Here is a 72,089-nt window from a genome sequence, read left to right as displayed (position 1 = left end):
GGTGGTCATATGAACATCCATAGGAGAGATAGAGCAAAGACCAAACAGATTGAAGCTCCATCAGTTTCAAATGTACCTGATTCTTCACAAATTTCAAGCCATCAAACACCTTATTCTCCAACCTCAGAGGCAAAAAGAAGTTATCACACTTATTTTCCTTCAACCACATCAAACCCTAGATATCCACATGCATACCATGCAAATGATGAACTTCACATTCAATCAAGACCAAAGCCATATGAGGAAGACTGGAGCACAGCTTTGAGTTTACAGATTGGTTCAACACAAATACAACAAAGTGAGAAAGAGGAGAAGCAAAAGAAGGAAGTAGATTTGGAACTTCGACTTGGCCATGATCCATAGTACTTGTTGTATATGGTTTTACTTTACCTATCTACCTATATTGTCTAGCAGGAAATTAATTATGCCATGAACAAATGAATTAGGTTTCTATTTGGAAAGCATTATAGGAGAAGAAGAAAGTACAATTAATTGACGGATCTGGCATGGTGAAGAAGGAAGACTCATCAACAAATGAATCCTCTCAGTCCCTTTGTCTAAAATTCTCAACTGAGGTACTTGTATTTTTATCTGTCCATCTAAACTCTAAATTTTAGTTTTAGTTAAAATGACTTTCTTCTACAATTCATGTTTACTGAACAATTTCACTTATAAGTATACATAGTATGTTCATACAGTAAAGTTTCACAAATTCTTGGAAATTTTCACCTTATCTAAAATAGATCTATCTGTGAAGCTTGTCTCATCTTGGGATTCTAATTGAGAATCTAATTCATTTAGCTTTACCTATAGCATTCATGCAAGGATAGCTTTTTGAAGCATCAATAAAACAACCATGGAAGAAAATGTAATGAGAAATTGATCATCAAGGTATCCTAAAAAAATGTATGACCTTTGGTCCATCTCTAGGGTTTGAAAAAAGAAAAAGTAATGATGTCTATGACATGACCTAATTCAATTCATGTAGCATGTTCACAGATAGCATTCATGCAAGGTTAGCATTTTGAATAAAAATTAATGATGTCTATGATATGACCTGATTCTTCTTGGTATCTGTATTAATAAATCATACTGCAAGCCTGGCCTCTCCCTGGAATTTACTCCTTATAGAGCAAACCCTAATGTTAATTTACTTTTTTGAATATACCATCTGAGGTTTCACCTGTGCATTACTCATCAGGTCTCAAGACAACATACAAATTTCTCACTTTTGTTTGTTCATATTGTCAATAAAATTTTCCATACTCTTTCAATCATGCAATTATGAACATGAGGAGTTGTAAGGGAAATTCTCACCCAATAAGCCCCTTAATACATGACCTAATTGAATGAAATGCACAGGCAAATGTACACTATTGTGTGTAATGTGCATATTCATTGCTATCGAGAGTGAGTTTAGTTCCTGTAAACTCTAATTGTGTCTAGCTAGGTTGCTATATATGATTTGTATGTATCTGTCTCTGGCAGAAGATTCATCAATAGGTGATTGAAGTTTCTAATTTTTTTTTGCTAAAGGTCAGCAGAAGAATAAATTAAGGAAATAAGATGTACATGATTAACGTCCGGGCATTCCCAAACATAAAAACATAAAAGACTTGAAACTACACTTTCGGTATTGCCATCAACAGAGTTCAAGACTTCTGATTTTTGACCTAGAGATCCACTATTAGCATTGCCATCAGCAGAAACCCTAAGATTAAAAAAAACACTAAGATCAAAGAAATTATCTGGTAAATATCTTGGGCAATTATAATATTATATTCCTCTCTTGATTCCGTAGCCGATTTTCCTTGTTTCATGGATGAACTAATCGATTGTTGAATGAACGTGTGAGATTTTCTCTGTTCTTTTTTATATGAGCGCGCTCTGTAATTAAGTCGTTTGAGAACTTATTATTAGAAATTGAATCCTAGAAGAATCTCAAACGACGAACCATATAATTCCAACTCATGAAATGCAAAATCCTAAATCTCTCAAAGGGAGGAACAGAGATACACACATAGGGTGCTAGCTTGCAGTGTACACTGCTAGCATACCCATTCTTTTCCCTATCTCTCCTGCATCCAAAAAATATATATAAAAAGAGGACCACATTACTGTGCAGGAATTGGCTCCAGTATTCTGGAAACATAGAGAACCAATTAATAAAGCTTACAGACTAGACTACCCCACACAGACACACATAAGACACCCAACCCCATAACAGATCTTCTAGCTTCAAATCTCTCTTTCAACTGTGACAATGACACAAGGTGATCACAAATGATGCAGTAGCATAAAAAGTGACAACGAAATGATTTTAGGTTCTAGTGCAATAGGGTAAAAACTGACAATGAAATGATTTTAGTGATTTTTAGGGTTCTGCCACTGCAATTTTAGTTTATGACTCTTTATAATGTATACTCTGTGGTTCGTTTCTTTCTAGTCTATTAGAAAGACCTAAAAACAGTTTCTAACTTGAGCGTATCACCCCAACAGAACAAATAATTAATTTTAAATCATCTGAAGGAAAAAAAAACCCCGAATTAAATTTAGGCCTTACAGAAATTTAAATGAGCAAAATGTTACTGGAAGGTTTAAAACCACACCCCATCCTTGTCAAGTAACATTACAACCAAGGAGTAAATAATTTTATTTTTTTTATGATAAAGATTTCAACCATAGAGTACAAACTAATTAAGCTTCTCACGTTGGTACGTAGTGGTCATGGTTTAGGATAATTTTCTTTCAAGTCGTTTGCTTGGTCTTTTTAAGATGACTAAGTAAGGCGCTCGGGCAAGGGTAAGGCGTTCATTGCGCACCTTGTTATGTCTGCACAGCACGGCACAGGACGGGCAACTCGGCAGTAGAGGATCCAAATTGCGTGACTGATGGAAGCTCATAGCTTTTTTTTATTTTTATTTGGATGATTAAAATATATTCATCGAAGCCCAAAATTTCCCCTTTCCACTTCAAAAACAAAAAATGAAGAGAGCTTCACAACAAAATCAATGGTTTATCCCTATAGCCGAATTAAACTGGAAGGGAAAATCCGAAGAGGAAACAAGGACTGAGCCAACCCAAAACAGCCAGACACCAAGACCAACCCGAGAGAACCTAGCCGACTGAGAGGATGATTCTTTTGGATTGTCTTTATTCTTTTGTTAATGAAGTTTGTTGTTATTATCAAAAAGGAAAAAATCTAGACTCTACTTAATTATAACTCAAAATATTGGTCATGAAGAAGCTCATCAAGCCTCAGAACTGAAGGGCTAGTGGTCTGAAGTTAAGTTTGTTGTTAGGGTTTCTAGCACAAAGTAATGGAGTGGTGTTGTCATATATAGATGTGATTCATGAAACCCAATAATTAAGTAGAGAAATGTGAATATCAAATAAAAAATAATAAAAAAGGACAAATACCTTGGTGTTTCATAAAATGGGTTTACTATAGGGATGTAAACGGATCGGATTCGGCTCGGATAGTGCTATATCCGCATCCGCATCCGATTAGCTTTCGGACGAATACGGATCGGATATTTTATCTGTTTACATGTAAATATAGCTTTTCGGATAGCTATACCCTATTCGTATCCGCATCCGTTTAGTTTGCGGATAGATTCGAATAGTGCTAAATGGATACGGACATGGATACAGAAACGGATTTCAACTATTCATTTACACCCCTAGTTTACTGTGGCCACGATTGCAGAGAAGCTCATCATCCTTCACCTTAATGACCATATCACTCATTGTTTAAGTTACAACTTACAACCCAAATTGAATTGTATTGTAAAGAAGAAGAAGAAGAAGTACTAGTAAGTCCAAGGCCAGGCCCCCACGCACCGACGCCCTAAAAGCATCATCCAACTGTGGGCTATGTCGGGTGACCAAATTAAGCACCCTGGCCCATAAAAGGTAAGAGATGCGTGCAGTCAAATGTCCCAAAACAGGAGAGAAAGAATAAAATTATTGATTCAACCACAATCAAAGCAAAATCACCAGCAATCAAGTATGCTGCTGTGAAACCACAGTATCACTCCTTAAAAGTCATGACTTTAGGGACACATGGTTTGAGGTATCGGTATCGGTATCGGATCGGACCGATATTACACGGTTTTGAAGATAATCGATATCATATCGGGTGCTTGAAATGGTATGAATGAAAGGTAAAATAGTAAAAAATAAAAAATAAAAAATAAAAAAAAAATTCTATTTTCTTTAAGAAAAATCAATAACAGTATATTTTTCGAATTGAAATTGAAAAGACAAGATTTACTTTCATTGAAGAAAAAAACAATGTTATATTAAAGGGCAAAAAGTAAGATTGTCTTTTTTGTTTTTTCCACCAACTCTTGTCATAACAAGATTTCCTGCCTTCACAGCCTCTGCTACCGGATAGCAACTCTCCCAGTAAAATAATGTTCACCAAACCAGAATTAGTAGGTTGGGCTCAAATTGCAGAGGCAAGTTGGGTCGGGTTTGGCCACCCCTTATCCAAAGCATGCTCTAACTTATAAAATTTTGTGACCGGCCTGTATTTAAATTGCCTCATCTTGTCCTTTTAGAAATTCATAACCATACAATAAGGAGAAAGACATGATCTGTTTTGAAGTTCAACAAGCATATCTGATGCCTTAGTTTTTTTTTTTTTTTAGTGATTAAGATTCAAAGATTTACAATTTTATGTTTAAACTTTGTGCTTATTCATTATTTTTAATTATCTGCATAACTGCCTTTATAATAGGGTATCTGTGCAGTCTCTGCTACCTATCTGATGCAGAGAAGATTTTCAAAGAATTCCTGGATTAGTTGGATCGGCAGAAGTTCACTCGATCAGGTCAAAAGTACTAATTTGCCAACTCAACTTCTAAAAGTCTTAACTTTTTACTAGGCTAGAGGTATGGGAGCCATAATATCTTTTTGGAAATAGCATTTTGTGCTCTATAGGCTTTTTAATGAATGAAAATGCATTGGATGAAGATTCATAATCAAATTCTCACATTTAAAGGGTGTACCTAGCCTCTGAAGTTTTATGCGTGATTTAGGAATATTAGTTTCCTATTTTATTTTCCTATCTTCCGTTCTGAAAGATATGATGAAATGGGAAAGACCATGCAACAGGAGGTTCCCACCACCCTAGCTTTAAGGAGGAGACCGATGAGGCACAACTCGTATTGGAGCATCTATATGAAAAAGAATTCTAAAGAAAGTTGTATTCGATGAAAGCTATATGTACGGCTTAGAGGGAGATCTTTCAAGACCTACCAAACAAATCCAATTGGTGTATTTTACCAATAAGAAATCCCACTAACAATCTCAATCACAAATAAAAGAATGTTCACCCAACCTGAATTATTATGAATTCCGAAGTATAGTTGGATCGGACTTTATATTTTAGATTGTTTAAGATTCAAAGGTTTACAATTTTATATTTTATCTTTGTGATAATTTATTCCTTTTTTATGGGCAAGTTCTCCGCATCACTTTTAACTAATGTAATACTTTCAAAACAGAGCATTACATCATAATCAATCAGTTAATTTTGGTCAAGATTTGGATGGCTGATTATGTAAAGAGAAAATGTTCAATACATCGTGTCCATGTAATTGAATATCGCTCTGGCTTAAAAAATATAAGAGTTGACATACTTTTCTTTTTCAGTAAAAATAACATCAATCAATAAAAGTATATCTTTCAATTGTTAATATAGAAGTGAAATCCTATACACGATGCAAAAAAATGAATGAAAAGGTTAAACAAACAATCACACAATGCAAGGATATACATGGTTCGACAAGATGCCTACATTAAAAGAGAGAAGAAAGTAGTTTCAATAGCAATGGAACAAGGGCTACAAGCTGTCTTCCTCACGCCTCTCTGTTTTTACAAAGAAGTCTCTGTAACCCTAATAACTTCCATCACTACCAATTTACAGGAAAAACAAAGAGATACAATTTCCTAGGCCTCAAGCCCTACGGGCTTTTATAGGCCTCTCGAAGGCAGCCCACAACCGAGTCCACACAATACAAGACATCAATCCTCAACAATTAAGTATGCCAGCTACTTGTATACAACATAATTTTATAGGCATTACTTCATACAGGGCATAAGCTTGTCCTGCTTTTGGTAGATAAGTGAGTTTGTTCTTCAAGAGCATAAAAGCTTCAAATCCATTCTCATAATCATAAGCATGATTCTCTTCTTTTTTTTTTGGTTTTTTCCCACTATACATCCACACACCAAACACATGTTTATAGCTACATATATGCATGAACAGTAGTATTTCCTACTGATGTTTAATTGCCTATAGCTTTGAAAAGCATGAAAATACATCACTTTTCCCTCAACTATTATACATATATATACACCCGCAAAGCCAATGATACATAGGTAATTTCATGCATAAAATAATATACATTTATGTATCTCTGGCCCAGTCAATTCCAAAATCCATTTCAATAGCTCATTTTCTCTAGGCCCATTATAGGGACGAATCCCAGAAAAGTCCAATCCCATGGACCATTGCATTTCCCTTTCATTTTATGTCATTGCTTAAGCTTTTAGAGAATAGGCCCAACAATTAACTTTAGGGTCATACATATCTTTCGGACTTGGACTTTGACTTGGACATTATGGGCCTTAATATATGATGTCCAAGGACAAGGTGTTGTGGAGCCCTGCAGGTTTATGGACCCTCTCTAGTTCATGGCACTTAGCTGGTTGAGCCTCCATTTCCATCCACGTGGAGGGATGATGTGGCCACTGCAAGCAATACACGTGGTAATAGACCTCGATTGGCCTCATGTCAGTCAGTGTAGCCCAGATACCTATAAGTCTCCTAGACGTGGTAATAGACCTGAATCTGAGAGTCGTACCTTCTTCCGCTCCCTTACAACGATCTGTCAAACCTCTCTTTGATTCCACTTGTTGGGAACTTGGGTAGAACTTAGCCTTAAAAACTGGTCATTAAGGAAAAGGGTCCAAATACCTATAAGTCTTCACATCGGGCTATTCACATTTGATGTGAGATTATTATTTCTACCTTCCACGTGGAACCCCAACAAAATGCATGGTGGGCAAAACAAGAAGCCCACGATAACAATTCAAAAACTTGCTCAATTCATTAGAACCACTGCTAGCAAGTTTAGATTCCAAAGTTTCCAAAACTAGCTACAATATCACATTCCCTAGCTGACAAACTATATTAATTCTATGCAACTTTGGTCCTTTAATTAGAGCCTAAACATGCCACTAAATGAACCATTTCCTTACATCACAGCTCCAACATTAAGTAGCTAGCTTCCTAACTTAGACACTGTAGTGTAGTGCTTTAATGAACAAAGAACAAATTAGATGGTGTGGAGAGAGAGAGAGAGAGAGAGAAAGAAAGAAAGAGAGGTGAAAACCAATATGAAAGGTGATGATTATGCATAATAGAATCAACCCTAGTGCCAAAAAGGAGGGAGGGAAAGAATTAAGAGATACGATTCCAAAAGAGTTTTTATTATGGTATGTGGGTCTGATCACTGATGGAACATTGGATTCCTATTGGGAATTGATAGAAACCATAGAAATATAATCATGGATTTCATTATGATTAAGTAGTTTTAATTTTCTTTGTTAGCTGGCATTTGAATGGTACCTCTATAATTTTGAAGTTTATGAAACACATGGTCAACATTTCTCAACCATTGAATCGGTACACGAAAATCGATTATTCTTCTTCAACAACCAAAAATCTAAAATATTGATCGTATTGATCGTGTATAAAATCTTTTACCTTTGTTTTATTCAAATTGAAAATAAAAAAAAATAAAAAGCTTTTTAAGGCCAATTTGTTGAAAGCAAATCACATGTAAGACACATGCACAAGTGGCTAAATCTATTTAAGGCATTTGTTATTTTAGTATTAAAAAAAACGCATGATGCATATGGTCTATTTCTTTTAGAGTAGAAGAAGTAATAATCAATTCACAAAGAAACATATATAGCATCATGTGGCTTTGTATCCCTATTATATTATTTCGTATAATGTGAATGAAGTATCTCTTTCTCCTTTTTTTTTTTTTTTTTTTTTTTTTTTTCCTTTACATATACTAATTGAGAGGGGGTGGGGAGATCTTTGGATTTTAAATAGCTTCTGTGCTTCATAAACATGTACTAAGGTATTTGTTTTATTCAAGTTGAAAAAAAAAAAATTAAGATAGAAGGGAAAGCCTGATTTGCCGAAAGCAAACCATATATATATAATATGCAAACACATGCACAAGTGGCTAAAATCTATTTTAAGGCCTTCTATTTTAGTAGGACAATGTAAATCTGGTCAAAACCACTGTAAAAGGTTATCAGTAGGTCCAATATTTGCCACATGGCACGTTAGATGGGGATTAAATTTTTTAATATGCAAATTATCAAATCCTATACTCATATGTTAAGTTTCAATCTAACCGGAGTATTGTCAATTTGTAAAAGAAAACTTTGAAAATCTAGAATTATGAGAGAGTGGATATTGATGGTTGAAGTATTGTAGGCGCTATCTTATGTGGAGCTGAATTTGGTTTTTTCGGTGTTCTCGTTGGAACATGCTAGCATACTCCTTGCTTCTGGGGATATTGATCTGAAGCTCAAGTACGGTCCGTGCGTCGTTTTTCTTCTTTATCATGACAGTAAGCTTTACGTAATCGTGTATTACCGTCTGATTTTCTTATCCTACTACTGTTAAAGTAAAATGGTTACTGAAAAAGAGTTAGCTGGCAACCCTAAACTTTGTTGGTACCTCCGATCGTTGTCAGAGGCCCAGAGGTTTAGTGGATGAAGATTACTCATAGATCGAGACATCAAATGTAGGAGGCACGAACCAATACACAAAAGATGGTGTATGATTGAATTTGAATCGATCTTAAAATTTGACAAATGACCTATCCAGACTATTTATCCTCTATCCATCGATCAGCAAGTGTAGTAGAATCTGATGTGCTACAAAGACAAAGCTATGCCCTGAAGTGGCAATATTTCCATTTCACTATAAGGAATCTCATGACTGTCTCCCACTTTCTTTTTGTTTATTTGACTATTTTTAGTCAATTTCTTGGTGTGGAATAATTTTCAGTCAATTGGTTTAGCAGAGGAAAGTGCCTTGAGTGATAATTAATGTCCCATGTAGAAAAGTTTCTGCTTTGACTATTCTAATATATAAAAGTTATTATTTATCAAAAATAAATGGATTCCTAAGTGCAAAGGTACTTTTTATTGGCATAAAGCATTCTATTTCCATCCACTAGCTAGAATCATTGGTCATTAATTAAGGGAAGTTGCCCACTTTGTAATGAATTATGGAGAAACCAGTTTACATTTCTTCAACTCATGATATTCTTTCTTTCTACGTACGGATTGTTAATTGTAAAAAGATACACGCAACACATCCATTGGGTACAGATTGACAAGGATACATACTTTCCAAAAAAAGAAGATAACTAAAATGAATTAATCAACTAACTAGTTAATCAGAAGATCACGAACAACTATAGAGATCTGAGGCTCTCTTTGTTTCTTTCTTTCTTTCTTTCTATGACCACTTTTAGAGGGATATGTATTTGGCTTTAAGGATTACAGATCTTCCTACCTAACGAAAAAGATTACTTGTTTATCTTTCTTGACTTACCTCCATCAGTTAAGGTTTGAGTAGACGCTTATTGTCCCACGAAACCTCCATCATAGCGGTCAATTGGCTTGAGACGGAGTGATGGCTGGCCCAAGGTGAGGGTAGTGGGATTTGAACCTAGGACGTCTGAGTTTACGGTTCACCTCAGCTCATCACTGAGCCAACACTCTTTAGGTTGTTTGTCGTATATTGAGGTATATTTTCTGTTGTTGTTCAACATGAGTATATTTATTGATTGAATCAAAGTTTTGTGATGTGATTCCATAGCCACGCTAGTTTATGATGACTTTATAATTAATGTAGCCTAAGTCGAAGATTGTTAAAGATTTTAATAATGTTGATTTAATCAATTATTGAGTTAGTAGTTTGGTTGGAGTCTACATTAATGAATCAGTTCGATCTGTCACTTGTAGAGATTAAGGGTGTCAAAATGTAATCGGAACCGAATACCGAATCCAAAACCGCATTGAATCAACCGAACCGAATCGGACCGAATTAATTTGGTTCGGATTCGGATCGAGCAAACAAGATTTTATTTCGGTTTTGTTCAGATACGATTTCGATGTAAGAACCATCGGTTCTAACCGAAATCGAACCGAATGACCGAACCTAAATCCCTAGTTTTTTTTTGTTTTACAACTTTACATTTGACAGTTGACCTTTAGGCTTTAAGATTTAATGCTTTATTCCTTCATTCCTTTGTCGCAATAGGCTCTTTACCTTCCAAAGTTCCAAGTTCCAACCTTTTATAATTTTAAAAAAATTTTACTATCTCTATTCTCTACGACTCTTCGTCTCTCCCAAGTTCCAAGTTCCAAGTTCCAACCTTTTATCATTTTTGAATTAAATGGATTTTCAAACTGTGTATTTAAATATGTAAGGCCCAAAAATACAAGATGGGCATTTGTAGAACTATTAATGGCAAATGTTGTTGGGAATTTAAAATCAAATAGTAGAACCGTTTAGCAAATTGAATAGAACCGAGCTGTATAACTGAATTAAAACCGTATCAAGACCCAAATTGTAACTGTATTCTATAACCGAATTGGAATCGTACCCGAATCAAACGAGCAGGTTCGGATTTGAATTTAATTCTAAAACCGAGACGGTTCTTGGTTTGGATTTGGATCACACTATCACTTCATGGAACCGAAACTGAAACCGAACTGATTGACACCCTTAATAGAGATAGGTCAATCCTATTCATTATAGAAGTAAATTAGGGTTAGAATAATATTATAAATATTGTAGTCTTGGGTCCTTACAGCTTATGTTCAGTATTCCTCTCTTCCTCCCATAAGAAGAGCAACCAGTATGGATAGAAGGTTGTGGAAGACTAGGATCGAAATTGTGATTGTTGGATATTCGGAGAGGGTTCTTGAATATTCACTATCAACATACACATGGTACAAGGTACACCTAATCTCTTCTTTGTGTATTGTTACATCGTATTCTGATGAGGTTTCATTCCAAAGATAAATATCTAACAAGGGACAGAGTTGCAAGTGCAAGTTGGGCATGAGTGGGGAAGAAAGAATAGAGGGAGATGAGAGAAACGAGAGAGATTGGGCTTAGTTTTTTTATTTTTTTTATTTTATACTTTCAATGTTTCTGTAACAAAAGCAAATTAAATTTTTTTTTTTTTTTTTTTAATTTGTCAACATCTATATTTTAGATGTCTAATTCATTATAGAAAAAAAAAAAATGAACCAATGCTACCAAACATGTTTATGTTCTATTATTACTTCAAAGAACTAAAAGAAAAAGAAAAACCGACCATTACCAAACATATCCTTACTAACTAAAAGAAGGAAAAAATTTTCAAAAAAATATAAAAATTAAAGAGCATCCATGGCAGATTCCAAGGGATTACAAGAATCAACATTGATCGGGTCGGCCAATTCCACCGATTCTGATCCGATTTCTAAAGCCACATCAATCTGATAGCTTTAGTTTCCAACTACTTTAAGATTCATTGTATGCATCTCACTTATGATTATGTTTTATTCCAGTAAATTTATTTTCTACCATACATGCATTGTTGTAGTTTATTGTGTTTGGTAACGTATATTATATGTCAAACTGTGGAATATACATTTAAAAACCTATTTATAATAAGGCAAGATATTTTATGAAGACTTGAATCAAGATTAAGCCAAGAATGCAACCCAAGAAAAAAAAAGCAGTTTTTGGTCTCTCTTCCAATGAAGTTCATGATGAGACACTCTTGCCTTCCCAACTACTAGTCACCAAAAATTATGGCACCCAATGAACAAAAGGAATATGGTACCTGTAAGATGCATCCCTCTTGCAATTGATCATGAGTCCAATATATGAAAAGGAGCCAATAAAAAAGGGGGAATGATCTTTCAGGACATATTCCTTCCCAGCCCGGCCCCCCCACCTTGTGTTCTCTAACTAGTTTTATGAGTGAAGTCTTTTTGAACCAGACCTAATTAGGTCATGTGCATCTGGTAGGACAAGGTTAAAACAAAGCATCCATTCAAGGTTGGGTAATTAGAAACACTTTCAAAATAATAAAAGGGTGCACGTTTTCTGTTCGGGAGCACATTTGGATGCAAGCTGCGCCTAGACACATGAAATGGGATTATGGGCATTTAGGGGGGTGGACCGATCATTTCGCCCACCCCCATGTGTCTGGGCGCACCGTGTACCCCTGATGCAGAGAACTTTATCACATAATAAAAATAATTTGGGAAATAGTTGATTATGTCAAAGTCAAACAAGATATCTACAAGATTTGTTGAGATGTATCGAGTGGAATTATAACATGTACCCTGGGGGAGAGATGAGGTTGATAAAGTGGTCTATATAAAGTGTTGTAAGATTGAGAAACATGTATAAAAAGAAACTCTCTCTTGTCCTCGTGACTGCAGGCCGATGGACGAAAAACTTAACATTTGTGCTTTTTTCTTCTTCTTCTTCTTCTTCTTCAATTCCTTGTTATTTTTCTAGTTATCATGTTCAACAAGATTAAGCTTTGTACAACCAAGAAAAAGAGGTAGAAAGCACCATTATGATTTTGAACACCAAGTGGAAGGCTTTATAACCAAACAAAAATGAAGATGGGACTAGGGGAGTGTTTACACCCTAATTTAGGTCAAAGATCAAAACATCACTAGGAGAGATGCTATTTGATCGATGAAAAAGACATCCACAATCCCATTTGAACTCGTATGACTCCATTTAAACGGGATTGTGAGGGGTATTGTTTTCACCTTATTTCAGTTACTGACAAGACTACCAGCAACCGATGAGTGACCGACGAATGGTCAATGACCGGCGAACGGCCAATAGATGAGTTATAAACAACCTTTAAAGAAATGGGTAGTTGTATAACTACCACAATTCACCGGAACTACCAAGAGTATCTATAAAAGAGAAATTCAAAAACAAAGGAAGGGACCCCCAAATCAACACAACAAACAATTTATCTTTTATCTTCCTTTTTTTATTAATTTTCTGATGTAGTTTTTGTTGGAGTTGGTTCCAACCCCAATGTCTCATTGGCATGTGTTTCAAGAGACATTCAGTAGGTCTTTTTTGGGGAATAACTCCAGCAATATGTCTTTTTAAAAGACATCCATTACCTTCAAGTTGTAAGCTTCAACATTTTGTGGCTAGTAGAGTAGTGCAGACTTCAAAAAATTTGTTTCTGAGAAGTGAGCAATTTGGTCGTAAAGTAGTTGTAGTGTTAGTGTAATTTAATTACCAAATTATAAGCCTCATCAGTTCGGAGTTGGTGAGTTGTAAAGACTTCAACAGATACATTTCTGCAAGTAAACAATTTGATTTCAAAGTTCTTCTTCTTGTTAGCATTGCTCATTTTACATTTAAAAGTAGGGGTGCAAGTTTGGCCCTGTCGGCCCGAACCCGCCCTGAGCCCGAACAAGGTTTGGAATGAGATATTTGGCCCTGAGAGTGGGTCAGGGTTGAAAATTTCTGGCCCTGAGTCAGGGTCGGGTCGGGTCGGGCCAGGGTTGAGGCCTCAGGCTAAGTCTGACCCAGCCCGACCTGATTCTGTTTTAAGTTATACCATAAAATATATATTATAAACTTTAAATGTCACCTATATTTTGTTATATAATATATTATATATGAAGATAATATGATATAATACATTTTATTATAGTGTTATTTTACATAAAATTGATAATTTTCTCCTTGGCCCATTCCAGCCCATGCATTTCTTTCCCCCTCCTCATGATCGGGGCCAATCAGGGTCAGCCCGGCCCGACGCTGAGGACGAGTAAGGGTTGGATTTTTCAGACCTTGAATCAAGGTCGGGTTAGGCCTGGACCCAGCTAAGGGGACTCAGGGTTGGGCTAGGGTTTTATAAAGCCCGGATCAACCCGACCCTATTGTAGCCCTATTTAAAAGTCCTTTGAATAATCGAGGCACTGGAAAGATCCCACTCTTTCTTGGTTAGAAGTCAAATTTAATTTATTTTATAATCTTTTGAGTCCTTGCAACTCTGACACGCTTGCGTATCTTCAACTATTGTCGATGCCAAAAAATATTGGTAATAGGGAGCATTATGCTCACTTGAGGTAAAAAGCATAATCTTACAACTTGGCTTAGTTAGAGCTTAGATAGTAAGCATAGGAGTCCAATCCTTGACATAAAAGTGCTCCATTTTGGAGACAAAGTTGAGCATCTCTGAGCAGTCATGTGAGCCCCCTTCCTCTCCTCTCCTCCATTACCACCACTAATAAGACAGCTTAATTTCAACAGATCAATCTATTTAGCTTTGAAAATTTGGTTGGCCCATGGCTAGGATTCTGTGGCATGTGTATCATAGTTGGAACTTCTGCTTTTGTGGTTAGGCCCAGCCTAATTAGCCAAATATTGATTGGTTCAAGATTCTAAAAGTTTAATAAAAGATATTTTAATTTTATTAATTATTAGAATATATGCAATACTCTTAGTAGAGGATCAGGATCATCTCCAGGGAGCAGGGAACGCCCAGGGCACTGTCAACTGTTTGGCTGTGTCACACACATCCCTAGGCATGCGCCGAGATGTGTGCGGCACAGCTCAACTGCTGAATACCCCCTGAAAACACCTTGGACGCATACCTCCCTGGAGACGAGCTAAATTCCTTAGTAGATCCTTAGACATGATATTGTCATAAGTAAAAGCTTTCTATATGGAAATTTTATGTGGTACTGCATTCTCCTCCACAAAACAAAAATAGCTTTCAAAATGATGACATAAAGAATCCAATCAATAAAGGCCAAAGTCAAAAACAAGGGATGGAAATCCATCTTCCATCCATTGGAAGGCCCAAAGGAGTGATAATAAGGGCCAAATGGCATGGAAAGGAGGGGGGGGGGGAGAAATGGTTTCTTACTTTTCCTCTTTCCTTTTCAGATAAGTGATTTCCAACTCTTTTATAATCAAACTTATAGAAAGTTTTATTTCATTGCACTCAAGTACTGCCATCTCAATCAGATAAGGCATTAGATTTGATTTCACTTTCAACTTTGAACAAAAACCATACACCTTCTATATGCTTCATGAACAGGTAGAGGCGGGACCCGGATTTGCCATCTAATCAGGCTATTTAATTCATTTTTGAAATCTACTCCCATCATATCTTTTATGCCCTTCGAAATAAGGTTTTAATTGGTGGGAAAAAATTTTGCACAATGCCAGCTAAAAGTAAAATTGCCCTTCACATATCATTGTTCTTATGAAGGGATGATATGTCATAAATGCTCCTTCCCCCTATTGTCACATTCCAAAGGGGTTCCCTCATTAACCAAAATCGCACTCAAAAAGTGTAGGAAACACTTTGCCTTGGTTGTCTCTGTCTATTTCAATTTAAATAGTAATAAAATCTATGGGAATTTGTTGGTCTCGGTATTTGTGGAATCGGGTTTAATCAAATACGAGGTTGGTTAAACCAATTCAATCGATTCTGGTCCAAATTTTAAAACCATGATCCAACAAGAACTAATAGAGTAGCTATAGTAGGTAGTCAAGAAATGAGGGGTGGCCTCCTTGTCACTGCTCTTGATTGCTCAACTGCCAAAGCACACAGATATTGAATCAAAGACCATTCTCAACCATAGCCACCCGATCCACCCCTTTGGTGGGAGGAGTAAAAAACTAAAATCCCCATATGTACTTGTTTTGTGTGTCTCAAATTATGTCTTGTTCTGATTTTTTGGTGGCGATCCGAAAGGAAAATTTTGTGGGTGTGATGTATCGATCCGATTGGGAGAACTACTTCTTTGTTTTATTGTCTTGTTGTATAAGCAAGAGAGAGTGATTTGGGGATTTTCAAGTTAGAGTTTTTTGAGGGAGAGTTCTTGCTGCGACCTTTGGGTATACTTGAGAGATCTCGATCCCTTCATAGTGAATCATCTTTAGCTTCACCCGTAAATGTAGAACATCATATTAGTGTGTGAACCACATTAAATCTTTATGCCATCTTTGCTCTGTTTTTGTTTTCTTGGTGTTTCTAGGTATTTTTATTACACTACTCAATGATCCAAATCCTCCTAATGACGTGTCCTCTTGCCCATTGTTTTAAGTCTCGGGATTGGATTGACCGAGACAACCGTGGCCTATATCAATATCTAATCGATACCGTATTGATGGTATTAGAATAAGGGAAGGAAAAATAATCGAAAAATCCTATATCAGTATTTTGAGAGGCAATACAATCTAATCTGTCCCAATACAGCCTTTCCATATTGATATTGGTATTAGAATTGGCAGCAACCAATATTGGTGTCGATACCATGTACTAAAAACCTTGTTCTTGCCCCACAATTCAAAAGGCCAAAAACCAAAGTATGATCAGGTAGGAGTAAGGTTTGAAAGTTTGGATTTCGATCCCATTTTGATCTTTATCGAAATCCAAATATTTTGGGAACATTTTTATCACTTCTGATAAATTTTATTAATAAATTTTAAGAAAAATCTATATATCATTATGCCTAGTGAAGTATAACACTTCACTATTTTCCATATGACAGTAATGAGTACACCCTTGTGAGTGAGGACCAGGCAAGCATTTCATTAGTACACACAATTTCAGCTTTCAATGAGTAGAGTAAATTTTAGACAAAATCTATAAGTCATTATGCTTGGTGAAGTATAAAGCTTTAATATTTCTAGCATGGCAATAATTGGTACACCCTTGTGAGTGAGGACCATGCAAACATCTCATTAGTACACTTTCAGCTTAAAATGAATAGAGGAATTAAATAAAATTACAAAAGATGTCATTTTTTATTTTATATTTATCTTGATTTGATGGTATTTTGGTAATTTACTAAAATTTTGAATCAAAGTTTGAGCAACTTTCATTGCTTAATTTGGGCTAAAATTTGACCATTGAAATGTCTGGTGTCATCTATCAAATGGACTAACTCATGTACCAAGTGGCAAATAGTGGAGCGTTATACTTCACTAGGCATACTGATGCCTAGAAGGACCCTAAATTTAAATAGTCAATTCAATTCCTTGTGAAACTAAATTTTTTCAATAATTTTGATGAAAATTTTCGATGAAATGAACCATAACTAAGAGCTAGCAAGATTATTCGGGAATTATTAAGCTTGGAAATTCGGATTCAGGAATTATTCGAACGAAAAAAATATTCGGAACAATTTGTTTAGTTAATTTAAGAATTCGGTCAAAAAGCGAGCAAAGTAAAATTCAAATTCAGATTCAGGAATTAATCGTTTATCAAAAAAAAAAAAAAATTTGATCACAAAATTTGGATGTTATTTTTAATATTGATTATACATATTTCACATTATCAATCAATTACCATATGTTCATAATTTAAGTGATGTAAAAAGTTGAATAACATTTGTTTCATTGACCATAGAAGCATAATAAAAATTCAAAATCGTTACACATTCAATCCAACTAATACCATCATCATGCAACTCTGCTTTGGGTATGGGCCAAGACAGACTGATCGATTACACACCTTATACAACTATAAAATGCAATAAATATTCTTCTCAATTAATTTCATTAACCAAATCCTACAAGAATCATAGAATTACAAGAAAATAACAAAAAGATAGCAAAATCTAAGAACATCCTTATAAATAATATGGGGACCAATAATGTTATTAATTAAGTAGTCTTTTGTGGGTTTACCAAAAATGGAAAATTAATCACTTGTGGGCAATCATGAAAGGAAGATAAGTAATTCTACAACATAGTAGTTTAATCCCATGTTGGATAACCATAAAACTCTAGAAGGGAGGCTACCCCTATAAATAAGGGTGCTTATGTTAGTTTAGTCTCACATTGGAATTTAGCTTGACTTTAGAGAGGCGTGCGCCTAGGGTGCTGTCAAGGGGCATCCAGCGGTTGAATTGTGCCTCACACATCTCGATGCACACCTAGGGATGTGTGCGGCACAGCCCAACAGCTGACAATGCCCTGAGCGTTCCCTGCTCCCTAGAGATGATCATGATCCCTTAGATTGGATAGATATAATACAATAGAAGGGAGGCAACCCTTATAAATAGGGATGGTAAACTCCCCTTGGTTAAAATATTTATATAAAAAAATCGTATTCATATGGGATAATTTATATTTTTCAATTTGATCAGATAATTCACGAATTATTCAAAAAATTACACAACTATCAACAAAAAAATAAAAAAAAAACAAGTTTCAATAACCTTGTATTGTGGTGACCCTTGCTCCTCATAACATTTTCCATTTGGTTTGAAATTTGAGTTGAAGTGAACTGTAAGTGTGAATCCTTACCAAAGAAAAAACTGTCAAGTGTGAATGGCAGCATCCGATGCTCTTCTCTTTCATCAAAAAATTTTGATGCTTCTCTTGGTAATGAAGTATTATGGCACGTGATTTTCATCCGTATAAGCCATTGAAATAGAAACCCCATGAGTAAGGGCCGAAGGGGCATATTGGCCTTCTTTTAATGGGTGTTTTGGAGTTTGACCAAACAATCAAATGCGGTCCTTATGTATCCATGTGAAACACATGCCTCTTTCTATTCTCTCTTTATCTGTTTAACAACGTATCTGACCCGGGTAAAGGGTGAACCAATCTGGTTCACCCCAATCATTTCACCTGGTTTCACACTGACATTTTTATTTCCTTTCTTAACAAGCTTAACCATTTTTTATTTGCAAGTATTCATCCAGTTTCAGTTTCAGTTTCTCGTAATGTCTCCCCGTTTGAACCCAAACAACTGAACAAGGTTAAGCGTCTTATCTGTCTTGTTTGAATCCAAAATTTCAATAAGCAAAACTACTTGAACCCGGTTCATTTTCTTTTCTTACCCTTTCAGTTTGGTTGAACTTTGAGCCGAACCAACCAGAATATTCTTCAAGCCATGGCCCTTGACTCATATTTTAGGGATGATGTTGTTTGTTCAAGTCTATATCGGTACGTGGTGCTAAGTAATTTTATTTTGGGAGAAGGTTCCTCAGTCTGCCAATATAGGGAGAATTTGTATGTCACATCATTGGCGATGTGGAGAACGGTATCACTCATATAGTTAGGTAAGGGGAAAAAACCATAAGAGAACACGCTAGCAGGGTGGAAAACTTTCTCTTTTTATCTTAAAGGGTGAGGGAGGGTTCTTGAGCAAGTGGCAAAGGAGAGTGCACTAATGAGTTGCAATAAAATGGCATTGACCATAGGAGGGCTGCAAGGTCATTCCAAGTGAGGACGAGAGAGAGATGCAGAAATGTGCTAATGTAGCCTGCCCCAGCGGCTCAAAGAATTTTTTTCCCTATTTAAAAAAAGGGAAGTAGCTTTCTATCTGGGAGCATGACTAACTCCAACACTCCCATGTGTCTATCTCTCTCCTCTTCAAAACAAGGGGGCATAGAAGTCTTTTCAAATGGGGAGGAGAGAGCTAGATTCATGAGAGTGCTAGCATAGGCCACAATCCCTCGAACATAGTTCTTTTTCCCTTTAAAAAAAGAAGAATATTTCTTACCTCTGCTAGCACCCCTATCTTTCTCTCTTCTTCCCCTGTGAAAGGACTTTACTCCTTATCTTGGTTTTACCCTTTAGGAATTGGTATCAAGGACGGTATTGGTCAACAAGGATACTAATCTGGATCGGTTTGCATTGGACCTATCGATTCATAATCAGCCTGCAAGGCTGGTAAATATCACTTTTTGGGATTGGACCCTGTTATCGGCTTGAATTGGCTCGTGTCAGTTGGGAATCATCTTGCAAATATCAAGTTTTGCGTTTGGATCCTTTATCGCCTCAGATTGGCCTAGTATCAGTCAGAATAGGTTTGTACTGTTTGGATCGGCCTAGTATTGACCCCTATCAGTCTGCATTTTTTTGATGATGTAATCTATATTGGATCAGATCGGTCGATCCAAATCAGTATCTGATACAAAGGCCAATACCAATCCTCGACCTAGGATTGATTGATCCAGATAGATATCCGATCTTGGGGCCGATACTGATCCCAACCCAAGATGGGTAGGCCAATCCAAATCCGATACTAATGCTAAGAACAAGCCTCCCTTCTGATAGAACCAATAAAGAAAAGAGGGAGTGTGGCCCTTGCGTCCACGTGGGGACCAATGAGAGTGCGAGCAGAAGCATCAATGGGAGCGGCATTTCTATCTATCATAGGGGGCAAGGCGGGGTGGTCACTTCGCAACCCACAGAAGCATCATGGGGATAAGATTTCCGTCTTTCATAGGGGGTGGGCGGTCATTTTACCCCTCCACTATGTCTGAGCATGGCCAGTAGCTACACGGATCGGGCTCCTCTATGGTGCGGGAGTATGCTGGAAGATGTTCAACGCACCCCCACAACTCGACATGTGGGTGAGGTGCTATTTGGATGACAAGGATGGATGCGCACCATCGAGCTGAAAATCCTTCTCTCCACCGCATGTGCACCATGCTCAGATGTGTGCATCCATCCTCGCTGATGAACTCTAAATTGGCAAGCCAATCCGAAGCCAACATGTGTCAACCAAGCCGACCATAGGAACCAAGTCCGAGGATAGAAGACGGTCCAGTATGTGTATCACTTCAAACCGAACCTTATGCCTTAGTCAATGAATAGCCTATGAGATAGGGCCCATATTATCTGACCGGGAGACAAGTTTGCACTAACAGCGTCGATATGACCCGAGGCTAAGGATCGGTCTGGTAAACATAAGGTGTAAGTCGAACGGATCGAGCATATGAAAAGTTGCCCTCATTAATCGTCTTCACATATCCCAGATATGACGCCTAACGGCTCCGTAAATAACGCGCATGAACTCACCCAAGGAAGCGTAACGCACCAGGGTTCTTATCCAAACACCAGATAAAAGCTCCACACATCCTTGTATCACACCTAAGAATCCTCCCCAGCTAGGACACTCCATCACCGCAAGGTTTCTCTCCCCACAAAGCCTATAAATATCTACGTAATTTGCACGGCTAAGCTATCTCAATTCCATTACTATTATTTGTTGCTCAGACCACTGACTTAGGCATTAGAGATTTAGAGTGTCCTAAACCGACTCGGCCCGGACCGACCCAAGAAAGTTGATCACCAATTCTTGACGTAACACACTCACCATCAGAACAGCAGCTCGACCACATGTCGAGCTATGGGGGTGCACCAAACATCTTCTATTGCACTCCCACACCATAGAGGAGCTCGATCTTAAGTACACTCTCTCAGAGAAAACTTTTCTTCATCAAAACAAATTGTCATCTGCCCGCGTAGCCTCCGCTATCGGTTAAGAAATATGGGGACACCTTTTCTGTGCTTTGAATTTAGCTTCCACTTTTTGTGAGCTTTTAATTGAGCTTCCATTAAAAAGTGGGATACCCTACTTGTGAGTAATGGAGACATGGAGTCCTCTCAAGTCCCAATGCAGTTTTGAGTTTCCAAAACTGTGCGCCCTGCATTTTAGTTTCTATATATAGGTATTGCCTTAAAAAGATTTCCTTTCTTTTTATTTGCAAACTCACTGTAGGAAGCACATGGTGCATCGAACCCTTTAGATCCAAAAGTAAGGGGCAATCCCTTAAATAGGGGGGGGGGACCATCAACTTTTGGATCCCCTCCTCAAAACCTCCATATGCCATGTGCATAATCCATCCATAAATGTATAAAATCCACACATGCATGTCAGAGATTAAACGGTGTAATTCTCTACAACTAAAATTTTTTCAAACACAGCCAACAAAAAAAAAAAAAAAAAATCTCAAACACGTGCATGTGCTATGCCTTATATACGCATGTGTACACACGAGAACATGCGCACATGCATACACACATGTATATACATCATACATGTACATATATATTTTTTTGGTAGAAAATCGTACATGTATATGTAAATAGTAAATATGTCGTTGCATATCAGCTTATGATTGTCCCATGGCAATTTTGTTGACACATCTAAATACTTTGGGTACAAAGTTTTTTCCCACCTATAGACGACGGTTCACCCACCATCCTAGGGGTCACAAGTCCCTCCTAACGTTTAGTATATTCTAAAATACCCTCTCGATACCCATTTTTGCCCTCATCCCCCCTCAGTGAATGGGATCCCATGCACTATGGCTGAAGAGAAACTCGGTCCATAGTTTGGCATCTAAATTCTCATATTAAGAAAAAAGTTTGGAATCCAAACAAGATTTAAACTCATCTCCCCACCAATGGAATATAAAGTCTTACGTATCGTCAGTGTCTTTGCCGATAATAATATCAATATTGATATGGATTGATTGTTCTAAGTCAAAGAGGACTGTTTTGCTCTTCAAAATATTGATACCTTCCTTTTTTTTAGACCATATATTTTACCCTCCTCTGAATCAAGTAAATATTCTACCAAAAAAAAATCGAGTAAATACAATATCGACTGTATTGATTGGTATGGCTGATCTGATGCGTATGCCTTGAACCATAATGTAATATAATTGAAGAATCAATACCAAATATATATAATTAAAGAATATTTGAAATATTGATATAATGGCAAGATTTGTTTTATTTTTTATTTTGTATGAGTTTATCTAACATAAGTATGGCGTCTACGCTTTCGCACAATGGTCGGTTGTTGGCTTGTACAAACCTGTGTAAGTCCAAAGGCAGGTATTCGAACCAACTACACCCCACCTTCTATATATAGTAATTGTAGTTTGAAAAAGTGGTTCTTTTGGCCCCCTTGTTGGTCACCTTATGTAGGTCTTTGTTCGGCTCTTTAGTGGGTTTGTAGTGTTTTAATCTGGCGGTGCATTGTAGTGCAGGCTTGAGAGCTTGACATGTGGAAGATGCGACATCCAATGGTGCTGAGTTCGAGAAGAAAGAAAAGAAAAAAATAACTGACTTATATCGAGCTTGCATCGTTGGATGAAGCTTCTTCCACATGTTGAGCTCGCAAAGGATTTTTGATACAACAGATCCATACTGATACTATATCAATACTCATGTTGGTACCGGTAAAGAAAGAAAAAATTGTCTTATATCGAACTCGCATCGTTGGATGAAGTTTCTTCCACGTGTCGAGCTCATAGAGGATATTTGGTACAACAGATCCACGTTGATACTATTAGGGGTATAAATGAATAGCCAAAATCCGTTTTCATATTCGTTTAGTACTATCCGAATTCATCCGAAAACTAAACGGATGTGGATACGGATATGCTATAGCTATCCGAAAAGCTATATTTACATGTAAACAGATAAAATATCCGATCCGTATCCGTGTCCATATCCATTTAGCACTATCTGAATCCGTTCGATAACTAATCGGATGCGGATGTAAATATAGCACTATCCGAGCCGAATCCGATCCGTTTACAGCCCTAGATACTATATCAATACCCATGCTGATACCTAAAACCATACATGCATGACCATAGTGGTCCTTGTACTATGCTATCCCCCCAAAAAAAATCTAATAGAAGTAAGTTACCTTGTAAGATGGACCACCTTTAGGTTTCTTCTCAAATCATCTAAAAATCTTGAGAGATTATGTATCCGTATATGCATTATTAATATTCAAGCTAAGTAACCACAAGAGGTCAAAAAAGTTAGGAAGAAGTGACGTCACAAACTTTTTTTAAGTTATTACACATTGACATCTTATCTTATGTATATTTGTTTCAGGCTCCCTGATTCCTCTATCAAAAAGTTTGTGCCGCACCCACATGCTGACCCATCAGAGTTTGATGACGCACTCCTTTCTATTCCTAATGATCTATATACCTGCAGGGATTGGTCAGTAGTCACACCTTCTGAAGCCTCTGCAAAAGGATTTTATTCAAATTCAATGATAGTATTGATATGGTGACCTCTTGGATTGCCCTCTGCAAGTTAGGTTAACCTAGCAATTTTATTTTTTAAATGGGTAGGGTCAACCCTAGGTTACATATGTAGTTGTTGAAGGCCTTGTTTGGTTACATCATACATGTGTGTTGACGAAAGTGAAATAAAAATCAGAATTCACTAGAAAAATAAAGTTAAATCAATGAAGGGAAAAGATTGAGCATGTGGGTAAGGGAGTCATTTCAAATGGGGAAGAGAGAGATAGATACATAGGGTGCTAGCATACGCTATCACTAACATACTCGTCCCTTTTCTATAAATGAATTAAAGTGGATCATTAAAAATAGACTCGAGTTTAACAAAACCAACAACTCGTACATTGAATTAAGGATTAGTGGCATCCAATATGCCAAAGGGGAGGGTAGTTTTAATCTCATCAAGCTATCTATGTACCCTTTTCGTGGGATCATGTCATTACGTCGTTTAGGTTTGGGTGGAAAACATTTATATTTTAGTCAAAATTTTATTTTAACAATATAACTGTATAAAATGAGATATTGGGTATTTTGAAAAGCTTGATTTTGGCTGCCTAATCACCAAAAAAAGGGATAATTTTATTTCTTTTGAAATTCCTAATTCTTAGCACAATGGCTAAAACAAAGACATTGTCTCTTTTGGAAAATCCCAAATTCAGCAGTGTAAGTACAAGTGTGCAACAACTAAAAGGGTGATATTTTATAAATCATTTTGGAAATTTTACAATTATAACAGTATAAATGGTATTTTGAAAATAAAATAATTAAAATAACTGAAATAATAGAAAAGGGCAAAAATTACATGCCTTTGACTACTAATAATTCTATAGAATTCTGATGCTCCTTTGACCCTCTTTAGCAGAATTTGGACTATGAAGGTATTTTGGTTATTTACCTCTCTCTCTCTCTCTCTCTCTGGGTTTCACGATTTTGAAATCCTTTTCATATTTTTTCCATTTTGAAAAAGGAAAAAAACCCTTTATAAACCCTTTTCCTTTCGGGAAATTCGCCGGCAATAATAGGCCTTATTTCGGTAGTGCATTAAAGCCTGTTTTGTTGACGATACTCTTCGCCAGCGCATTAATGCGGTACTCACTAAAGAATATATTCTCCGGTGAACCTGGGTTAAACTCGTCACCGATCCTTTGCAAAAATTGTTGGTTCACTTTAGCACAATGCATCGATGCATTTTAGCACATTTTTTCGCCTTTTTTCTAGGTAAGTTTTCGGGATGATATCTTCAGATCTAACCATCGGACATTGACGATCTTTGTATCGTGGAAGGTTTTTTCAATACTATGTAATGATGTATTGATCAACCACAACATTTGTAGAGAACATATGTCATCCTCTATGTTAGTTAGGGAACAGTAGTGAGAGCAAAATCTTGTGACCCTAATTCACCCCCTCAGTGTCACTCTGGGTCCAACACACTATGTAGCTCTCACTCTTCTCTTTCCATTGCAAGCTGCAATGTCTCCAAACTCCTTCCCAATATTTTTATAAAATTTTCCAATACCCTTGCTTCACCTATTGTGCCATTCGGACCAACCATACTTGGAGTGGCTATTGATGGATTTCGGCAGCAAAATTTGGCCATTCAAAGATCCTTACATTGATCTAAGATACTCCCATGTTTCAAGGGTAATTTTTTCTAATTTGTATTTTATTTTTGTATTTATTTTGATTTTTCTTAGTGAAAACAAGTTTTTTTGAGTAGAAAAAAATCTTTATAATAGCTAATATATTTTAAAATTTGAACTTTTTGTTTAAGATGTCCCCACTATGTTTGATGTCCACTAATGTTCTCGGGGTCCAAATGATTTTATTTTGGATACTTTTGCTCTTGAGAACATTTTAAGAGAGTGTGAAATTTGAATCTGTTAAGGGTGTTTTGGGTCTAACCTTTATCCTAGGCTTAAAGCGCATATTTTGATTAGTGTAACTCTGTGTTTTGGTTTGAGACAATTAGTCATCAAAACATGGTTTTTGCATTTTTCTGTTTTTTTACCCCTACTTTAGCATTTTGGAAAATAATAAATATCAGAAATACATAAAATTAGCCAAAAATATATGGAACAGTCCTTTCATTTTATTTTTATTTTTTCTAGGCTCCATGGCAATTGCTTTCTATGTATGTATCATTTTGTGGAAGCTCCCCATCCCCTAAGACATAGATGTCATTTCTAGGTTTGATGCAAAAAATGAGGAAAAAATAAAAATAAAAATGCACATGTTGTTCGTATAGTTTGAGATCATGTAGCATAGCACAACTTACAATTTATCATGCATTTGTGCATATAAGTTATTTTTATCATTTTTTAAATGCATTTATTCATGTTTTCCATAAATAGGGTAAAATACATGATAAAAATACCATGACATGTGCGTGATGAGTTTCGGCCATTTCAGTAGATGTACATGACACATCAGTATATAAGATCATCATTCATATTTTATTTATTTTTTGCATTTAAAAAATATCCATGCTATTTTCTAAAAATGCATTTCCCTTTTTACCCTTTATGCACATTTCCATTAGAAAAATACAAAAAATTGTTTACTAAGGTTTTCTCAGTCTAATAAAATTATTAGATTCACCTTAAGATGTTCCTCATGATTTAGGACTATCCACTTTAACGGATGAGGTTAACTTGCATGTCATTTTTGCATCTTTCCATTCTAAGGGCATATTGGTAATTTCATAAAAATCCCAAAAACATGAAAAAATTATTAAAAAAAAAACAGAAACAAATAATTTTCATGCATTCCATGACATTTCGAATGATTTTAGAAATTTTTTCACATGCATGCATACTCGTCTCATGTTACATTCATGCATAATAGGCATTTTTGCCCCCAAGGGCATTTTGGTCATTTCACCGTACATGCCCAAAATAATTTTTTAGCACTTAAATTTTGCCTATTATCATTTTAGGATATTTAACATCATTCATAATGTTTGGAATTATTCTAAAATGAATGTCTTAATACTTTTTACCATTTTACCCCTAGGGGTATTTTGGTAATTTTGTGACCAAAGTTTGTTTAAGGCTCCGGGAGGGCTCTTGCCACTCACTTTGCATGGTTTAATTTTCATATACATGTTTCAAGCATGAAATTGTATTTTTCATAAGTTTTTTTTTGCATTTTTGCATTTTTGCGCTACTAGGGGCATTTTGCTAATTTTACTATCTTACACTTTTTAGCCTTGTAAACATTTTCAATAATTCATATGCATGCCTATAATGCTATAATGTTGTTTAATCATATTCTAGACATTTGTGATATTTAAATGCAATTTCATGCAGTTGTACATATTTTGGCCCTCTAGGAGCAATTTTGTATTTTTTACTATTTTGGTTCTTAAATTTCTTTGCCTTGTAAATAATGTTCCATCCTTCCTCATGTTAACCTTAGTTTTGGTTTTAATCATTCTGTACAATTGACCTAAGGATGTCGACCATAGAATTAGGATTTCTAACTTAGAGAAATGCATAACTTAGATGAAAATAAGAATGGCAATATAACAAATCATCATTACTATCCCCATCCCCATCTTCCTTCTCTTCATAGTTATTATTTCAATCCTCGTCACTATTACTAGAGTTTTCACTTTCATAATCAACTTTATCTTCAATTCATCATCATCTGATGAATCATCAAATTGGCGGAAAGATTCATGTATAGTAGCAACACTTTTACTAGCTGCCCTTACATCATCTAAACCCCTACCACTTCCCCTAACAATGGCAACACTCCTACTAGTAGCCCTTACAACACCTGAAGTTGTACCACTTCCCTCAACAATGGCAACACTCTTACTTGTAGCCCTTGCATCATCAAAATGTAAACCACTTCCACCAACAATGCCAACTCTCCTACTAGAATTCACTTCCCCAAGTGGGAACACTCTTACTAACAGCCCTTGCATCACCATGAGGCAAACCAATTCGACCAACAATGGCATTACTCCTACTACCAGTTCCTACAGCATTTGAATTCCTACCACTTCCCCCTAGGGGTGCAAGTTTGGCTCTGTCGGTCCAAACCCACCCTAAGCCTGAACAGGGCTTGGGCCGAGATATTTGGTCCTCAGGGTGGGTCAAGGCTGGAAATTTTTGGCCCTGAGTTAGGATCAGGTCGGGCCAGGGTTGAGGCCTTGGGCTAAGCCTGGCTCAGACCGACCCGGCCCGACCCTGTTTTAAGTTATACTATAAAAATTATGTTGATATAATAGATATATTATAAATTTTAAATATCACCCACATTTTGTTATATAATATATTATATATGAAGATAATAAGTGATATAATACATTTTATTATAGTATTATTTTATATAAAATTGATAATTTTCTCCTCGGCCCATTCCAGCTCATGCATATCCTTCTCGTTCCCCATGATCAGGGCCAATCAGGGTCAGCCTGATCTGACCCTGAGTGCGGGTCAAGGTTAGATTATTCTGGCCCTAAGTCAGGGTCGAATCGGGCCCGGACCCAACTAAGGGGACTTAGGGTTGGGCTAGGGTTTCATAAAGCCCGACCCAACCCGACCTTGTTGCAGCCCTACTTCAGTACTTCCCCCAACATTGGCAACACTCTTACTAGCAGCCCTTGCATCATCTGAACCCCCTAGTAATTGCCCCCTACAATGGCAGTACTCCTATTAGCAACCCTTACCGTTGCAGTACCCCTACCAGAAGTAGCATACTTACCACTTCCACTTCCACTAACACTAACACTTGAATCGCTCATACTAAAAGCCCTACCAGTCGTAGCACCCTTTTTAACATCAACAACACTCTCAACAGTAGAAACAAATTCAAATTCACCATCTTGCCTACCACTTTGATTATCTTTACCAACTACTGAACTAGGGAAGCTATTGATGGTATAAACAGTGGTCAGATGTTCACATACCTGAACATTATACACATATAGTTTAATGACATTCACTATATACTTCCATTCTTTATACAAGTCTTCAAGGGCAACCCCACAAAGGTTAACAGATTTCCAGAATAATTTTACTCTGTTAATTTTTGTTAGGAAATAAAACCTAAGATTTCTCGTTATCTCCCTCTTTCTTCGTAGTCATTTTGGTTCTAATTCCTCACTTAAATCCTGGAAGTGATTAAAACCCTAGAAATGATCAAATCCCTAAAAATGACTACATACTTAACAATGCAGCAAAAATTAGTTTAGGAATTAGAATCAAAAAGAAAATTTCAAATGATTTAGAGTAGGGTTGCGTCATGAGGGAGAAGGGAGAGGAGAGAGAGGAGGAGAGAGAGATGGAAGAGAGAAGGGATTCATAAAATTGAAGAGAGAGAGCGGATTAACTTACCTTTAGGAGCAGTTGCAGGTTGTCGAGGATGAGTTGCAAGTCCTCAGGGGATTTCGCAATGATGTTCTTAGCAATGTCAAGCAGGGGAGACCAGTGCAATAAGGGTAATGGAATGTAAAGGCACAAAGGTAACCTCGCTCCTCCAATAAAGGTAGATGTCAATTACATATGAGAAACTTGGTGGTGTTTTCTATGCCCTCTCACAGGACACCATGAAATGACGCTTCTGCCCCTAGGTAGATACCTAGACATGCTCCCCCATTGGTTTAGACGTTTGTGTAGAGATCATGCGACCAAGTATATATCTCTTGCCCATTAAATATTTAGGTTTCGGTTCAAGATACAACATGTGGAATTTAATAAAACGATAAAATGTTCTCTGTGCCGGGGGCGCAGGCTGAGCCTAAACACATGGGGGGTGGGCGAAATAACCACCCTAACCCCCTGAATGGCAGCAATACCCAACCCATGTGTCTGGGTGCAGCCTGCGTTACGGCATAGAGAACATCAACCATTAAAAAAAAATAGGAGTCTATTTTTCAAACTAAAACCGTTTTTATTCGGTACCATATTTGATTTACTGTTCGATGTTGATCCTATTTGTATTTGGTTTGGACCCTATATTAGGTCTTTGGCCAAACTTTTTACATCTTCACTAATAAATAATAAATAAAAAAAAACCATGTAATTTATCAAAGTTTTTTCAATAATAAGAAAAGAGTTTATCATCCTCTGATTAAAACATTAAAATATAATAGAATTTATTCGATTTGATTCTATTTGAATGAAATCGAAAAAAATATATTTCAGATGCAACCAAAACCAAATTAATTTGTTTTAAATGACTGGATTCAGTTTCAAATTTTTTTTTTTCGATCCTAAATTGGCACTCTTAAAAATCGGGCCGACATCATGTTTGCAATCGGGTTCAGTTTGAGACCAAACCAAGGTTCTAAAAATCGGGTTTCGACTAGGTCTTGATTAGCCAGAAAACAAATTCGTCTCGGTTTCGACCATATCTCAGTCGAAACTTGGGATTTTCTCCAAACTAACTTGAGCCTTGGTTTCGAGATCCAGAAGTTGGTTTTTTGTTCTGATTCTTGTTGTGCTGCCTATTTTTGACATTTTAAACTCAATCCATGCATTAGTTTCACATAGAGAACACTAAAAATATTACTTGTGGTTTTGATCTAAGTTTCATACTGTATATTTTTCTTGGACATGGTATCAAAATATTAAATAAGGTTTGACCAGAACATAACTCCTTCAATATAAATGAAATTTAAGCAATCTTAGATTTGTTAGAAAGCTTTGTTTTGATAGCTTTCCAATAAATCCTAGATTGCTTAAATCTGATTTATATTGAAAGAGTTATGTACCGGTCAAACTTAATTTGGTATGCGCGAATGCTGTCAAAATCACTCTGAATGAAAAAAAAATTTTGAACATCAAAACAAATGAATATTTTACTGCACTTTTGGTTTTTAGCAATGTTTTACCATAATGACATTTATGAAATTTTTAGATTTGAGAAAAACCCGAGCATTAGAAAGTTGAAAATTATATTTACCGTTGAAAATCCAGTTTTTGTTCTTGAACTAGGGGGTTGCCTTTTTTTTTGTTTAAAATTTGATTTTTTGACTATTTTTATTAGATTTAAATAGAAGGTATTTGCTTATTTATGAATAATATCTTAAGTAATGATATTAGACATAACTAAGTGTCTGTCCTGGTTTTTGACAGTTTCTAGCATAAATACCCATCTATCCAAGTTTTGAGTCAAATTTCTCCTAGTTTCGATGGGCATATGTGTCGAAATCACAAAAATATGATCAAAACTAGTCAAAACCATCAAAATTCGATCGAATCCAAGGATTTTATAAAATTTTCCTTCAACCTGTCTCGATAAACCTAAAAAATTGAGTTAACTCGATGATTTCTAAAGATTTCGATCGAATTTTTGTTCCTTGGACCAAACTGGATCCAACCAATAGGACGGACCACGCAACAAAAAAACCAATAAGGAACCCTAATCGATCAGCCGATTACACAAAGCGGTGAAAACTGACACACATCGAAACCCGAATGTGTCAACTCATCCCGATCAAAATCTTCACTGAGCGTTTGACACCTGTCCACGAATTATCTCACCAATGTCCGAGTCGGCGAAACTTTGAAACTCGGTTAGAATGCAACTTGCTAACATTTTTAAAACTTCGACTCTATCTTTCTGACACGTGTGACGTTAATTTTCCTCGATGCAATACATTACGACCACGAAGGAGAGAAAGAGTCGAAGAAGAAAAAAGCAAAAGTAACGTCTCGAGACGGCGAAAATAAATTGAAAGTACTTATTTATTCGCTTTCATAACCATAAATTAAAATAAATATTCTTTTATTTTTTTTTCACTATCTATGGTTCTGAGCCCCGTCTGACGAGGGACGAGAAAGAGGAAGGGGGAAGAGCGTCTAGGTTCTCTTCATGTATCCAAGTGGGTCCTACTAGAGTAGGTCCCACAGCATTAAGAATAATGCCTTTTCCACTTTCGTTTTCTCTCTCTTTTGCTCTTTCCTTGTGTTTCCTTCGCTTCCTCGTTCACAGTTTTTCTTCATCTTTTTTTTTTTGTTTTGTTAGTTTCTCTGAATAAATGAATAATAACCAGACCAGAACCAGAATCTAGAGACAGCACAACACACAGCAGCGACATCACAATGCTCTCAAAAGCTATTTTTCTTCGTCTCCTTTGAAGCTTCATGTCCTCGACCCTCAAAGTAAAAATTTGAAAAACCCAAATCCAGTAAAAGGGTCGGGGGAATCAAATATATTGAATATACTTTCTTTCTTTGCTTACAAATCCAACACAAAGTCACAAACCCAGAAGCCGAAACCGAAATCGCTTCTCCCCCGCTCTGCAGAGAGGCTTCAGCTGCTTTCACGGTGCGAGATGGCCGGTTTCCTGTTCTGAAAACCGGGTTTCCTGTTCTGAAAACCGGGTTTCCTTGGTGGGTTCCTCGAGACTGGTTTTCTGGAAGGAGGGTTTTTTTTTAATATTTATATAAACTTCCCCCAACCCTCTTGGTGGAATAGGAAGGGGGAGAAGGCGTGGAGTTGTTGCTTGTTTATGAATGGGAAGGAGGTGGTTGGTGGTGGTAGTTTTCTGAAACTAAAAGTTTTGAAGATTAGATGGATAAAAGGGAGGTGGTGGCGGTGGGATTACGAAAACGTCAAATTAGTCAGTTTTGGAATTTGGAACCCTCAAGTGTCAAGGTGGGCTGGCCAAGTAATGGAAGGACTAAGGAGGATAGGATCTGATCGTGTGTTTGCTTGTTTTTTCTAAGGAGATTAGGTACTGCTTCTACTTTCTCTGCATTTCTGGATTCTGTTTTTTAAAAGCTCTGAGATTTGCAATTCTTTAAACCTTCGTTTTTTGTTCTTAATTTCATTTTTGTTGCTTTGATTTGTGAGTGGAGGAGATTTTCTTTTTTTTACACACGAATGCATTTGTGAAAAGGACGGGAAACGGAGAACAATTTTTTTTTTTTTTGGGAGTGGGAGGGGGGGGGGGGGGAAGAATTAGGAACCCATATGTGAGAAAGACGGCAGAGGAAAGGATTTTTTTTTTGTTTTTTTGGAGGGTGGGGGGGCTGGGTTTGGAGGAAATTTGGAACGAGGAAATCATCAAAATATGAAAATTATCGAATTTGATGTTTTGGGCTTTCCAGAGAGAGGAATGGAGGGATTGGAGGTTTGGATCTTACATTAATTTTCTTAGATCTCAAAATCTAAGACGTGGGATTCTTTGCATTCTAATGGCTTTTCGGTTTTATTTGTGGCATTTTTGGTACAGGGAATGGATCTGCAAGCGTGGTTCTAAGTATCTAGCATTTTAATCCTGTTTCCTGTATCGTGTAGTTCTTGAAAGATCAGACTTTATTCATAAATGGCTTGAAGCAGCATCCTTAGATGCAATGTTAAAAGCGGTAGCTCGTGGGCTGTTGATTTCTTCTTTCGTCCTCTCTGTTTCCGCCATTGAGAGTGGGTACGGCCGCTGTAACTGCGATGAAGAAGGCTTCTGGAGTGTGGAGAACATCCTAGAATGCCAGAGAGTGAGTGATTTCCTGATCGCTGTGGCCTACTTTTCCATCCCTATTGAGCTCCTTTACTTCGTTAGCTGCTCCAACGTCCCCTTCAAATGGGTACTTTTTCAGTTCATCGCCTTCATTGTCCTCTGTGGGCTGACCCATTTGCTCAATGGCTGGACTTATGCTCCACACTCATTCCAGCTGATGCTGGCCCTCACGGTAGCCAAATTCCTCACTGCTGTGGTCTCCTGTGCCACTGCCATAACCCTTATAACCCTTATCCCTCTGCTCCTCAAAGTAAAGGTCAGAGAGCTATTCTTAAAGAAGAAGGCTTGGGAGCTCGATAGAGAGGTTGGAATGATGAAGAAGCAGAAGGAAGCAAGTTGGCATGTCCGAATGCTGACCCACGAGATAAGGAAGTCACTTGATAGGCATACGATATTGTACACCACTCTGGTTGAGCTTTCTAAGACTTTGGACCTGCAGAATTGTGCAGTATGGATGCCCAATGAGAACAAAACGGAAATGTTCCTCACTCATGAGTTGAAGGGATCTTCCAATTCCTACTGTAACTCTATACCAGTCTGTGATCTGGACATCCAAAAGGTCAAGGAGAGTAAGGGAGTGAAGATCCTCGGGGCTGACTCGGCCCTTGGGATGGCGAGCAGTGGTGGTTCTGGTGAGCCGCCGGGGGCAGTTGCGGCAATACGGATGCCAATGCTGAGGGTATCAAACTTCAAAGGGGGTACACCGGAGTTAATTCAGCAGTGTTATGCAGTACTGGTTTTGGTTCTTCCAAATACACCAGCTAGAGTTTGGAGTTTCCATGAACTGGAGATAGTTGAGGTGGTTGCTGATCAGGTAGCTGTTGCGCTCTCCCATGCTGCGGTTTTAGAAGAATCTCAACTTATGAGAGAGAAACTGGTGGAGCAAAACCGGGCACTGCAACTGGCTAGGAAGAATGCTATGATGGCGAGCCAAGCAAGGAACTCGTTCCAGAAGGTGATGAGCCATGGCATGAGGAGGCCAATGCACTCAATCTTGGGTCTACTTTCTATGATTCAGCATGATAATATGAATAGTGAACAACAGATCATCGTTGAAGCAATGATGAAGACCAGCAGTGTTCTGTCGACTTTGATAAATGATGTCATGGAGATCTCAAATACAGATAGGGGAAGGTTTCCATTAGAAATGAGATCTTTCCGGCTACATCCGATGGTGAAGGAAGCAGCTTGCCTTGCCAAGTGTCTCTGTGTTTGTAAAGGTCTTGATTTCTGCATTGAGGTTGAGAACTCGGTGCCTGACTGGGTCCTGGGTGATGATAGAAGAATTTTTCAGGTGATTCTGCATATGTTTGGGAATCTTTTGGGTGGGTGTCATGGAGGAGAATCTATAACCTTCCGGGTCCTTTCGGAGATTGGAAATGCAGGAAGTAATGAGAAACAGTGGGCTATTTGGAGACCAGATTCATCAGATGGGTACGCTTTTATAAAGTTTGAAATTGGGATTGACAATGGTTGTTCTCAATCAGAAGGCTCAGTTTCAATGATGCAGCTTGCAAATAGGAGACACAACAGTGAGGGGATTGAAGGAGGCCTTAGTTTCAGCATGTGCAAAAAACTTGTCCAGGTAAGAATTCTTGATAGTTTTGGTAATATTTCTAATTTTTTTTCCTTTTCACCTAGGGTTGCATAAATTGTGTTAGAAAGTTGGGAAGTTATGCTGCTAATAAGTCGGATGAATAAATTTTGTGAGTACATCATTTGAGCAGCCAATAACCATTTTTCTTCCTCTAAAACTTACCAAAAAATTTATAAAACTTATGGTTCATCTAGTCATCTCTATGATTTTGGATTATGAATTGATCAAGTTGGGTGCACACTTCTTTTAATGTATTGTAAATAAAATGTGTGTTTAAAACTATTATGGAGACTGGAATTAGACTTGCAAAAATTGGAGTTGTGCTGCTTCTATGATCCAGGAAACGACATTATCCATATTTGCTGAAATAGGGTGACATGTATTTGACATCCCAAATCATATCAATTCCTAGAAACCCCCACCCCACCCCAGAAAAAAAAATCCAAGTCATACCCAGTGGAGGTACTTGGCTAATAAAATCAGCTAAGTATCTTCATTCTTATAGGATTCAGATATGTTGCGACGATTAACATTTGACCTATGAAAAGCATATCATGGAGCCTACTACATCTGGATTCTTTGGTAAAACCATCTTTGCTCTTTCCAAAATTATCGTTTGTCCATTAGGTTGCAACTGGCCGACCTTAAGGATCACTTGTGTTTCTGCATTTTTTAACCAACAGAGAATTCCTTGCTTATTCAAAGTTTTTACTGGAAAACAAGCTGTTAATCACTGTTAATCATCAATAGATTGTATACCTAAAGCAGCCAATCCAACTTTAACTCATGAAAGTCTTATCTCAACTACCTAATTTGTGAAGATATATGTGATATATTTCCTAGTTATGGATTTGAATTTTTTAGTGCAGCAGTGACCAGCGAGATTTGCTTATGTTGGAAACTAACCTCCACCTCTTTTTTTTTTTTTTTTTTTCTGTTTATAATTTTAATGAAGAACCTGTGTTTCCTGAGCCATGGCCCAGGAATTCATTGCAGTTTATATTTTATTATTTGTTTCACTTAACCTTTGTGATAATATGCAGATGATGCATGGCAACATCTGGGTTATCCCAAGCACTCGAGGTCTTGCACAAAGCATGACACTCATCCTTAAGTTACAGAGACAAAGTCCAGTTGGGAGGGGAGTCTTTGAACCACAAGGATCGTCAGAGCATATATTTTCAGATTTCAGAGGTCTTCAAGTTTTATTGGCTGATGATGATGATGTAAACAGGGCTGTGACTAAGAAGATTCTTGAGAAGCTCAGTTGCCGTGTGTCTGCTGTATCATCAGGGTTTGACTGCCTGAGTGCTCTCGGTCCCTCTGGGACTAGATTTGAAATTGTTATTTTGGATCTCCACATGCCTGATATGGATGGGTTTGATGTTGCGATGAGGATTCGAAAGTTCCGAAGCCGGAATTGGCCATTGATTGTAGCACTGACTGCTAGTGCCGATGAAGGTTTGTGGGAAAGATGCCTGCAAGTTGGGATGAATGGTATGATTCGAAAACCAGTTCTGCTACAAGGATTTGCAGATGAGCTGCAGAGAATCCTGCAACAGGCAAGCAAAGGTGTGTGAAGAAGTTGCAAGTTAAAATATTCACATCAAGCACTCAATATTCTTACCAACCTTGTGGCTGTGGGGTTCTTTACCAAATAAACGAACAACCATGATCAGCTTCAGTTCCCTAGAGATTCAGGATGCATAGGGGATGTTACACTCACAAGGTTCATACTCAAAATTGTATACAAAAAATTAGGTCTTTTGCTTTGCCCCGCCAATTTCTCATATTGAGTTTCATAATAACCTTAAGGGCAAATCAACATTTTACTAACAATTAAATGGAAATTATTGATATACCCATCCATTTAAAAGTGCGAATGTGCTGTATAAAATTAGCGATACAAATTTGTGATTAAATCAGATGAGGGAGCATTTTGGAGATTGCAAATCTATAGTTGAATGGGTGGATTTATTGAATGGCATGAAGAGTAGTCTAATGTAAATACAGGCATGGAGTCGATAAGTGTTGTAGACGCATGTAAGAAACCGGTTGAGGTGAGCCATTTGATTGAGGGGCAACACATGATTCTTGAAATTTGTTTAATAACATAAGCTAGAGACTAAGAATGCCTTCTGAAAATGAAATCATTGCAAGCCTGCCAAATATACAATGCAATGAAGCTGAAAAAAGAGACGGTAGTCTCACAATAAATTCTCTCCCCATGAGTCCCCAAAGTTACCCAATTTTGAATTCAAGACATAGACTGGTGTATCCGAGTATAGGATAGAGTGCTATCAAACCACACTGCCCTTGCAAATGAGTAAGCAAGAAGAACATGATCTATTGTTTCCATAATTTCTCCATATCGTGTACACTCTGTCCCCAAAGGGACCTTTCGATGAGATAAAGCTGTTGTTGTTGCTAGTCCATCTGCACATGCAAGCCAAAAAGTAAGATCTAATCTTTGAAAGAATTTGACAAATTCAAATTTGCTTCCACACCGTGGATGACACTACATAATTAATGGTAAAATCTAGTCTTATTTTTAAATTTGATTCAGCTCTATCATTTTTGTTATGATACTTAATTGTCAGGGGCGAGTGAGGGATGGAGCATAAGCGAAACTCGTAAGTACTTGATTTTAGTGAGAAACCATCTAGAACCTTTTTCATTCAAATTTTGAGTCATTTTAAATACACTATATTGAACCTTCTTTTTTTTTATTTTTTTTATCATTCTTGTTTTAATTAAGGATGTATATTGCTGTAGGTGAATATAGAAATTGTAATCTTATTTTTTAACCCCTTGTTTTATTTTCAAAAAATTTATTTAGTGACAAGATAAATCCTATCATTTCATGTATAAAGTATAAATTGCGTAAAATGAGTTTTAACTTTTTAAAATCTTTTTTTTTTATCCCACATTAAGTATTACATTAAATAAATTTAAAAAAAAAAAAAAAAAAGATACAATCTTGTTGTAACCAACCATAGTGCTCAACAAGATTTTTTCCTTTAATTAATTATAATTCTATTTGACCGAGATATGAGAACTGTCACCTATTTTGTACAAATTAGGAAAGGTTGCTTTCCATTTCCATTATGCATTGGAATTGGGTAGGGTTGTAGGTCAAATTGGACCTTTCTTTGCAAAACACCTTAAGAGACTTTTATTTGGGGTGTTTGGTCATAAGGTCAATTGAAAATGTATATATTTTTTTTCTTACGGTTGGGAATTAACATTTCAAGATGGGCTAGCTTTACACGTTATTTTTTTAGTATTGACTATTGACTTGAAGCTGAAAGACCCAAAAGCTATGACATATATATATCCTTTCGTATTCTGTAAACTTCTTTACATTATTATCTACATTCTTTGAATCCACCACCTCAAATTGATAACTGATGATCACCCTCACTTTAAGAGCACAATAAAATGATCAAATTACCCATCTTTAAATGTTTTTGAAGATTGTTTTCTTTACATTATCATCTTGAATGCCTTCATAAGTTATAACCAACATTTGCCGACATCGATGGCATCTATGAGTTGAAGATGCGTAGACGTGCAAGAGTTGTAAGGGCTCGAAAGATGTCCGAATGGATCGAACCTAATTTCTAATCAAGAGAATGTGAGATTTTTCTAAAGCTTCGATTGTTCCAAGGACTTTTAATTGTAAAAAATTGCAATGCCAAAAAGAAGAATTTTGAAATCAAATTACTTATTTGCAGTAACGTATCTATTGAAGTCTTTACAAGTCACCAACTCCGAACTGGTAAGGCTTACAATTTGGTATTTAATTTACATTAACACTAAAACTACTCTAGGATCAAATTGCTCACTTGGCAGTAATGAATTTGTTGAAGCTTTTACAATTCTATCAATCACAAATTGTTAAAGCTTATAACTTGATACTAATGGATGTCTTTTGAAACACGGACCAAAAGACATATTGCTAAAATTATTCTCTAACAAGATCTAAATCTAATAGTCTACATCTAAAAAACTAAAGAAAAAGATAAAAGATAAAATAACAAAATTGTTGTGTTGATTTGGGGATCCATTCTTCATAGCCAACTTTCCTTTTATAGTTGATGTTGGTAATCTCTTATAGGTCCAGGATCTCCCATCTTCTTCACCAGTTGTAACCAACTTTGGGTCCATCGTTACGGTTAGTTAGAGTAACTATCCATGCAGACTGATGGGTTAGTATTTTGATTCCCGATTGACCGAAGATAAGCATGAATAGTGTTTCGGTCTAGATAACCGAAAATAGGGTGTAAAAATAAGTTTCTTCTTATGCAGACTATCAGAAAAATAATATATTATTTGAAATTTATAAGGGAAGAAATAAAAAGGGGGGGGGGGGGGGGGGGGGGGGGGGGGGGGGGGGGGGGGGGGGGGGGGGGGGGGGGGTTTGGGGGGGGGGGGGGGGGGGGGGGGGGGGGGGGGGGGGGGGGGGGGGGGGGGGGGGGGGGGGGGGGGGGGGGGGGGGGGGGGGGGGGGGGGGGGGGGGGGGGGGGGGGGGGGGGGGGGGGGGGGGGGGGGGGGGGGGGGGGGGGGGGGGGGGGGGGGGGGGGGGGGGGGGGGGGGGGGGGGGGGGGGGGGGGGGGGGGGGGGGGGGGGGGGGGGGGGGGGGGGGGGGGGGGGGGGGGGGGGGGGGGGGGGGGGGGGGGGGGGGGGGGGGGGGGGGGGGGGGGGGGGGGGGGGGGGGGGGGGGGGGGGGGGGGGGGGGGGGGGGGGGGGGGGGGGGGGGGGGGGGGGGGGGGGGGGGGGGGGGGGGGGGGGGGGGGGGGGGGGGGGGGGGGGGGGGGGGGGGGGGGGGGGGGGGGGGGGGGGGGGGGGGGGGGGGGGGGGGGGGGGGGGGGGGGGGGGGGGGGGGGGGGGGGGGGGGGGGGGGGGGGAGGAGGAGAGATGTTGCCAAGAGTAACCAGTAATCCCTTAGAACCTCCTGAGAGAATTCCCAACATTAACTAAAAGCAACAAATCCACCAATGTATTACATAAAAAAAAAAACATACTATTCTTCATGAAGTTGTTATTAGATTCATATTGGTTTACATTGGTGTTCATGGGGGTATTGCAACTTAAATATAGAAGAGCCTAGATTGCTTTTGATGTAAGTAGTATATACTTATAAGGTTGTCAAAACCTAAACCAAATCGGTAAAATCGGCCAGGCCCAATTCGATTGAGTCCGATCCAAAATGAATCGATACTTGATCGGTTCGGCTTCAGATTTCGGGTTAGAGCACAATACAGTTTTAGCTCGGTTCGGGCTAAACCAATTGGCCTGCCCGATAGGACCAAACCGGTAAAACCAACTCCCAAAGCCTAAAAACTCTACCTAATCCCTACCCAAAACAGTCTATACCTAGGTTTCAAATTGAACCAAACTGAATTGAAACTGGTATCACAAACTGAGCTAAAATCGAAAAGTCCTTATTGGTTTGATTTCGATTTCCCTTGAACTCACACTGAAACCGAAAAAACCAAACCCAAACCAACCCTCCCGATTGACACCCCTACTATATAGTTTAATTAGGTGGAAGAAAAGAAGATGCCATTTAAAACACTAGATCTATATGTCTTACCATTAATGGGGTACAAGTGTTCAACCTCTGCAAGTGGATGATTTTGTTTTCTCCAGATCCAAAAAGGAGGGAATGAAGCTTTTCTGCATATTTGAGGGAGAAGCCGGAAAGGGTATTTCAGGCTATGTGCTGCAGCCCATACATTGCATGTGGTGAAGATATTTATATGCGGCTCTATCACCATGGATTGTCCATGGAAGAACCAGACAACCAGTTATGGCTCTACCCATTACAACTAAATAAGGTCTTAATTTGTTTGGATTTGATGTTGACAGATGGGAATATGATGGGCTTTGAGAATTTCATCAAAAAAGTAGTACGTGACACCTTTACTTTACTACACGGACCCCTTTAATTTTCAACTTTTAATAATAAGAGATGTTATGCGTGTTTTGAATTCTTGTACTTGTTTCGAAGTTTGTATCGCTCTAACATTTTTTGTGGCAATTCAAAACGAAGACCATGTGGTATGGTAAATTTTAGTGGCAATTCAAAACGAAGACCCTGTGGTATGGTACGACCCAGTTGATCTTTCCGAAAAACCCTAATCGGCCTGAAAATTATCAAATATCAAATTTCTTTTTTTACATAAATGAGAATCAGATCAATTATTAGAATAGCGGAAGACTTATAATAAATACTGTTGATCCTCATTTAGGGAATAACTACAATGGTAATAAATACATAAGGTGAATTATCCTTGAATTTAAAAGTTAATACAATTGACATTGTTTGATAAATATAGAGAAAGGAATGAAACATACATCCAACAATATAATATCGAAAGCAACAAGGAGTAAAGATAAGCATCAATGGTCGTAGACCAACTTTCGCATCAACATCTCTTACCGAGTCCTTCATCATCCACCGGTACCATACAACCTGCATCACAATCTAAAAAGAAGGGTTCCCCGAGGGGTGAATTTCCACTAGCCCAATGAGCAGAAAATTGAATCCACACACACAACAAATATAGAACTGCAAGCCGAACCTAATGAGCAAACATCCTTGACGTCCCATACCACCAATGATGATTTACACATCAGATCCTATTTACAGTCATGTAACAAACACAACAATATGATATGTAATATGAATAATGAATAATGATTATGATGAGATATAATGTATGCATGAATGCTATGCTGTGTAGAGTAATTGAATTGTATCCCTGGTACCGGAACACACTCTCGATCCCCAACGATATACCCCTAACTGCATCAGTGGAAGTCTGCCGATCCCAGAACACACCATTGGTCTCCCAGTAAGCCTCCGATAATCCTAAGCCACTGTACCAAAATATACCCTTGATCCTCGGGCTGGATTATCAATAAGGTGATACGGCGTAGGAACTTACACATCTACCTTCCGTATCCCTTTAACACAAATATCAAATCAAATATGCAATATATTATATAAAACTATCGTATCGAGAGGTATTCCGGGTGCATCAACATCCCATACCATCTAGTACCCGGGTACCAGCACGACACAACACATGATAAGCCAAATATAATATATGAAGAAAGATATTAAACAAACCACAGTATCATCTCATACAATTTCAACCACGTTTGTAACACATAGTCATTAATTATCACACATATGAACACATTCATAGATAACCAGTACAAACATGTATTTATGCATGAAGTGCATCACATAACATGAATGCATCAAGCACAATATTTAAACATAGAAACACTCAAAATAAAACAAGATCCAATCCCCACTCATAATATAGTTCGTGTTTCGTTGATTTGATTTGTCGTTCGATGACTGCTAAGTGCTTCTCCTCACACAATTAATAAAGCTTAGGATAGTGTAGAAGAGTGTTAGAAAGGATGGGGGAAAATCCCTTAGGGGAAACCCCATAAATTACACAATCCGTAGGCCTTTAGGGCATCATCGGATGCAAGCTCGGTTGTAGGCAGAGCCTTGCATCCGCCCTTGCATTCGATCAAGGCATGATACGATTTTGAGGGTGTTCTTTGACCCAATTTGTCCCACTTGGATCTTTAAGTCCCAAGGACAAGGGAAGGGTGTCCTAGGGTCCACTAGGGTCTGGTTACATCATTTAATTCATTGGGTCTAGAGAACTCAAGGGATTGAACTCCCAAAGGTCACATTATAGGGTTTTGAGTAATGAAATTCAAACTCAGCAATAAGGTTGTAAGGAGGGGTTCTAGGATTATACTTAGAGGCAATGCCTCATTAATGAGGTCTAACACTAAACCAAGGTCACCCCTTAGGTTCCAAGTGGAACCTCAAGGTCCAACTTCAAACTCCAAAGTTCCCAACCCAAAACTAATGAGGGAAAGGGATTTTAAGGATATCAATGGTAAGCCTTGGCACCATAATAGATTATTTAATTAGTATAATTAGGGGCATCTTAGGTTGTAGTTAAACTCCCCATTAAACCCTAATAAGTTCTACTTCAATAGCCATGAAGTAGGTAAGGTCACCGACATAAAACTTAAGTTATAAAGTTGCTGTCTAAACACATCAGTCAGGTTTGAATCAACATTCAAGGATCACACACTCATATTGGGTCTAAGGTTTCTTTACAATAATTGTAGCCCTTTGAGTCTAGTTTATAACGCAAGTTGAATCATATTAATACAATATGCGTAGATCAAGTTATGGTCAAAACAGTGGGTCAAGGTCAAATATCAGCAGTTCTAAGAACGGGCGGTTTTATGGGTGGTTTTTCTCAGAACATGAAACCGCACGTAAATCCGACTTTAACAGGGGCTCAGGAAGGGTTCTTCTAGGTGCGGTTTTACATGTGGTTTTACCTTAGATGTGAAACCGCAGGTAAAACTGACTTCAACAGAGAGCTTCTTAAGAGATGATCTCAGGGTGGTTGCAGGGGTGGTTTCTCGTAGGTCTTAAAACCGCAGGTAAAACCACCTGCTTTCAAACTCCAAAATCAAAGAATTCTTCACCAAGGCTTCCATTTCCAAGTAGATTGGAGGAAATGAAACACCAAGAATGCTTTCTCCTTGGCACATTAGGTCCTAAGGCCCCATTAGGCCTATGCAACCCATTGATTCAATAAAGGAAAGTAAGGAGAACCTCATTTAGGGCATAATAAGGTAGAAACCCTATGTCTATTGATGGGGATGGGATTGGGAGCTTTGAGGTTAGCCAATGGAGTCAAATAGCTCCACAAAATCAAGGCCATGAGTTTTCATCGATTCTTGGGTCTCAAGACAAACCCTAGACCGATTCTCCACCATCTCCCAACCCCAAAAAACCAAATAAAGAAGGAAGGGAGGGCCTTAAAGGCTTACCTACCTCAAGGAAGTAGCACCCACGTTGAGGCTCCAAGAAGCAAGATCCTCAAGCCTCCCTAACAAGCTCCTCCACACCTCTTCTCCTTTCTCTTCTTCCTCTACGGTTTAGGTTTGGTGAGAAAAGTAAAGAGAAACAAATGCATTTAGTTCTTAATAGGCAAAAGTGACCTTAGGACCTGTTTGGTTGGGTAACACTAGAATAGAAACCCATTCTTAGCTCATTAAGACAAATGGGCCTAATGGGCTAAATGGTTCATGAGAGCTAAATGGGTTCTTAAGTTAAATGGTCACTTAAGCCCAATGGGCCTCTCAAGATAAATGGGTCTGCCCACAGGTTTCAAACAGAAAAGAATCCACTTGGGGATGGGTTCATCCACCATTGGGTTATAAGCCCATCACATGCTTCCTTAAATAAGTGGGACCCACAATTGAAGTATTCCCTATTCAACCATAATAGCTCGGGTGGTTCAAACCCCGACCCGTACTTCGAGGACACCGAAGGGAGGGGTAAGTAATTAAATTAAAGGTTAGAACTTACATCTCCCTAGTCATGGTTTGTCACCCATGACCCGAACAGTCTCGCCACGGCAGTGTCAAGCTCATCACTGAATGAGGTGTCCAAGTGAGGCGACGCTCCGGGGTATACTCTCTGGTACTCTTCACTTCCCGAACTAGTACTTGGAGGAAAATCAACGAAGTCGCCGTCAACGAATTTCCCCCTCCGTCAGTTGAGGAATCTTTCCTCCACAAGTAAGCCCGTACTGTGGTCAATGATTTTGTAGCTGGGTTTGACCATCATGGAGAACAGGTCACCAGCATACATGATAGCGGTATCTACACGTCACGAGAAAGAAATAATATTTAATTATATTCTCGGGGTGCGGGTATAACACATAGGGGCAGCCGATTGGATCAGTTGGGTTAGCCACTTAAGGAGGTGGCCTTTCCTCAATAGGTTTCTACTCTCTCTGTGATTCCTATTTAGAGTGAGACACTGTGAGGAGGTGGGGACTGGTTATGTATATACACATGCAATCAGGTCACTTCTAACCTTAATGCCATTGTTGAGATTCTAGTCTCCCTCTCTCTCTCTCAGTCTTGTTCATTAAGTTACTACTGTGTATTATGTAGGATTCCATTTGTTCCCAAGGATTTGCGGTATGGAGTTCTCCGTGGAGAACTCTTTCGAGATATCTAAAGATTGTAAAAGATCATTCGACTTTGTAAAGTTTATAACCAAATCCGTACGAGATCCTTCTACTGCGTTCTCATCTCCATTTAGGTAACTCCCTAACAGGTGATGATTTGTTTACAGTAGCAATGGAGGTTACTAGGGTAATTGGAAATTCTAACCACCTAGCGGCGTGAAGAAGAGAGCTTGTATCCTTTCTCTATTAGTAGTGTTGCGTGTGAAAACCTCCATCGTCCGATTCGCCCATGGATGAGCTTGCAAAAATCGAGTGAGTGCAAGAGAGCCGGTGTGGCTCCGACCAAAGACTCTCCGACGCTCAAGTCAGGTCTCCAGTGCAACAACGTAACAGCTAATAAAAAGTGAGATGAGCGTTTGAGCTCATACCTGAGTGTTTATAGAATGAGGTGAGGCGGTTGGAGGAGTCCTTGTATGGTAAGAGTCCTCTGTTGGTAGGGCTCTTCCGCACAGGGTGGAGTGGAGAGTTATTTTCGGGGTCGGACTCTCACTAAGGTAAGAGTCCTTATTGGAGTGTGATTTGGTATCGTGATGGGGTCGTGGCTCGATCCTTATCCCGCGACACTCGGACGGTGCTAACGTGGCACCGTGATCCCCGGTGGGACGTTATGGTAGCTTCTGTGGAGGAGGGCTCGGCTTCGGTGCTCAGCCTCGGACGGCCGTAGTCGAGGTGCTTGGCCTCTGGCCGTGGCCTCGGTGCTCGGCCTCCGACAGCCGTGGCCTCGATGCTCGGCCTCCGATTGTCGTGGCCTCGGTGCTCGGCCTCCGACTGCCGTGGCCTCGGCATATGTGGCTGGGAGTTTCCCCCGGCCACGCTGGAGCTCGATCAAATCATAACAGCTGACCTTGGGCCAACCTGTATGGACTCGGCTCATGGCTCGGCTGGCTTGAGCCTCGGCCATGCCGAGGAGATCATTTACTCGCTTTGAACAAGGTATGGCGCCGCGCACCGGGTGCTTGGCCTGGTCCTCGGCGGGCTGAGCGGTCGGCCTATGCACTCGGCCAGGTCGAAAATGAAGTGTTGCTTCCTTTCGGGTGAACGGTTTGGCCAGGTCTGGGTCGTGCTCGGCTCGGCCAAAGGCCTCGGTCTCAACACATCCATGTGGCGACCTCCGGTTGGTTGGGTGATTTATAACTCATCAAGTAGTGATACTGCTCTCTTCACTCCATGGGCGTAAGAACTTGCTGAACCATATATTTTTTCTACGTCGTTGTATTTTCTGCATTATGTATAGATTTTTGTTTTCTACACGGCCACGCTTGCATACTACTCATCCTTTTTTTTACAAACCATGAAGATATCAATTTTTATAAAAAATGATAAAGAAGATATCAATTCTCATTAAAAAAAAATGGTCAAAGATTGGATATGTTTGAAAGTAAACCATACAATCTATATATTTTTTGGGTCTAAAAGAACACTAAAATCTTGAGAGACCCTTCTTTTGTCTCCATCTCAAATCCTTGGAGATTGCCGAACACTCTTTTTGCTGCAAGAACCAGTCCTTGGACCTAAAAACTCATAAAATTAATGTTAAGATTAATTAAGAAAGAAACATTAGTCGCAATTGCATGTTTTTTAGAGATCGAGTATCCAGCACAGATATTTCAATGGATGCCTTTTGGACCACATGACCTATTCCATTAGAATGACAAGTGATGCTCTTGTAAACAAAACTCATAATATTTTAAGCTTAATTAGGTTCTCTTTCTTTTTAATATTCTTCCCTTTACACTTAATTAAAATCCATTAGGACTTGAGTTAGTGGTTGCCCAAGACTTTTAAGTTCTAATCTATTACAGATATAATAAACTAAGAATCTATGAAAAGGTCCAAAACCCGAACTTGACTAGGTTCATAGTCTAATCTCATGCTTTTTGTAGAAGTTAACTCAAATTACGAGTTAATTTTGAACCTGTAATGCTTTAGGAATATTTTAAGCGGTTCTGATGATGCAATCCAAAGCCACAATTTGCATACTAAAATTAGCTGTTTCTTTTGCTAGAAAATTTTAAGCAAACTAATATCTGTAGGGCATGGAGGGAATTTCAAAATGGCTCCCAAGGTAGGGAAGGCTTTCTATACTTATGGTCTTAAGCAGTTCTGTTTGGTTTGTTATCGGAAAGGGTGGTTCATCTAATAGCTTTAAACACTTTAGTACAAGGGAAAAAAATTTCCCACCAATGTATGCCATCTCATAATGGTTTTTTTATTATTATTTTCTTTCTCTCTTTCCCTCACTAGGAGTATCAATTCAGTCGAATAATTATCACCTCCACTTTGCGGGCATCTCCAATTCCTCTAATAGGGGGGAGTGGATCCCACCTTGGGCAGTGTTTTCGGGTAGGGGGTAGGGTGGTCATTTTTGCCCCCATGTGAGGAATTGGAGGAATTGGAAGGGGCAGCGAATTGGAGGGGATAAGGATTCTAATCAGTCACACCCGACTGGTTTCGATCGGGCCTAATCGTTACTCATCAATTTAAGGTCTTGCACCATTTTCGTCTGTTTAGGTAATTGAGCCTCGTAGGTCACAGCATGGATACGTTTCTATTTGGTTGGTCAATTATCGGTCCATAATCGGGTTAATTGGGATATAATAAGGCTGTTATCAGGCTATAAACAGTCCCTAACAGGGCCATAATAGGGTTATAATCAGACTAAATGGGCTTAAACGAGCTAACCGAACTATAAATGGTCGGTTAATGGCTAGTCATAGTATTTGATCAGTCCTTGTCGGGCGTTCATCAGACCACTACCTTGCATCGAGAATGTCCGATTTGCTTGAGCCCAACACGTTTTGTAATCGGTCGAATTGATCTTGGGCTTCAACTGATCAGTTCAGGTTGGGTCTACCTGTGCAGGCCAACTTTTGAACCCCCTACCCCTAACGATGTGAGGTTTTTTTTCAGATGATTCCATTCCTCTATCCACTAAGTGGCATGAGAAATTCTCACTACATTGACAGCGTGGGGAAGCCTCTCCCGTAGAATAAATAGATCATCAGAAAACCAAACCGGACATTCTCTACTAGCCCACAGTAGTTGGAAGAATGGATATTGTAATAGCACGGGGGCCAATGAGAGTGTGCACAGGAGCATCGACATTTGTACAATTTTTTATATCTCATGCGCTCCTGTGTCTCGGTATAGGAACCACGCCAGAAGGTAGCATTCTTTTTCCCAAAAGAAAAAGTAGGATTATGTGAAAAGCATATTCCAAGGATAGCCTTGCACACCAATTCATTGTTTAATGACAATTTCTATTAGTTGAACTCACTTTAATTTTGGTACTCAAAATTGTGGATATGTTCTATGACAATTTCCATTCATTTGCTAGGTTTCAAAGAAAAATAGATCCTCCTACATGAACATATATAAAGATGGAAAACGTGTTCTCTATCAGGGAGTGTGGCCCCTATGCTAGGGGCCAGCAGGGACCAATGGGAGTAGGTGCGAATTGAAAGCATCAATAGAAACAAGATTTCGATCCGCCTTTCATAGAGGTGGGGTGGTCATGTTGTCCCATGTTGTATCTAGGCACAAGATCCACACTCGGACAAAGTTCTTTTTCCCAATAAAGGTCTAAAAAATAATTGAAAAATCAACTGTGACATCTTTATTTTAGTAGCTTAAAATATACGTATCAAAATCCGAATACATAGTGAGAAATATAGATGCATGGCTAATGCAAAATGTGGACTCCTCAACCAAAGTAAGTAAAGGTGATCGACTTTACCCTCCACATGGCTTAAAATGGGTAATTGTGAAGGATAGGCATTGTTCACAGGCCAAGTAAACAATATTTTTCAATATTGACATTTCATTATCGTTATATTATATATTGGGAGTTGGGACCTACAACAAAAAAATGCAAAAAGTTCAAAATTTTTGCAAAATCTTTTAAAACTTTAAATAATACCAATAGTTAGGCACGTCCATACCCTTGTATGGGCTGGAAAATGTAGGTAAGTAAACTCGAAAAGATAAATGATAAGATTCTAATCCAAATAAGGGTGTTAAACGGTTTAGTTACGGTTCAAATCGTTTAATTAAATGGCCTCGATTTTGAAATCATAATCGAATCATTTATTAAACATTTTACGGTTCGATTCGGTAACGGTTTCTGTTTGATTTTGGCACATTGTGTACATTTAAGAGTGTTAAATGGATTACTTGGTTTGGTTCGGTTCAAACCGTTTACCTAAATGGCCTCAATTTTGAAACCATAACTGAATCATTTATTAAACGTTTCACGGCTTTGATTTAAACGATTCAGTTCGATTTCGGTAAACGGTTTCGGTTTACTTTTGATATCCTTAAATCCAAACCATTTCTTAGATATCCAACAGTTCAAATTGCTATAGCAGCCTTCCATGCCGCACCATTAGGTGCCCATACAAGAATATGAGTGTGCCCATCCATAAAACCTTTAATAAAATGAGAGTCACTGATGGAATTTTGCTCGGGCTAAGCTAGCCTGGACCAAGATCAGCCCAACATTGAAATTAAAAGTATTTCAATGTTTTTTAATCAAGCCTGAAAATCCATGGGCTGGTCAAGGGCTAATAACCTATTTGGCTTCGCCTGATGGGCAGCCCAAAAATAAAACTATGAATTTAGCAACTATAGTTTAAGGAAAGGATTCTCTACGCTGTCACAGTGTAGGGAGGAATCTGAATGCCACACCCATGGTTGTCTTGAAAAGTATCATCTATGTGGGGCCCATATATTTAGAGTAGATGAGAAAAAAAAAAAAGAATAAAAAAAATCATGTGACAGGAAACCACACTCTCTCTCTCTAGCATTGTGGGGAAGTTTTTCCTATATCTTATTCAATGAATAAGCACCAAAAGATTTTTTGTTTTTTCCATTGAAGAGACCCATGAATCATGCGTACATAGTAGAAAAAGGCTCTTACACGACCATGTTGGAATCTTTTCTACACAACCACTTTAAATAGTACCACGTCCGCAGATGGTATAACTATTTTGTCCGTTGGATCGAGAATTCATAGTTTGGATTACAAGCTTAATATTTTTTTTGGTAAGAATCTCAATGCTTAATTCAATCAAATATCCTCCCATATATTGACAAGTATCATCATGTGCTTACAATATTCCAACTACGGCTCCCATAACCCTAGATATTTAAAGTTCTATTTTGCCATGAGGCAAACTTTGATATTTTCATCAAAAAAAAATATATATTTTGATAAAACTGAAAAAGAAAATGTGAACGGGGATCCCTAGGTCTTAATGTTCACCAAATCGGACCCCATCTGTTCAGCCACATGACAATTATTGGCACTTAAAATGTTCATATAAGACATTTTTATCATGAGTTTGTGTTTGGTATGCATTCTGCATTCCAAAAATCATAGCAAATGCTACCATGTAATCTGCCTACTGCGCTTGGCTTAAACATAAATCTCCCCATAAGAAAGCTCATGTACCACAATTTTAGGCTGTGTTTGGTATGCCTTCTCGGAATAGATGCTAGATTGCTAGGTCTAGAACGCATTATGAAAGTAAGAACATTGAGAAGAATTGGATTTCAAAATGCATTCTAGACCAAGAATCTATTCCGAGAATACATGTCAAGCACAACCTTAATATCCTGGTTTATATACCAAAAGCCCATCTTAGATTTGTAGTGTATATAGGGCCATCTTTGGTAAGGTAACCACTTTCTTGAAACCAGCTAGGGTGCTACTCGAGACAATTGATGTTCTACCGGGCCCAAGCCCAACCGTTGCCTGAATCCCTGCCGGTAGGATTGGGCCTACACCTGCCTGGCCAAGCCCATCCTACTTAGATCCCTACTTCTAGCCTCTAGCTATGGGTGGTTTCATTGAATCTGCCCGAGCAAACCTGAGACAAACACAAGGTTAGGCTGAAATTCTTTGACCTCAAGCTAAGTTTGAGCTTGGGCTGAGATAATAAAGCCTGAGGTTGATCGAGTTGGATTGGGTTCGGATTGTTCTCTTCGCTAGGGCTTAGGGGTTCTGAGTTCTGACAATATTTTCATTCCAGCTCTGTCCGGTTGCAAGGGAGATAAGGAAACAAAAGTAAAGTTAAATTAAATCTTTGGTTTTTTTTCACTTGACAGTTCTTCTTGCTCTCATAATTTATAGACGTTATGTGTTAATTCATCACCAGCTATCGTAATAATGCTTATATTTTTCTTATAACATTTAATTTGAAGAAAAGCATTGAGGGAAGAAGTCTGTGCATGATGGGCTATATGATTGAGATTGAAATTCAATATTGACATGTGACCCATCAAGTGAAATTTGCAACTAATCAACAAACAATACCATGGGACAAAAAACCGAATTTTTTTTCAGCCACAGTCAATGAGAATCCATTCACCGCGAGGCTCCAAATGCGCAAGAGAAGGTATTAGAAGTGTATTTTGGAGAATATACTAAGACCCTAGGGGTTTTGTAAACCCTTGGATGGTGTGGTGAACCTTCTTTGCATGGTGAAGGAAAACATTCTCCATAAACATATCTTGTTGGCCAAAAACATTCAATGAAAGTATCAGAGAAAGAACTCATTATAAGCCGTAGAGATGAGCTTCTAGCCTTTAGGCCTAGTGTTTTCATCAACATTGTGATCAGTTTGTATAAAAACAAGTGGACAAATTGTCAGTGTGGCTAATTGTAGCCTAAACACAAATCATCACGAAGGATAATAGAGCTTTCATAAATGTTGAAAAAAATAAAATAAATAAAAACAATAATTTTGGAAACACTTAGGTTGTATTTGGTATGCATTCTTGAAAGAGATTTTAAATCTATAACACTTTTTTTTTTTTTTTTTGATAGAGGTCTACAACACATTCTGAAACAAGAAAATAGAGAAATATTGGGATTTAGAATGAGTTCTAGATCCAAAATCTATTACGAGAATGGATGCCAAACATAACCTTAGATTAGTGAAAATTCAAGGAAAGGGGTTGGGGAGGGGGGGAAGGAAGATCAATACATGGTTGAGTATTAAAGTACATGGAACGGTTTTTATAGACAATTCATCTAATATGGAATTTATGACGAAGCACCTAATTCTACAATATGGCAAGTTGGATAAGGCTAAAATTTTGTTGATGGGCGTTGGGAAGAATTCAGGGTTCCTTGCTCACAAGTCATTTCTCAATCCAAAAGAAATTAGCCAAGTGACAAAATAAAACTACCACAAATTAAACACTTTTGAAATAATACATGACAACACATGGTAGGGGATATGTGATTAAATTTGAGCTTGAAATTTGATATTCAACAATCAAAATCATTTCCTATATATTAAAGAAAGCAATTTTTGTTCACCCTTGGTCAAGGGAGAATTCTTGACCGAGGTATTCAAATGGTGTGTAGAAGGCATCAGTGAGTTGAGGGATATTATCGCCTTCATATATAGTAAAAGAGTAGAACATTTATGATCTTAGATGGATGTACTTTTACTTCAATCATATGGAGGATGAAAACTTTCTCCACTATCAAATGGTAGAAATCGAATCATCATTTTTCCACGTGGCACAAGTGCAATCTAAGCTATTAATGCAATTGACAATCTACCAAGTCATCTTCCCATGTGTCAAGATCCATCCCATGGGCCATGAAAACAATAATATAACACAATTTCTAGTTTGAACCGGCCGGACCTGTTCAGCACGAACTGGTTGCACCAACCAGTTCAGCCCAAACCGACCAAAACCTGTATTGTTTTGATTTCGGTCTGTGTTCTTACACGCGATAGAAATCAATTGAAACTGAAACCAACTTTGGGCTTAACAGTTTGGTTTCGGTTTGACCTATTATCGGCCTAAAACAGATTCAGCATAATTGAAATCGAACCAAAACGATCGATTGACAACCCTATCTTCCCACCATTTATTAATTATTAGAGGGGCCGATGCGATATTGATCCGGACTGATTTTCATTAAAAATCGGATTTTATTATTTTTCCATCCTTGGTCCATAGGACCATACTGATACACTGATCTAGGATCGGTGAGGAATCAGTATGGCTTTTACAGATACTTTGATACGAATCGGCCGATCCGAAACGGATTCCTCAAACCATGAGTCGTCCTTCTCTTAAGTTCAGTCAGTGCCATCTCCTCCACATTGCTTCAGTTTCAGGGAAAATAAAATGAGCGAAGAAGAAACGAAGTACTTCTCTAAAGATTTCGAGTGGGAAGAAGTAAGAGAAGAGGTAGAGAAGAATTTGTCACTCCGGTATCATCTTGTCCCTTTCGAATCCTCCACTCCTCTCTCATCACCATCTTCGTCTCTCGCCAACCAATCCGAAGCATGGAAGAGTTTTCATAATCGTCACTCTTCAGGGAGATTCTTCAAGGTTTCGATTCAATTCTCACTTAAATGTAGTTCTCTTCTATCGTTTATATATGTATATTCTCTTAATTAATTCAATTTTCTTCCCAACTAAGTTGAGTGATCCCATTGGTATTTGTCAAAAATTCACCTTTTTATTTTATTTTATTTTGGGGAGTGCAGGAAAGGCGGTATTTATTGAAGGAATTCCCAGAACTACTTAGCTTTCATGAATATTCAAAGGTATTGGAGGTGGGGTGCGGGAATGGGAGCACCGTTCTGCCCATTTTACGGTAAGTTAGGACTTGCCTTACTTTTGATTAATTCCTTTTGGGTAGTTGGTTTTTTTTTTTTTTAATAAATTTATTAGATTGATTGCTGTTGAGATTATAAGCTGCATTTTATTGTGAATAGATAATGATATTAAACCTGTTTTAGTTGAATGGGAAATTTGGGGAGAAAAACCCTGGAATCCTGTTGTTTCTGTACCCTTCTGATTGAGGCTATGATAATTTATTCGGTCTAAAATTTTAATTCTAGTTATGTGAGTCCTTTTAATCATTCGGTCGTTATCCCACTATAGAAATCTCCTTCTGTCATTTTGCTTTAACGAAGCTCTTTCTTTTTCTGGAAAAGCATGACTTCTCAGATATGTTCTACCTGAATCCAAGTCCTTTTTTCCATTCTCCTTTCCCTTTTAATTCCTTCAACCTGCGATGGGGCTGTCAGTGGCTATGTTAGTTATCTATGCGTAAAAAGAAGTATGCAACTTAGGTATGGTATCTTGCACTTAGGTGAAGGTGTCAGATATTGGCATAGTTGTTAGTTGAAAGGTGTCTCGGTTGCCTGTGTTACGTAGGTCTTCGGACTATCCTGGAATTTGGATATTATCAGGTAGGCTACAAAGTTCCTTTGAGTGCATTAATTCTAATTTTCTTTGTCTAGCAACTCATCTAACTCAAAGACCTCATGTTGGATACATTGTTGGAAATTTTTGTCCTGTTCATGTAGATGTATATGGTTATAATTCCTTGTCTTTAAAGTCTAAAAATAGAACTTGGTTTTTGCTAGTTATAAGCCCAGTGGATTGACAATATGGTGTTGCACAGATGAGAGTGCTGGGAGAATTGAGATAGTGAAAAAAAGAGTATCCCAGTGCTCGAGGCTGCTGCTACTGCAGGGTTTGGGTGGTTTGGGAGGGGCAAATGTACGCAGCCTTACCTCAGCTTTGTGAAGAGGCTGTTTCCAGGTTTCGAACCCGCAACTTGATGGTTGCAATAGTGCAACTTAACCGTTGCGTCAAGACTCGCCCACTAGAATAGAGATAATGATGTAGCTCAAAGGGGGAGGATTCAAAAAGGGCGTACCCAGTGCACAAGGCTCTCGCCATTGCGGGGTCTGGGGAGGGTCATAATGTACACTACCTAACCCCTGCTTCACGGAGAGGTTGTTTCCCGACTCGAACCCGCGACTACTAGGTCGCAATGGAGCAACCTTAACATTGTGCCGAGGTCTGCCCTCAAAAGGAGAGGATTCAAAATAGACTATAAAATAAAGAAAACTATAGGATAACAAGGGTCAGAGAGGACCACTTAACTCGATGGTCAGAAAGGACTGCTAACTTTCGGTCTCTTGGGGACTCACTCATCCAAGTGTGAGACTCACTCACCGCTAGAGGACCTTAAATTCACAATGGGGCTTACCATAGCACACCTACAAATTCCAAAAATACAAATTGTCAACTCTACCTTCTAAGCCAAAAGATACATATATATGGGGGAAGGGAAAAAGCGCCATTGGAAAATCACCATTGAAATAAAGCTGTTGGAAAATCGCCATTGAAATAGAGCCGTTGGAGATGAGACACCTTGAGAAGAGAACTATTTGAAAGGGAACCACAAAAAGAGAGAGACGTTGGACATTGGGAGAGTACATAGAATCCAATGCCTAATGCCCATGACATCATCATGACTACATCAGATAAGGTAGCATGAAATTGCAAAAATTAGGATATCAGGAACTGGTTTATTTGAGGACCAACTTGAATGGGTACAAAAATAATGATGCAGGTGGTAGGTTGATGGGATCTTGTTCACCATTGCTCTCTCTTACAGTCACATATTCTATATTTCTGGTGAAGACTTAGGTTCTTGTAAAGAAGCCTTTGAAGGAATAATTAAGGGCTTGAAGCTAACTCTGTAAGTTTTGAGATGGATCTTCTTGCTGATGTATTAAATCATTACAGCTACTTTCATCTTCCGTTATGGGACATCTGCAGAACCGACTCATGGGAGAGACGTAGGTGCAGATCATGCAAAGCAAGTCTGTATTTTTCCCTGTTCAAGTTAAATTCTTCAATCTGTTACTGAACTTTTGTAAATAACTTTAAGGACCTATACAAAGTACTGCATTGCTTAAAGGATGATGTAATTACTATATCTGCTTGACCTTCCTCTCTTGCATATCATTATATTCCTCTATCCCTGTTTTGTTTACTACAGAAGCCTTGGGGTCCTTTATGGTTTAGCTATTTCTCCATATTCTACAGCACATGATAAATCAGCAAGAAGAACAAACAACTGGTTACGTAGCAGAAATCATGTATCTTATGGAACAGGGATGATGCAGTTAAAACATAGAACAAGGCTTATTTTAGTAGAAATAAGCCTTAGGATGGGTTACATATTTGTTGAGCCTTTGGTCCAATTGGTTTTCATTATAGTAGGCCACTGTAATGGGGCCTAAAATATTAGTAAGAGGTAGGAGTACAGGATATACTTTATTAGTTAGTCTAGTTAGAGTCTTATTCTTCATTTTTAATTGTTATTAAAGTGTTTAGTTAAGTTGGATTAGGTCTCAATGAGTTCAGCCTTAATTTAATTGTTTCTTTCTTATTATATTCAAAGTTTTTAGTAGCAGCAAACTACCTTCATAGCAATCATAAATAAAGAAGGAGAAATGGAGGATGATGTTACACAGAAAATTATAATAGGATGGATGAAGTGGAGAGGTGTGTCCGAAGTGTTGGGTGATCGACATATTCCTTTAAAAGGTAAAAGAAAATTTTATAGGACAGTCATACGACCAGCTATGATGTATGGTGCAGAATGTTGGGCAGTTAAGAAACATCATACAGATAAACTCAGTGTAGCTGAGATGAGGATGTTGAGATGGATCTGTGGTAGAACTAGGAAGGATAAAATAAGGAATGAACAAATTAGGGATGCTTTGGGAGTAGCTCCGATACATGGTAAGCTACGAGAAAGTCATTTGAGGTGGAATGTCAATGTGCAACAGAGGCCTTTAGATGCTCTAGTAAGGAAGAGTGATTTGATTCAGATTGAAGGAGCTAAAAGAGCCAGGGCTAGACCTAAAAGGACTCTGGGAGAAGTGGTGAGGAAAGACATGCATAGCTTAAGTCTTATAACGAAGTATGGCTTTGGATAGAGCTGATAGGAAGGTAAGGATCCAGGTAGCCGACCCCATTTAGTCGGGATAAGACTGAGTTGAGTTGAGACTACCTCCATAGCAAGCTATTGGCTGGAGGAGTTTTTGGCTTATTTTAAGTATGTTTTAAAGTTTTATTTAAACATATGTAAAGGCAAATTTTGATGAATTAATGAAAGGCTTTTTCTTTGTTTTGGTCTGTGGATTCAGGCTTGCATCTATGGGATTTAGATGTGTTTACTATTGTGGGAGTCAAGCAATGTAGTTCAAAAGAACAAGAAGGGCAGCAGCATACCAGGCCATCGAATTGGAACGAAAAAAAGGACTAATATGTGTAATTTTGAGTGTCCAATGGGTTGTATGGGCCATGGGCTTCATATTTTTGGATTTACTTTTGTAATGGACCTTCTATAAGCCCAAATATTAGGGGCATAAGTCCTATACAAGATTCAGTAGTTATTTTCTGCTCCTTAGTCATATGAATAGTATGTTTCTGTATTTTGGAGTTTCTATTTCCTTGTAAGCTTTATTTAGTTCCTATTTTGTAAGATCTTTCCATTAGCCAAGGAGAGTTTCTATTTTTGTAACAAGGCAATTTATAAATAAAGGAGGAGGCAGTTCCTAGCCTTCAACAATTTTGACAGCCATTGAATGTGTCCTTTGAGTTAAAGCTTCAATGGATCGATTCTAATGGAAGATTAAGGAGTTAACAACAAGGAGGAAGGAGAAGGGAAGAAGAGAAGAAGAGTTGGGAGAGAATCAGGTGTATGTTGAGAGATTCTCAACACACATATTACTTCATTAATAAACTCTTCTAAATTACACAGGCTTCCCTAGGGAGGTAAAAGGAAATAAAACAAGAACAAGAAAAATACAACTTGGTCATGTCTTTTAACTAGACAATGACAGAACTACCCTTATACAAGATATTCTAACAACTCTAACACTCCCCCTCAAGCTGGAGAATAAATGTCATACATTCCCAGCTTGCACAATAGGGTACTAAATAGACTAGGAGTGAGCCCCTTGGTGAAGATATCTACTACTTGATCACCCGTCTTCACAAAGGGAGTACAAATGCACCTAGAATCAAGCTTCTCTTTGATGAAGTGACGATCAACCTCAATATGCTTGGTTCGATTATGTTGGACCGGATTATGGGCAATGCTTATGGTAGCTTTGTTGTCACAATAAAGTCTCATTGGCCCTTCAGTTTCAAAGCTCAAGTCTTGAAGAAGCCTCTTTAGCCACATAAGCTCACACACTCCATGAGCCATGGCCCTAAACTCGGCCTCTGCACTGGATCTAGCTACAACTGGTTGTTTCTTGCTCCTCCAGGTAACTAGATTACCACCCACAAAGATATAGTATCCAGAAGTGGATCTCTTGTCAGAGACTGAACCAGCCCAATCAGCATCTATGTAGCCTTCAATCTGCAAATGGTCATGCGTGGCAAATAGAAGACCTTTTCCAGGACAGGATTTTAAATATCTAATGATGCGATACACTGCATCCAGATGTCCACTCCTGGGAGCATGCATGAACTGACTCACCACCCCAACTGCATAGGAGATGTCTGGTCGAGTCAAGGAGAGATAGATTAGTTTCCCAACTAATCTTTGGTACTTACTTGCATCTATAAGAGAAGAGCCACATTCATTACCAAGTTTATGATTTGGATCAATGGGGGAAGTGGCTGGTTTGCACCCCACCATCCCTGTCTCTTTCAGAAGATCCAAGACAAATTTCCTTTGTCAAATGTTGATTCCTTTCCTTGATCTAGATACTTCAATCCCCAAGAAGTATTTCAAGAGTCCAAGGTCTTTGATCTCAAACTGTTTAGCCAGATAAGACTTCAATCTGTTTATCTCAGCAACATCATTCCCAATTACCACGATGTCATCAATGTAGACAATGATGGCTGTAACTATACCATTACCCCTCCTGATAAACAAGGTGTGGTCAGCTTGACTCTGATAATACCCATTCTTTAGAATGGCTTGTCTAAATCTCTCAAACCAGGCCTTAGGGGACTGCTTGAGGCCATAGAGAGCTTTCTTCAAGAGACACACTTTCCCTTCAGCTGAGGGGTACTTAAAACTAGGTGGAGGCTGCATGTACACTTCTTCTGCTAAATCTCCATAAAGAAATGCATTCTTCACATCTAATTGGTACATTGGCCAATCTTTATTGGCTGCCACTGAAAGAAAAACCCTGATTGAGTTATGCTTGGCTACAGGGGCAAAAGTCTCCTGGTAGTCAATGCCATACACCTGACTATACCCTTTTGCAACCAGCCTAGCTTTGTACCTTTCTACTGTACCATCGGATCTATACTTGATTGTATAGACCCATCTGCATCCAACTGGAGTTCTCCCCCTGGGAAGATCAACAAGTGTCCAAGTATTGTTCTTCTCTAGAGCCACCATTTCCTCAGTCATTGGTTGCATCCATTTTGGATCGGATAAGGCCTCTGTGACATTTTTGGGAATGGAAGAAGACTCTAGGGCAGTGGAGAAAGCAATACCTATAGGAGAAATGGAGTCATAGGAAACAAACTGGGCTATGGGGTTAGTACAAGCTCTCTTCCCTTTTCTCATAGCAATGGGAAGATCTAATTCAGAAGGAGGGGAATTACTTGACTGAGGAGGATGAGACTGAGGATGTGGATCCAAAGAGGGGTTTTGGCAGGGTTGCTTATACCATGGTTGCTTCCCTTTTCCCTTTAACAAGCATTCACCTCTTGTGAATACACAATCTTCTTTGAATCTTATTCCCTTGTATTCTGTTTTCCTGCTAGCATCACCACCACTACTAGCATCAATATCAACAACACCATCAACATCAGCATCATCAACAACATCCACTTCTTTGTACTTTCTAATATCAAATAGGAATGGGGAAGTGGAGGTAGGCAAGGGAGATAGAAAGGGAATGACATCAGCATTCTGTTCACTGCTAGTACTCTCCCCCTGAACAGAATGTTGAGGGGAAGAAAAATAAGGGATAGACTCAAAGAAGGTGACATCTTTGGAGAGAAGTCGCCTTCGGGAAGGAGGATGGTAACACTTATACCCTTTGGTTGAATCAGAGCAGCCCAAGAAGATGCACTTGAGAGCTTTGGGATTAAGCTTGGTACGGGCTGATTTGTTGACATGAACATAACAGACACAACCAAAGACTCTTGGAGTCAAGGAGAAAATTGAGGATTGAGGAGAAAGAAGAGCCAGGGGGGACTTGGAGCCAAGGAGAGGAGTTGGCATCCGATTAATAAGAAAGGGAGCGGTAAGAAGTACATCAGACCAGAAAGTCTTAGGCACATGCATACCAAAGAGAAGACCCCTGGTGATTTCCAGCAAATGGCGGTTTTTGCACTCAGCCACCCCATTTTGCTGTGGGGTGTCAACACAAGCCAGTTGATGGATGATGCCATTATCAATAAAGAACTGTTGGAGCCCCCCATACATGTACTCACCCCCCTTATCAGACCTAACAAGTTGGATTCGAGTACCAAACTGAGTACGGATAAGTTGATAAAAATCCTTAAAGGCATCACAAACATCACTCTTTTGTTTCAACAAAACAGTCCAAGTAGACCGAGAATAGTCATCCACAAATGAAACAAAGTAACGAAATCCAGACAAAGAAGTAGTAGGGGAAGGCCCCCAAACATCAGTATGAACAAGAGAAAAAGGTGCAGTAGATCTATTACCACGATAAGGATAAGAAGTACGACAATGTTTAGCAAAAATACAAGATTCACACTGAAAAACATAAGATGAAGGGAAAGAAGTAAACAAGTGGGGTAACTGTCTCCTCATAACAACAAAATAGGGATGACCCAAATGGTGATGCCAAAGTATTATAGACTCCAAAGTACTACGGTCACTCCGACCACAAACATAAGCTGCAGCAGTAGATTGAGCAGGTAATCGTGGCTCAAGAAGATAGAGTCCTCCTTTCTCAGTCCCACTGCCAATAACCCTCTTTGTCTCCAAATCCTAAAATACACAATCGGAAGGAAAGAAAGTGATACGACAATGTTAGGATTTGGTGAGATGACTCACGGATAATAGGTTAGTAGCAAAATCAGGAATATGAAGGTTAGACTCAAGGGAAATAGAAGGAGTAACTCGCACATTATCCTTACCAGAGACAGAAGAAAGGGAACCATCAGCAACCCTTACCTTGTCCCAGCCAGAGCAAATGGAGTAGGAATCAAAGTACTGTGACATACCAGTCATGTGATCAGAGGCTCTAGAGTCAATGATCCAGGTGGGTGTAGTAGAAGGAACAGATGAGACCTGCAGAGCTGAGGCAGAAGTAGTAGATCCTCCAGAGTTAGAACCAGTAGCGGACCCTCCAAGGTGAGACATCAGCCGACGGAAGGTTCCAATATCATCCTGTGAGAGGGAATTTGGAGCCGGCTGGGGTCCAGGTGGGTCAGACTCAGATGTCACAGAGTGAGCCCGAGCTCCCCCTCGCTTGCCTCCACGAGCACTAAATGAACCACCACGCATACCAGGGGGCTGTCCATGTAGATCCCAACACCTGTCCTTGGTGTGTCCAAGCTTGCCACAATGATCACATTTGAATCGCTCACGGTGATCTCCACGAGGTGGCCCTTGGCCTTTCCCCGCACTTTTCCAGTCTCCGTGGGAACTAGAAACAAGAGCAGATCTCTCTGTGGATGGTGCAACATCCATAGTGGTTCTCCTGGTTTCCTCACTTTGCAAGTAGCTGCACACTTCATCCAGAGATGGAAAGGGAGATCTGCCTAAGATTTGCAGGCGAAGAGGCTCATACTCTTGGTTAAGACCACCAAGCAAAATAAGGATCCTTTCCTTTTCTTGGCTCCTGTAGACCTTTGCCTGATCATCAGAATTGGACAACTGGAGGTTGTTATAGTGATTATATTCCTCCCACAAGCTAATAACAGAGTTGTAGTACTCTGATATACTCCTATCACCCTATTTCATATGGATGATCTTTTGGAGGATTTGATACACCTTTGTTGTATCTCCAACTCTGTCAAAAACTTTGGAGACACTGTCCCAGATATCTTTCACAGTCTCCTTACTCATAAACCTCCTACCTATCTCAGGTTTCATGGAGAATATCAACCAAGTCATAACAGTGGAGTTCTCAGTCTCCCACTTTAGATAGCCTGGATTAGTTGTAGCAGGAGCTGTGATAGACCCAGTAATGTATCCCAACTTTCCCCTACTGCGTAGGGACAACTTCATAGACTGGGACCAATCCAAGTCGTTGGTATTATCCAACTTCACAATAGAGATTTGGGTGTTGGGGTTATCAAAGGAAGCCATGGTTGGGATCCCACTACTCAGGCTGCCAGCTGTAGTAGGTCCACTGACTTCAGAATCTTGTCCAGACACAGTAGACATAATAGGCAAACACTTCAACAATCAACACAGTGTTTTTGCTCAAGTGGAGAGTATACTCAACCCAAATAAAGGAGGCAAACCAATACACAAATAGTGCTCAATCAACCAAATCACTAGGCTGAGACCAAGCCTAGAAAACAGCAGGCATACAGAGAGCAAAAAACAAGCATAACTCAGACCAAATCCTTCTAACAGCCAAGGAACTTCAGTTCATAACACCCAACAAGTGTACCAAGATGCACACATTCCATTCTCAGCAACAAACAAGCATCCAATGCAGCAATCTTAAAAAAAAAAGGTCAAACAAGCAGAAACAGAGCTGCTAATACCTGTACAGTAGCAAAAAAGGCAGCAGCAGTCTTTCAATCTTCCACCTTCAAGAACAAGCTCGTAGGGCTTCAAAACAACACTCCCATACGACTTGAATGAGTCAAGTTCCAAGGCAAACCAATCTGCCAAAGGCAAAATCGAACTTGAAATAGCCCACTGCTGGTGGAAAAACAGAGTTTGCTTCCAATGCTTCACAACAGTTGGGAGCTAAATACCCTTCCTCTCAACAACCAAGAGGTTAGGGGTCTGAGACAGCTTCCCTAGGCGATTCAAAAGCACTAGGTCTCACTCCAAGAGATGGAGAGAAGAAGGAGAACCAAGGCAAATGCTTCACAGGCTGGCGGTAGCTAGGCAAGCATCTTCCAAAGCTTCAAAACACTTCAACAGCTCCTAAAACTCCCTCCATATGGACTTGGTTTGAAGAATACTACTCCCAAGATTGTAGGAAGTATAGTATCTCACACATACAGCCTCTAATGGAACCCCCTTTACATTTATAGGGTTCCAAAGAGAGAAGACAACCACTAAGCTGAGCCGACTCTCAAACCAGAGATGCTAGCTCTGATACCAAGTTAAAGCTTCAATGGATCGATTCTAATGGAAGATTAAGGAGTTAACAGCGAGGAAGGAGAAGGGAAGAAGGGAAGAAGAGAAGAAGAGTTGGGAGAGAATCAGGTGTATGTTGAGAGATTCTCAACACACATATTACTTCATTAATAAACTCTTCTAAATTACACAGGCCTCCCTAGGGAGGTAAAAGGAAATAAAACAAGAACAAGAAAAATACAACTTGATCATGTCTTTTAACTAGACAATGACAGAACTACCCTTATACAAGATATTCTAACAACTCTAACACTTTGTGCATGTGTGTGACTATGAGAGACACCCATGCTGTGAGAGACAGCAAACCTTGGTGAGAGGCCAAGGTGGAGATTGGTGAGAGGCCATCTCCTAGTTGGTGGAAGTCCAACATATCCCCTTCTTCCTTCCCTTTCTTCTTCTTCTATTTGCTCTCAACTTAGTTTCTATTTTTCATTGATCTCTGCTAGACTGATACTGGTAAGTTATTTTACTATTGATTTCTGTTTGTTTTTCATTATTTTCTGAGTTCTGTCTTCGTCCTTAGTGTTGCCAATTTGCATCTGACCTTCTTGTTACTGATTCAACTCAAGTCTTCTTCTCCAATGACCTGCGCAAGGTGCTACTGGACCAGAGAATAACAATTGCTATTTTCAGTCACTCTCTCAAATTAGAAATGCTATTCTTTGCTATCTACCCTGTTTTCTGCAAGACTTCTTTAATGATTCAATTTGCTGTCATAGACCAGGTTTCAGTCCACATTTTATGTTCTGTTTTCCCTAACTTTCTAATTCTGATTTTGGTACCTATTAATACTGTGGCTGTGACAACTCCCTATCCAGCCTTTGGATGAAGACTTGATTTTGATATGTTATTCATCTCATGAGGAGGTAGTTTTGACCAGAGTTTTGTTCCCATCAGATTAGTCTACTGTGAATTATAAATCATTCTTTTTTTTCTGGTATTTCTCCTACCCTGAGATTCTGGTTGTGTTGGTTTCCTGGTCAGTCATGGTTTAGCGATTAAGCCGATTAGGATACCAACTATTTGGTATCAGAGTCATGGTGGAGGGGAGTTCCAGCACCCCAAACCAGGCTTTGGAAATTAATCTCCTCTTTTGAGATGATATGACAGTTGCCTGACAGAATGTCCAATATGGAGCAACATCGTAAAACAAATTCAGTCATTGCAGCCATTGTATCCAACCCCGAAATGCAAGTGTGAACCCCAAGTATATGGTGATTGGGCTGTTAACATCTGTTAATGCAGCCCTTGAGGGAGAGGATTACGACACTAATGAGGATGATGATGACGACGTCGCCATTACGTTTTTTACACTTTGATGACTAGTGGACCATTGACATCTCAGGTTATAGTGGACAGTGGGAGTTGTGTAACATTGTCTCCCAATCTTTTGTCATTGAAGGAAAGTTAAAGACAGGCACACCCATAACCATAGAAGGTCTCACTTCTAAACAACAATACTTTGGAGGTCAACCAACGATGTTCTGTACCGCTGAAGTTTGGTGAGTATGAGGAGGACCTATGGTGTGTTGTCATACCCATGGTGTTGACAAATGTTTTGCTTGGATGACCATGGATCATAGTGATCAAGACGGTGGAAGGGTGCTTAAGCGCTTAGGCGACAAGGTGCCCGCCTAGGCGTTGGCTAGGTGACCAAGGCGCCCAAGTGTTATTTTGTATTTCCCCTCTTTTCTAACATTATTTAGTATGCTACAATATGTATATCATCAAAAATCAACATTAAGCCGCATCAAGTCATAAAAAATCAACATTAAGCCACATCAAGTCATAAAAAATCAACATTAAGTCACATCAAGTCATCAAAAATCAACATAGAACTAGAAGACAGCAGAACTGAAGAAGCAAGCTATTGGAAGTGTGAAACAATCAAAACATACATTTGGTTTATACTGTTCTTGGAATTGGTTATTGTCCAGGTATACCTAGTCTCACATTTGGTAAATACTGTTCTTAGAAAATATAATCTTATCAGTAAGTAATTAAACTGGTCTCGATTTAGAGAAATGTTCTTGTTCTCTAGAAGTTTGACTGATCAAATGATTTTATTTTTACATGAGACTTTTTCTATTAGGTAGAGCACAAAACTAGTTTTCCAACAAATCCAAGACTGCTTAAATATGATTTATATTGAAGGAGTTATGTTCCAGACCTCCAGTCAAACCGTATTTGGGACTTGGCTCTACATTATTTGGTATCAGAGCTATGGAGGGATAGCGTAGCCGTTATGATGACGGGACAATATCAACGGTTGTTGCATTCTACCTATGATTGAAGGATAATCATGCAAATATGATATGCCATCACTACCAAACTCGTGGACGAATTTTTTTTCAAGATGGGGAGAGTTGATGTAGTTCAAAAGAACATGAAGAGGCAGCAGCAAACCAGGCCATTAAATTGGGCTAAAAATGGACTAATATGTGTAATTTTGAGTGTCCAATGGGTTGTATGGGCCATGGGCTTCATATTTTTGGGTTTACTTTTGTAATGGGCCAATTCTATAATCCCAAATATTAGGGATTTAAGTTCTATACGGGATTAAGCAGTTATTTTCTGTTCCTTAGCCATTAAGAATAGTAGGGTTCTATTTTATAAGATCTCTCCATTAGCCAAGGATAGTTTCTATTTTTGTAACAAGGCAATTTATAAATAAAGGAGGAGGCAGTTCCTAGCCTCCAACATATTTGACAGCCATTGAATGTGTGCATTGTGCATGTGCGTTAGTGTGAGAGACACCCATGCTGTGCGAGATAGCAAACCTTGGTGAGAGGCCATCTCCTAGTTGGTGGGAGACCAACATATCCCCTTCTTCTATTTGTTCTCAACTTGGTTTCTATTTTCACTGTTCTCTGCTACTGGTACGTTATTTTACTATTGATTTCTGTTAGTTTTTCATTATTCTCTGAGTTCTGTCTTCATCCTTATTGTTGCTAATTTGCATCTGGCTTCCTGTTACTGATTCAACTCAAGTCTTCTTCTCCAATGACCTGCGTAAGGTGCTACTGGACTAGGGAATAACAGTTGCTATTTTCAGTCACTCTCTCAAATTAGAAACTGCTATTTCTTTGCTATCTAACCTGTTTTCTGCAAGACTTCTTTAAGGATTCAAGTCATTCAACTGCTGTCGTTGACCAGGTTTCAGTTCATTGTTTATATTCTGTTTTTCCCTAACTTTCTAATTCTGATTTTGGAAATTACTAATTCTGTGACTGTGACATAACTCCCTATCCAACTGTTGGATGAAGATCTGAATTTGATATGTTATTCATCACATCAGTAGGTAGGTTCGACCAGAGTTTTGTTCCCATCAGATTAGTCTACTGTGAGTTATAAATCATTTTTTATTTCTGGTATTTTTCCTGCCCTGCGATACTGGTTGTTCTGGTTTTCTGGTCATTCGTGGTTTGGGGATCAGGAATACCAACATCAAGAGTGTTTCATTGCTTTGAGATTTAGTAGTGAACCCTAGTGGGATTCTAGGTTGGGGTACTAGTGAGATTCCAGCCTTGCAAATCAGGTGGGATTCCTGATTAGATATTCTTGTTTTTTTTTTCTTTTTTTTTTCCATCAAATCAATTATGTTTCTGAAGTTCTTTTCTATCCTGCACATACTAGTTCTACCATTCTTATCAAGTTCTGTTTTCAAACGTTCTATTCGAATTTTAAAATTTTCTACTTGAAGTCAACTTCTTCAAAAACTCTGTATTCTGTTTTTGATTTTCAAAATCTGATTTCAGGTCACTGTTCTGGTTCTAATCCTGATATTAATCCAGTATTTTTTTGGGGAAATTACAGGATTAGACACAATTAGGTTTGTTCTTACAAAATTAGCCACTCATTGTTTCAGTTAACAAAAATATATACTTTTGAGTTTGGATTTACAAAATTATCCAAAACAATGGTTTTCCCTCAACTATGTATGTTTTTTTACTATTTTACCCCTAATTACTTCAACCACCCAACACCACCTCCACCATCGCCATCACCACCTCTCCTTCTCCCTTGCAACCCCACCGTACCTGCTATGCTGAACCCTTGCGCCTCACGGCCCTCACCCCTGCATCCGCACCTCCTCCGCCCAACCTCTTCAATCGAGATGACGACCCACAGCTTGCCCAAGATATAGCTTGAAGCTTCACTAGATAGGAACAATTCACTGGAAAAAGAGAACGAGCAACTGAAGCCAGAGATAGTACACCTGAGAACTCAATTCTGTTTTGGCCTCGAAGCCGGATCCAAACCTGAGCTTCTCCTCGCGATGAGCTGTCTATGCAAGGGAAGTTTGGAGGCTTTCCTCCTTGCAAATGTAGCAAACCAGAATAGTGGTGGGCAGTGGGTTAATAGGCTTGAGATAGCTGGGGTATGAGCAAGGGTGTGAGGAAGATGAGGGCACATGGAAGGGGTGTTGGGATGATGGGATAATGGGGGATAGAGTATGGGTCGGTGGGTGAAACGGTGGTGAGTGCGTTGTGGGCCACTCGTCGAATTGCATTGGAGTATGGGTCACACTCTCTTTCCATTAATGAAAGTAAAAGTACACAAAACAGAGGGAAGGGATGGCTCGCCAGAATTGCAGCGGTGTTTCTCCAAATCACCCCACTGCTACAATGGAACCAATATACCCCCACCTCTACTTCCTGCAACTCCCACTCCAACCCGACCCTGCTTCCTCACATTGCTCTTGCTCCTGGTCTCTTTCTCAGAATCCCAAAAAACCATGAATTTTTTTTGGGAAAATCAGAACCTGGGTAGAGGTTGCACAGCCACTGGCGCAAAGATGGTGGACAATGCCGCCAAATCCTAGGCCCTGCCATAGTACGACACTCACTGGCCGACAAAATGCTAATTTGGCCAGCGAAGGCGTTGCGAAGACGCTGATGGCAGAGGGAATCATACGTTTGGTGGTGTTGCTCCGACCTACCAACCTCCAAGGAAGTGAAGGGGTGAAGTTGGCGGTGATGGGGTGATCGAGGGGAGGAAGATGAAAAGGACAAAAATGTCAAAATATACATGTGGATGAGGGTGGGGTACTGTTTTAGCTATTTCTGTAATACTCAAACTCGATTTGACTAGTTCCGTTGACATAAACATTGGGTGGTTAACTTTGTAAACCAAAACCCAATGTTAGCTAATCCAGTAATTTTCCCTATTTTTTTTCAGTTTCTGAATCTCAATTTCCTGCTTCGAATTCTGTCTTTTTCTAGTTCTTGAGATCCAGCCATCAGATCTGGATCATACGTACAATTTTATTCTACCTGATAAACGAAGCTATTGATTTGAATTTCAGACCAATCTGAATTATTCTCTTTGAGTTATTGATTTCTCCTAAATCAGGTTTTGTCCTTGTCCCTGCAATCCTGTCCAAGCTGATCTCCTACTGGACCTCACTGTTTTAAGATTAGCACTGCATTAAGGGACAAAAAAATTCATAATGCAGAAGGCAACATATTTCTTCTCATAATTATTTTGTGTGTTTGATTCTTGGTTTCTACTTTAGGTTCATATCAGATCTTTTGTGCACATGTTTATCTTAGTGTTTTTATTATTTTTCCTTGCCCTTTTTTTTTTTGGATAGATATCTTGACATGATTTTGGTTCTTATTTAGTGGAAAGCAGAGCAGTGCTGTTTATGCTTGTGATTGCAGTAAGGAGGCTCTTGATAGGGCTAAGGAGATGATAGATGCAGCTGATGGAATCTTAATCAAGGATAGATTCCATCCATTTGTTTGTGATTTTTCTCGAAATGGATTTCCAAAGTGGTTGGTTTGCGATTCTTGCCGAAGAGATTCTCTGCAAAAGCATCGTGATTTCTTATCAGGTTGGAAGTTATAATCTTTACTGGAACAATTCTTTTCTGAATTCCAAATGGTTTTTCGTTCTTTTATAGTTCTTGGGTTTGCGAGAACTACCGTGGCCCTAAAAGACAGCATGAATTTATTCTCTTCTGTTGGTTATGTCCCAGATGGAAATAAGAGTGAAGGAATGGAGTTGAACAAGTTATCCTCCAACAAAGATCATTGTTGCATTGGTGTATTGGATTTTGTTACCTTGGTATATGTACTACTGTTCAAATCAATTTCATTACATGCATTGCATTTATATGTTTACTTGTATGGCTTGACATTTAGGTCAACTGAAATGCTGAATATATCTTGTGGTTCCTTTTCTGATTAATCTACTTGCTTATTTTACTCAATTGGATGATTGATTGACAGAGGAGATGAGGAATAGATAAAAACAACATAAGGTGTAAGCCAGTTTTTTGTGGATATTGATCTGAATATGGACTTGGATCATAGATTTCTGTTTCTTATCAATGATGTATCTAGCAAAATATGGATTAGAATGTATTGTCTAACTTTTTGCTTTTTAAATTTAATTTTTAGATATTCACATTATCTTCCTTGCCGTTCCAAAAGATGCCAACAGCCCTGGAAGAATGCATTTCTGTTTTAAAGCCTGGTGGACTGCTCTTATTTAGGGATTATGGTAAAACCTGAACCAATAGTAGTAGTACTAGTATACCGTAATGGTGCAGAATATTTATTTGTTAATAGTGATTGTAGATTTTAACCCTTTAATGAATAAATTTCTTCTTCCAGTTTCTGTTTATTATATTTCAATTGAAAAGAAAACTTGGTTACCTGAACCTCAGGCCTTTATGACATGACTATGCTTCGATTTCCGCTGGAACAGAGAGTGGGGTTCAGAGAGTACATGCGTTCTGATGGCACTCTTTCTAGTTTCTTCTGTTTGGATACCGTGAGGGACCTCTTTGTAGGTGCAGGCTTCATTGTGGTACTAATGATCTCATCTTTTAATATTGACATGAAAAGTGTTTAGTGGTTGCACTCTACTTTCTAACTCGGTGTTTTAAAAGGCAGATGTGAAGTAAAACCCTGGACCATGACTTCAGGCAGGAACCTCATGCTTCCTTCTTTGTCTATTTTTTTAAATTAAAGAATGAGAAAAATGCAACTCAATCTTCATGTTGGAAAAGAAAAGGTTGGAAAGCAAGAAAATGTCTCAGTAAGATTTACCTTTTAGGTGACTTACATATTGAAAAACAATGGTAGGTGCTCACTAGTTTATATCTGAAAGTGATACACTTGTGGATCTCAATTTCGATAAACACTCACAAACGGGGGGCGGATTGGGGGGACCTATGTTGTGAGCATAGTTGCCACGGCGACTAGGCGACCCAAGGTGTTGGATGGGCCTAGACGCAAGTTAAAACTAACAAGGCGTCCAAGGTGCCCACCTAGGTGACCAAGGCAATCAAGGCGCCTGGACGCCTAGGCAACGCCTTGAGTTGTGAGCTGATGGATCCAAAGCATCCAAGATCTTAGAGAGAAACCTTCAAATGTTATATATCTCAAACCCTAAAAGCAAATTTAATGAGGATTTTAAGAAATTTGGAGAATGAAAAGGAAGTGGTTTTTATAGTTCATGGTTCTGTGAGAACCTATATGAAGAGTAACTCACTACATAAGTTATGCGTCTCATGCACTTCATTGTGTATGATGCAAACTTAATGGTCTAAACAGCTAGCTTTCTGGAGTCCTCTTTATCTTCTCTTTGAGGAAGCTTTATGTTTCGGAGAACTTCTCTCATCAAAAAAGAAGACAAAAGAAAGGGACCTGAATCTCTTTCCAGAAATAAATTGTAAGACTGAATCAGGAGTCAGGACCAGAACTATGCCCCCCCCCCCCCCATGCCCTTGGGCTGGTGCAGTAAAGTATTTTAAATTGAGATTTCCTCTGTTATCAGCTACAAAAATTGCAGTAAAGTTGATGTTACAAAATTTAGTTGCTAATACATGGAGATCGGATGTCAAAATGATTTGTACTAGTTTTCCTTCTTGAGTACTGTTCATGGTAATTAGTTTGTATGTTTGCAGCTTGAACTTGAATACTGTTGCATCAAATCTGTGAATCGGCAAAATGGGAAGCAGATGCGAAGAGTTTGGGTTCATGGAAAGTTCCAGAAGCCACTTTAAACCCTAATGTCAACATATTTCCATTGAAGCATTGCTGAAGAGATAATGTGTATCTGTATGATGTTGGTTTCTATCCAATGGTTTCTGACAGAAGGGTAGTGGCTTTAGCATGTGCATCTTTGTCACTTTTAGGGAGTTTAGTATGATGCACTGGAAAGCCATTATCTAATTTCCAATCATCTTAAAGTTATTAAACTAGCATTTCTTCAGCTTATGTTAGCATATATACATTTGGCTCCATATTGGAAGGTAAAACCTGTGCATACCACCTGATTTCTTCAGTCTATTCATTTCTCCAGTTTTCTTCGAAGGGATCCATCTCAAAGCTCTGTTACTAATCACAAAACAAGCTTTCAGAATTGATTCTCTGTTAAAGCCCCCTAATTAACCTCATGCCATGCGAGGCATCAAAACTCAGGTACATGTTTGTACATAATTTGTCTAAATTCTATTTCGAGTATTATTCTGTTCAATATCTTCTAATATGAAATGGAATGACTAGTTGAGCCATTGTCATATGTCATGTTGGATAAATACAAGTATCTTGAGGGACAAGAGACCTTGGTATCATTTGCACTATCTCTGTAGGCTCTTGTTACATATAAATTTATAGGGGTAAAGTTTATTCCCCTAATTTTATCCATTAATAGATAGCTAATGGCATTGGAAAACTGATGTAGAATATCTGGATGTCAATCTAGCTGAACTTGGAGCTTATATTAGGGTTTGGCAGCTGAATAAAGAATAAAAGAAAACAGAGAAGACGATGAATTGGTTTAGCTTTC

The 72,089-nt window shown here is 38.7% G+C and overlaps 3 protein-coding genes across 5 annotated transcripts in view; all 3 read left to right on the top strand.

Moving 5' to 3' along the window:
* The window catches only part of LOC122645340 (transcriptional regulator SUPERMAN-like), a 477-nt gene extending 114 nt beyond the window's left edge, over positions 1-363 (top strand). Inside the window, exon 1 of the mRNA XM_043838682.1 lies at positions 1-363. This exon is cut by the window's left edge and continues 114 nt beyond it. Coding sequence (XP_043694617.1) covers positions 1-363 — 363 coding nt within the window.
* Positions 364-32,401: 32,038 nt separating this feature from the next.
* On the top strand, positions 32,402-65,060 carry LOC122664841 (protein EIN4-like). Of its 2 annotated transcripts, none has more exons than XM_043860854.1 (3): positions 32,402-32,674; positions 33,176-35,042; positions 36,098-36,951. In XM_043860854.1, the coding sequence occupies exons 2-3, from the start codon at positions 33,297-33,299 to the stop codon at positions 36,632-36,634; spliced, it is 2,283 nt and encodes a 760-aa protein (XP_043716789.1). In that variant the 5' UTR covers positions 32,402-32,674; positions 33,176-33,296; the 3' UTR covers positions 36,635-36,951. The 2 variants fall into 2 exon arrangements, with proteins under 2 accessions (XP_043716789.1, XP_043716797.1); XM_043860862.1 differs by lacking the exon at positions 32,402-32,674 and adding an exon at positions 65,032-65,060 and having other exon boundaries at positions 33,143-35,042; positions 36,098-36,672.
* On the top strand, positions 53,261-71,554 carry LOC122664849 (tRNA N(3)-methylcytidine methyltransferase METTL6). Of its 2 annotated transcripts, none has more exons than XM_043860884.1 (8): positions 53,261-53,521; positions 53,680-53,789; positions 68,912-69,123; positions 69,268-69,356; positions 69,692-69,794; positions 69,961-70,103; positions 71,206-71,359; positions 71,399-71,554. In XM_043860884.1, exons 1-7 carry the CDS (start codon positions 53,315-53,317, stop codon positions 71,302-71,304), a joined length of 963 nt encoding a protein of 320 aa, XP_043716819.1. In that variant the 5' UTR covers positions 53,261-53,314; the 3' UTR covers positions 71,305-71,359; positions 71,399-71,554. The 2 variants fall into 2 exon arrangements, with proteins under 2 accessions (XP_043716819.1, XP_043716812.1); XM_043860877.1 differs by having other exon boundaries at positions 71,206-71,377; positions 71,417-71,554.
* Positions 71,555-72,089: the final 535 nt, after the last annotated feature.

Source organism: Telopea speciosissima, chromosome 1 (genome assembly GCF_018873765.1).
Source record: "Telopea speciosissima isolate NSW1024214 ecotype Mountain lineage chromosome 1, Tspe_v1, whole genome shotgun sequence".
NCBI lineage: Eukaryota > Viridiplantae > Streptophyta > Magnoliopsida > Proteales > Proteaceae > Telopea > Telopea speciosissima.
This window is presented reverse-complemented; position numbering and strand designations above follow the sequence as displayed.

Excerpts from the sequence above, each read along its gene's own strand:
- LOC122664849 (XM_043860884.1), top strand. The coding sequence starts at position 53,315 with ATGAGCGAAGAAGAAACGAAGTACTTCTCTAAAGATTTCGAGTGGGAA. Across the intron at positions 53,522-53,679 it reads CTTCAGGGAGATTCTTCAAG|GAAAGGCGGTATTTATTGAA; the intron begins GTTTCGATTCAA and ends TGGGGAGTGCAG. Across the intron at positions 69,124-69,267 it reads GCATCGTGATTTCTTATCAG|ATGGAAATAAGAGTGAAGGA; the intron begins GTTGGAAGTTAT and ends GTTATGTCCCAG.
- LOC122664841 (XM_043860862.1), top strand. The coding sequence starts at position 33,297 with ATGTTAAAAGCGGTAGCTCGTGGGCTGTTGATTTCTTCTTTCGTCCTC. Across the intron at positions 35,043-36,097 it reads TGTGCAAAAAACTTGTCCAG|ATGATGCATGGCAACATCTG; the intron begins GTAAGAATTCTT and ends GATAATATGCAG.